The sequence below is a fragment of the Sciurus vulgaris genome (assembly GCF_902686455.1).
Source record: "Sciurus vulgaris genome assembly, contig: HiC_scaffold_171_arrow_ctg1, whole genome shotgun sequence".
Classification (NCBI taxonomy): Eukaryota; Metazoa; Chordata; class Mammalia; order Rodentia; family Sciuridae; genus Sciurus; species Sciurus vulgaris.
Window position 1 is genome coordinate 76600 of NW_027632882.1, and position 72089 is coordinate 148688.

The 72089-nt window shown below is 36.8% G+C and overlaps 1 pseudogene across 1 annotated transcript; it reads right to left on the reverse strand.

The window, feature by feature from the left end:
* Positions 1-39176: 39176 nt before the first annotated feature.
* On the reverse strand, positions 39177-40004 carry LOC306652280 (STARD3 N-terminal-like protein; annotated as a pseudogene). The gene has a single exon. The product of its transcript is annotated as an STARD3 N-terminal-like protein (transcript).
* Positions 40005-72089: the final 32085 nt, after the last annotated feature.

Sequence of the window (72089 nt, forward strand, 5' to 3'; positions counted from 1 at the left end):
CATTTACAAGGGTAAAGTTCAAAATAATGCAGTTGAGAGAAAACAGTAATTTGTCTCTTAATAACTCTACCAATTAATTTTCCTAAAGGAAAGTAAATGTTTTTCATAAAGTAAATGTCTTGAAATTTCTCTCTAGTTGACTCAGAGGAGAAATCTTTGAAATCTCAAGTCTCTGATATTGTTATCATTCTGATATCAATTAAATGACCTCTCTTAGGAGAGAGCTTCAACCTTCCCAGTACACAGTGGTTGTTACGTTATCTTATTTTAAAAAACCTATGTAAAACTTATTTCTACCTGATTTTTTTGAAAATAATGTATCTGATTATTGAGTTCCTTATCTTACAGAAGGGCTCTTTTTGTCTTACCCATCATTATTTTCCCTAATGTTGAATTAAAAGTATATGCTGAACAAACATAAAACTGTCCAGTTCTGTGTGGAGGAGTGGAGCTCAAGAGCACTTGTCTGGCACCAGCAGCATCCTGGGTTCTACTCCCAGAACTGCAAAAAAAGAGGAATTGTCAGTTTTCATTATCTGTGACATGTAGGTTATTCCATGAGTGTCATACTCTAGAGCAGGGTACATGGTATTTACAACATAATTTAATCACTGCCTTCATCAGTTATTTTGAAAATACAAAATCTGTCTTGTGTTTAGTTAAACATCATTTGCTATTAATCATGGCTGATAGTTCCATTATTAAGCACTTGTATTTACTGAAAAAACCATTTTACAAGGAAAAAGATCTCTGACCATTTAGTCCAATTACTTAGCATCTTTCTATGATTTACTCTTGTATCAAATGACTTAAGGCACATTTAAAGACATTCCATTCATCTGATAAGTAACACTTAGAGGAGAAGGAGAAAAGAGAGAACAAGTTGCACTAGAAGTTATTTCACATATAAATGAAATATTTAGACTTTGAAATCTAACTATAGTTGGAAAATATTTTTGAAGGGCAGAATTAGATACTTTTAAATTTTAAAAGAGTAATACACAATGATAATAATTGTTACTTAATACAGTGTTCACTTTGTACTAACTCTTTGAAGGTCTTTATAAAGATTAGCTCATTTTAATATTAATAAGTAGCACATGAGCTATAGTGAGGTGACAAGAACATACTACTTTTACTTTCATTTTATAGATAAAGAACCTGAAGCACAGAGAACATTAAATTTTATTCTGTGCTAACATTCATGAATGTCTGAGGCAGTCTGAATTCAAATCTGTGGTTCAAACTTCTCCAAGGGATTAACAGAATAGAAGAATTATGAAAAAATATCTTCATCCAATTACAAATACAAATATAATACCTGCATCATAAGGTCTTCTCCGTGATATATAGCATTAGTTATTCCTTGGGCTTAAAGTTTTACTGTCCTTGTTCCAGCAAAATCATTATCACACTGAATACATTGCTTTAGATTCATTTACCTAATAACGATTAAAATAATTCTAAATTCATATAAAAATAATATTTTATTGAAGGAAAGATGAGTGAAGCTATCTATATACGGAACAACACTGAACAGAAGAGTAAATCCAGCAGGATCCTGAGATATTCCACAATGTTAACATTAACTTTCTTGTAGTTCATATGGATGATTGAAAAGACAAAGAGCAAAACATAACTTTTACTGATTAGCATCGCCCACATATGCTAAAGTGACTTTATATAGATGGAATTTACATCTCTTTCTGCAAATCTGAATAGCTTACTTGGGAATAAGAAGATCAGGAAGATAATTTAAATGTGAGGGTTGGTCCATATTTTCATGCACATAGTGTCAAGATCCTAAAAGGAAATCTGAAAAGCATATGAACAAGTAAGTCATATAAGTGTATGTACATATATGAAACCAAATATACACATTCCTTCTTCATATTCATGTTCATACACATTACATGACATTCAAACTTCTAGGTATGTAAGAAGTGCAAATTAAACCAATGAGGAAAAATTTGACACATAATTAGAAAAATTAAGAAATATAGCAAATGCTTATGAGACCAATACTTTCAGAATTATATCAGATTGAGCATATAGGCTTTAATCATTAAGACTTTTTTAGGTTATTGGGGGTAAATGAAGGAGATAGGAAACAAGAAGCTTCAAGAAATAGACATACAAACTAAGAGAGAAAATTCAGTACACGTTGGCAGGATGAGAAGTTCTTGGAGCTGGAGGAATTAGAAATGCAACATTTTGCAGAGGAGGAAAAGAGCCTGAATAAGTTCAGGAATGATGACCCTGAATATTATGGAGTTTGGTGGAGGAAGGGAACTGGGAACAGGAAGACAGAAACTCCATGCATAGAAGAAACACCTTTTCTTTCCATGGCAACTACAGGCAGACAGCTACATACTGCCAGAGTAAATTTTGTTGACTATATCTTGTTCTAGATGTTGCTTAAGCAAATTGGCTTAATTTTCAAAGAAAATCAATTAACTAAGTACTAACTTTTATCCCAAAATGAAGAAACACTAGGAGTATAACAAATTGGTTCAGGATTTCCAGACACTGAATGATGAATCAGGATTTGAACCCATGTCATCACATGAATGATCCCTGCTATGAGTCACCAGTAACGGTTGGCTGCCTGTCATTCCAACCAATAGAAAATCAGATATCTATTTTCTGCAGAAATTAAAAAGATGAGATCTTGGGCACAATGGGGGGCAGGAGTAGGCACGTGGTTGAAGAAAAAAGGATAATGTTTAAAATGCTACAGAGTCGCTCAGGAGCCCCTACCTAGAGAGAGGATGAAGAAACTTGGACAACCTGGGGAAGAGGAGTATGTGGGAGGCAAATTCCATAGGAACACTTGAAAATAGAGCCACCAACAAGTGACAGATGGGGACATAAGTCTTGAAGAAAATAATAAAAATAGGATAAGTTTTAGATTTTAATACTGCAATAGGTGAGATGATGCCCCATTCAAATGGAAAACATTTGAGGGAAAAGAGTTGTGCTAGGAATAGTCAGCACTTTTTTCTTTTTGGCATGAAAGAGTTCTAAGATACTTATGAGGCATTTTAATGGCAATTATGATTTTTTCTGAGTTCATGGTAAAGGTAAGGATTAGAGAGAGAAGTTTAAAATAAATAAAATTCATTAAGTCACAGTTTGTTTGTGTAAAGAGAAGACCCAGTGATGGTGAAATAATAATTTTAATGACACCCTAAAAAGTAATTAGAAAGTGAGAAAGAGTTCTTAGTAATTGAAAGTATTCAACTGTCCAACAAGTATGATCCAAATTATACTATATGGCACTTCTGGCTTTGTTTTTGTTGTTTTGTTTTGGTACCCAGGATTGGACATCAGGAATGCTTTAACACTGAGCTACATTCCCAGTCCTTTTTATCTCTTAATTTTTGAGACAGAGTCATGCCAAGTGGCTGAGGCTGTACTCAAACTTGCAATCCTCCTGCCTCAGCCTTCTGAGTCCTGGGATCACAGGCCTGCACCAGAGGCACCCAGCTTCTCTGGTACTTCTACAGGCAATTTCTCTAAATTCCTCCTACCATCTCTTTTGATTAATTGTGCATTCCATCCTCACATATCTACTTACCAAGAATTCTTTCTTGATTTCTAATTGCTTATTTCATCATTAACTCCAGAATTTTCAAATTTTATTTTGAAAAAAAAAAAAAAAAAACATGGAAAAAACTAAAGAAATACCAGGGAAGGCTTTCTCTAGATGGAATGGGCTACAACATCCTAATCACTGTGAGTGAAATTATGTATACACTTTCTAATTCTAGTACAATTTTAGTAAATTGCAGCTACAGGAAAGCTAACATATCTGTCATAAAAAGAAAATAAAACAAGGAATATATTTGTTTAAATATATCTCTCAGTACAATAATAAGGTGATAGAACACTTTAAAACTCTGACATTCTTTTCAAATACAGCATTTCACAGTCAAATGTTGATTCTGTAGAAAAAACATTCAGTTTGTATCTTTATTATACCTTTAATGAAGAGCTTATCAAGTATTTGCAAGGTCCTGGATTCAATCCCTGGCATCACACACACACAAAAAAGAAGAAGTTCCAGTATCCAGGCTATATGGAATTTGATTCAAGAGAGGTGCACACATCATATACTGGGACAGAAAGTGGTAACTCTGGACAGAAATCAGTGACTCCGTAGGATGTGTTTGACTTTATTTATTTATTTATTTTGGTTAGCATTTTTCACTGCTTCAACTAAAAGACCTAAAATGAATGGTTTTAGAGGAGGAAAAGTTCATTTGAGGACTCACAGTTTCAGAGGTCTGAAGTCCATAAACAGTCTGGCTTCACTCCTTGGGCCTTAATTTGAGGCAGAACATTATGGTGGAAGAACGTGGCAGAGGGAATCATCTCACATGATGATCAGGAAGCAGAGACAGACTCCATTCACCTGAAACAAAATATATACCCCAAAGCCACTCCCCCAATGCCACCTATTCCAGTCACCTTCAGTTTCCTTTTAGTCAATCCCATCAGGAGTATTAACTCACTGATTGTATTAAGGCTGTCATAATCCAATAATTTCTCTAAACCTTCTTGCATTGTCTCACACATGAACTTTTGGGATCATCTCACATCAAAATACTAACAGATTCTTGCTTGGGAAAAAGGGGTATATGGCAAATAACAGGATAAGTTAATGGTAGATCTGATGGAGATTAAAGGGAAATGAGGACATGGAAATGTATTAAGTCACAAATAATGTACACACTGAAAATGGTTTTAAACCAGCCTCAAATCAAAACAACAAAAATCTATTTAGGGCATTAAGGAGGGAGATTTGGGGAGGTAAGAGACAACAGAATCTTCTCTCAGAACAGGAGACTGAAGTTACTGTTTACAGGTGATTTAAAGAGAGCAGCACAAGCACATTAACCTGGAATCTTTTTGTTAAACTCAAAAAGAAATAGCTAGTGATGTCTGCAGAGGTTTCCACTTGAGGGATTTGGGTTCGGCCTAGAAATGAGTGGATGAGGAATCATTGGTAATTCAAGATTGCTTGTACTATTTGATGTTATAACTGCATAATAATTTCTAAATGAAGATAAATTTTCAAGAGTTAAAAACTAAAACATTTGCTGTGCAATTAGAAATGACATTTTTATGTAAACATATTCAGATTGTGAACAAGGCCCAAAATAAGTAATAGACCTTTTGGCAAGCTTTACTGAAAAAACTTTATAGAATGACAAAGAATATTGCTGAACAGATCCAATTAATCCACTTTTGAGCCCACCCTAATCTAGGAACAAAATCAAGGATAGGAAAATTTTTGGCACAATGAAATTTAGAGCCAGATAATGAAAAAATATGAACAATTTCATCTAAAATAATGAACAACAGGAAATAACTTCAATATTCTAAAATTTTGAGGCAGTCTTTACTAAAATTTTTCAAAAAAATATGAGATTTCAAAAATGCTTATTTAATATTAATTGCATTTATGTAATTGAATGCTGACATGATTTAAACAGTATTTTAAAAGTGTTCTTTTAGAATGTTTTCAAATGATTGATAAAATGTTTCATTGATTCATCTTTGTTCATTATGCTTTCATTAAGGATAAACACTAAAGATCACTTCCTAGAATTTTTCTAGAATAAGTCCTTCTAATTTATTAGATTAAATCTCAAAGCTCAGGGATTTTACTTTTATTAAACATAACAGACACAGGACTGGAGATTCAAGATGGTGGACTAGAGGGTGGCTGCGTTTCGTGTTGCTCCAGGACTCAGGACTCAAGAAGAGGAGATATAGAGAGACTTGGGACCAACTCAAAGCAGCCGGGGGAGTGTCTCCCATTGGGCAGGCGTCCCAGATGGGGCGGTAGCCCCGAAAACAGGGATCTATATGAAGTAGAGCTGCCGGCGAGACGCCCCTCCCCCCGCTGGAGCAGTGAACGCGGACAACTGGGAGCGCCGTAAAGGAGGCCGCTCGGCACAGCGCTGGGACTTGGCGCAACCCACCCGGGCTCTGGGAGGCTGCCCAAAGGAGAAGGTGCTTGGTGAGCTGTTTGGACTGAAAGCGACCACCCCTGAACACAGGGGGCTGCCCAGAGGAGAAGGAGAAATACGGGCTCGGCACGTCACTTGGAATTGGAGCAGCTGCGCCAGGGCTCTGGGCGGCTATCCGGTGGAACAGCGTGGTGAGTGATTTGGTCCCAGAGCATCCGCTCCTGAACACAGGGGGTTGTCTGGAGAAGGAGGAGGAGTGCGGCGGGGTGCTTGGGCTCGAAGTGACTGCACCAGGGCTACGGGTGGCAGTTGGGACAAGAAGGTGCACAGTGAGTTCCTGGGACTCATGACGCACCAGATCTCTGGGTGACTGCCTGGTGGAGAAGGAGGTGCGTGGTGGGTCACTTGGACTTAGAGCGACTGCAGGGAACACCAGGTGGCTGCCGGAGGAAAAGGCGTGTGGTGGGTCACTGGGACTCGAAGCGATTGTAAGGGGCTCCAGGTGCCTGCTCAGAGGAGGGGCTGCATAGACAGGCGAAAAGTGCAGAGCAGGGTCCCAGGGCCTAGGCGGCTTCTTGGTGGAAGAGCCCCACAGACAAACTGAGGGGCGGAGCAAAGGCTCCAGGTCTGCAGGCAGCTTCTCTGAGTAGAGGCAGCCTAAGGAGATTCATCTGCGAAGGGCGAGGCTTCCAGGCCCAGGAGGTAGGTCCGGGTCCCTGGGAACATTGCAGAAGAAGGCTGCCCAGCCCAGGCGGTAGTTGTGAATTGATCAGAACCTCTGGGAGGGAAACCGACCAGCGAGACCTCCCCACTGGGTGAGTCCTCCCTGTCGGGTGAGGTTCTCCCAAAAGGACTGTAAAATCAGAGACACAGACCCAAACTGGCCTTGCATCAGCCCACATCCTACTTCCCCTTTGGATGACCATTCATCAGCAAGTGAAGGTACCTCTGCCCACTAGCAGGGAATATACCCCACCGGAAGGCCACCACCCCTAGGGAGTCAGCTTCCTTGTGGAGCCCCACACTATCAACTTCCTCCAAGACTTCAGGCTACTGAAGGCTAAGAGGGGATATACTAGAAAGCTTCAGGGATATTATAAGACAATAGAGGAAATCTGCAATATCACAGCGGTCAACTGATACCTGAACAATATGAGAAAACAAGGAAAGAAAATGCTGCAAACAAATCTAGATGTTACATCAATGAAACCCAATGACAACATGGCAGAAGAAATGACAGAAAGGGAGTTCAGAATGTACATAATTAAAATGAACAGGGAAGCAAATGACGAGATGCAAGAGCAAATGCAGGCACTGAATGATCGCACCAATCGACAGTTAAAAGAGCAAATACAGGAAGTAAAAGATCATTTCAATAAAGAGTTAGAGATATTGAAAAAAAAAAACAAACAGAAATCCTTGAAATGAAGGGAACAATAAACCAAATTAAGAACTCCATAGAAAGCATAACCAATAGAATAGAACACCTGGAAGACAGAACATCAGATATTGAAGATAAAATATTTAACCTTGAAAACAAAGTTGAACAAACAGAGAAGATGGTAAGAAATCATGAACAGAATCTCCAAGAACTATGGGATATCATGAAAAGGCCAAATTTAAGAATTATTGGGATTGAGGAAGGCTTAGAGAAACAGACCAAAGGAATGAACAATCTATTCAATGAAATACTATCAGAAAATTTCCCAAATCTGAAGAATGAAATGGAAGATCAAGTACAAGAGGCTTATAGGACTCCAAATATACAAAATTACAACAGACCCACACCAAGGCACATTATAATGAAAATACCTAACATACAAAATAAAGACAGAATTTTAAAGGCCGCAAGAGAGAGGAATCAAATTACATTCAGGGGGAAACCAAGACGGATATCAGCAGATTTTTCAATCCAGACCCTAAAAGCTAGAAGGGCCTGGAACAACATTTTTCAAGCCCTGAAAGAAAATGGATGCCAACCAAGAATCTTATACCCAGCAAAACTTACCTTCAAATTTGATGATGAAATAAAATCCTTCCATGATAAACAAAAGCTAAAAGAATTTACAATAAGAAAGCCAGCATTACAGAACATTCTCAGCAAAATATTCCATGAGGAAGAGATGAAAAACAAAGAAACAAATCAGCAATGGAAGGAACTATCCTAAAGGAATTGTCAAATAAAGGAAGAACCAAGTCGTCTCAAAATAAATAAATAAATAAATAAATAAATAAATAAATAAAATGAACCAAATGACCGGGAATACTAATCATATCTCAATAATAACCCTGAATATTAATGGCCTGAACTCATCAACCAAAAGACATAGACTGGCAGATTGGATCAAAAAGAAAGATCCAACAATATGTTGCCTGCAAGAGACTCACCTCGTAGAAAGAGATACCCATAGACTAAAGGTGAAAGGATGGGGGAAAACATACCATGCACATGGACTCAGCAAAAAAGCTGGGGTATCCATCCTCATTTCAGATAATGTGGACTTCAAGTCAAAACTAGTCAGAAGGGATAAAGAAGGACATTACATACTGCTTAAGGGAACCATAAATCAGCAAGACATAACAATCATAAATATCTATGCCCCAAACAGTGGCTCATCCATGTATGTCAAACAAATCCTTCTTAATTTCAGAAACCAAATAGACCATAACACAATAATACTAGGTGATTTTAACACGCCTCTCTCACCACTGGACAGATCTTCCAAACAAAAATTGAACAAAGAAACCATAGATCTCAATAACACAATCAATAATTTAGACTTAACGGACATTTATAGAATATACCATCCAACCAAGAGTGAATACACTTTCTTCTCAGCAGCACATGGATCCTTCTCTAAAATAAACATAACAGATTTTGAACCTTTTACTTTGTAAAATATGGTGTCATAAAAGTTGACCTTTGTCCATACAGCATATGAAATCTCCAGGATGTCTGAAGTGGTCCTTCTAGAGATGGCCTCCATGCTACCCTACCAACAAAGCCCTGAGAATTACGCACTGTTATGAACTGTGAGTGACAGAATGGCGGCAATTTCTGAGTACAAAAGCCATTTCAAGTTTTGAAGGATTTAGGATTTTCTTAATTTTCGAACAAGGAAAATATATGTTGATCTTCAACTCTATTGGAAGACAGCAGCACCTGGTAGCACAGACCAAAATATACTTTTGTATAGCAATGAAATAGATGCAGCGCCATGTGATTTTTGGAAAACTTTCTATAAATTAGGAAAATCATGATGTCAAAAATCCAATCTTGTTCTCTATGTTAGGTGGAACCTGAAGCAGTTGTGATTATAAAGAGTATAAAAATACTATAAGAAAAGTGAATCAAATCAAAATTAAGACATTTTAGGATAGTAATGTTCCTAAAATGAATGACAAAATCTAAAAGATATTTAAAACAAACAAAAACTCAGTGGCAACATAATAAAAACTTTTGGAATATACCCAGGGCCACTTATAAACATTGAGCCACGTATCCAGTCCTTTTTGTGTTTTATTTAGAGAGAGAGTGTGTTGCTAAATTTCTAAAGGTCTCATTTATTTGTTGAGGCTGGCTTTGAAATTGTGATCCTCTTGCCTCATCCTGGCTGGGATTACAGTCCTTCAGCTCAGGACTGCTGTTTTGATTTTACACAACAAAGGATTTTATTACAAATCACAGATGAGTCTTCAGTATGCTCCTGTGGAAACTTACCTCTACCTGTGAGTGAACAATTGTAATAATCTGTACATTATGCATTTGTGATGACCAAGAGAAATCACTTAAAATAAGGAAAATGTGAAGTTAGAATAACATACCATTTGAAACACTATCAAAATAAGAAAATTCATGAAAAATACTTGCCAGAGAACCTGTCATTTAGTAAACTCTCTATAAACACTCTATCCATTTCCTTGACTGATTATTTTTGTCCCCAAATGCAGTTGCTCCAACATGTGCAATTTTCTTCATAATTTCTCAGAAACCAAATTTTCTGTCACTTTTGTTTTAAAAAACTTAAACCTAGGTTGTAAAGTTAGGCACTGAGAACTTAAATATGATACTCAGGCCACAGTTAAATTTAAAATATAATTCTATACAAATTTCAATAATAATTTAAACGCATATGAAATTGTTCTGAGTTCTTTCCAAAGAAAAAAATGCATGATGCAGAAATATTCATACATACATACATACACACATATGGTATATATCCACACAGTACAAACAATAAATATGACATAGAAATATCTTTTTTCAAGCTGGTATTCTACTGTTGAAAAGCTCCTTTGTGGGAAAATGGATATTATTTGATGGGCTCTTAATTTTTCTGAAGGAATAGTCCAAATGTTGGGAACATAGATATTAACATGGTTCTCAGATCCATGATCCTGAAAGTAGAAATTTCAATAACAGGGCTCCTCTGTTTATTCAAACTTTCATTCTTCCTTTTTAGTGTGTGTGTGTGTGTGTGTGTGTGTGTGTGTGTGTGTGTGTGTGTGCGCCCATGTGTTTGTGCAAGTGCCAACACAGGAGCTTGTGTTTTAAGCTTCTACTCTTCACCTTCAGCAAATAATGCAGACTTTTTAACTTACTTTAATCATTGTAGTTTCAATTATTCAATAGAGTACTAACCAAATACCCTGTTTTGTTTATGTACTCCCATAAATTCCAATTAAGAAATAAATCTTACCTTTATTCATAGTCATTGGAGAACTAATGACTACTTCAAAGGTCAGTTTAATTTGCTGAGGGCTTCACTAAGTTGCTGAGGCTGATTTTGAACTTGTAATCCTCCTACTTCAGCCTCACATGCCTCTGGGATTACAGGCATGTGTCACCATGCCCAGTCTAAATGGGAATTTTAGATGACCAATTACTGTCCAAAAACATATTGCAGCAGAATCTCATAAATTCTACTTCATGAATATAAATTCATGAAAAAATCACTAAAACCTTTTTGCAAATCACCTTGAAATTTTCTAAGTTAATTTCCAAATAAGCAGCTCTATATAACTAATTTAAAGAGGCACACATACTGTGACTCAGCAACACATAGTCCAGAGATAATCTTCTAATGTAAACTAGAAGTTTTCCATAGTAATACTCAAGGCAGCAATATGTTATACCCCAAAACTAGAAAAACACCTACTTTTTCCATAAAAAGGAAAATTACTAAAGAATTAGCATGGAGGACCGAACACATTACATAATAAAAATATCACATAAAAGCAGACATTTTAAAGAAAAATGTCACAATGTAGATTGACTAATTCTGTAATGATATAAATATTAATAATTATTATTTGGGCACACACATATATATGACAAGCTATAATCTATACCAACAAGTAATTAACATAAAATGGAAAACAGTGTTTAACTCTGGGGTGGAGGGAAATGGATATGATCATAAAGAGTCCTCAGTTGACATCTAACTTCTATTTCTATTTTTTCTTTTATTCTTACTTAATTGTTCATTTGAGATACACATGGCAGTAAAGTGTATTTTGACATATTATACATACATGGAGCATAACCTATTCTACTTAGGATTCTATTCATATGGTTGCATATGGAGTTTCACTGATACTGTAATCATTTATGAACATGGGAAAGTTATGGTGGATTCATTCTACTGCATTTTGTATTACCATTCCCCACATCCCCCTTCTTTTTCCTTTCGTCTAATCTAATAAACTTCTATTTGACCCTCCCCACCCTTATTGTGCATGAGAGTCTGCATATCAGAGACAACATTCAGCCTTTGATTTTTTGGGATTGTCTTATTTCACTTAGTGTGAATGTCTCAAGTTTCATCCATTCAGCAGCAAGTGCCACAATTTCATTCTCTATGGCTGAGTAATATTCCATTGTGTAGATGTACCACTGTTCTGTATCCATTTATCTGTTGAAGGGCACCTTGTAGATGTTTGGAGATGAGAGTCTGCTGAGGGTGAGGACATCTGATGCCTACATAGTGCACTCAGACATCAGTGACCAGGCACTGAAGGCACAGATCTAATTTTACTTAGGATTGTACAAGGCATATATAAACACATTATCCAATCAGGTTAACTTGCTTGTTAAAGCATAACAGAATCAGTTTATAGGTGAACTATACATTGAGATAATGTAAACAAACCAATTCTGCCTAAGTAATTCTGCCCAGCAACAAGTCTGAGACAAAGGACTGGGGGATGGTATGCTCCTGCACCCAGCATGAGCCAAGGCAGCATGGTTGAGCTCACATCACAGTTTGCTGGGCCTTCCCTCAGCTTCTAACTCAGCCTCAGTAGCCATAAAAACCTTCATTCCATGGCTAGTCTTTACCATTTCATCAGTTTTCTGTCCAGACTGTTTGGCTTACTTAGACCATGGTGTCAGTGATTGCTGTCAGATAAGCTTGAGAAATGTCCCCTACCTACACACCTAGGTTGGTTCCATAGCTTAACTATTGTGAATTGAGCTGCTATAAACATTGATGTGGCCATGTCTCTGTAGCATGCTGATTTTAAGTCCTTTATGTATATACCAAAAAGTAGGACAGCTGGGAAAATTGGGTCCATTCCAAATTTTCTGAGGAATCTTCATACTGCTTTCTGTAGTGGTTTCACCAATTTTCAGTCCCAGCAGCAAGATATGAGTGTACATTTTTCCCTACATCCTCACCAACATTTGTTACATCTATTTTTTATAATTGCCATTCTGATGGAGTGTGATGGAATCTCAGTGTAGACTGAATTTGCATTTTTCTAATTGCTAGAGAAGTGGAACACTTCATGTATTTGTTGATGATTCATATTTCTTTTTCTGCCCTTTTGCTGATATATGGATTTAATTATTTGCTTTTTGGTGTTGAGTTTTTTGAGTTCTTTATATGCTGGAGATTAATTCTCTATCTGAGATAGAGGCGGCAAAGATTCTCCCATTCTCTCTTCATGTTATTGATTGTGTCCTTTGCTGTGAAGAGCTTTTTAGTGTGGTACCATACCATTTATTAATTCTTGGTTTTATTTCTTGCACTTAATGAGTCTTGATGAGAAATTTGGTCATAAAATGAACATGTGAAAGATGGAAAGATGGGCCTCCATTCTCTTCTAGTAAGCACAAGGTCTCTAATCTATTGCCTAGGTCCTTGATCCACTTTGAGTTGAGTTTTGTGCAGTATGATGGATTGGGGTTTTATTTCGGTTGGCTACAATGGATTTCCAATTTTCCAGGCACCATTTGTTGAAAGGCTATCTTTCCTTCAAGATATATTTATGACACTTTTGTCTAGTATGAGATACCTATATTTATTTGGGTTTGTCTGTGTCTTCCATTCTGTCCTATTGAGCTTCATGTTTGCTTTAGTGCCAATACCATGCTGTTTTTGTTACTATACCTCTGTAGTATACTTTAAGATCTAGTACTCTGATACCTTCTGCTTTGCTTTTCTTGCTAAGGATTGCTTTGGCTGTGTTGGGTCTATTATTTTTCCAAATGAACTTCATAATTCTATTCCTATGAAGATCATCAGTGGAAATTTAATAGAAATTACATTAAATCTGCATGGAATTTTTACTGGTATGACCATATTGATAATATTAAATCTTCTTATCCAAGAACATGGGAGATCTTTCCATCTTCAAAGTCTTCTTCAATTTCATTCATTAGGGTTCTATAGTAGTGAATTGTAGAGATATTTCTCGTCTTTGTTAAATAATTCACAAATAGTTTTTTGTTGTTGTTGTTGTTTTCTGGAGGTTATTGTGAATGGGATAGTTTTTCTAATTTCTTTTTTGACTGGTTCATTATGGGTGTATAGGAACACATCTGATTTATGGGTGTTAATTTTATATCCTGCTATTTGCCAAATTTGTGAATTTTCTGGAGTTTTTTTGGGGGGAGGGTTTTCTAAATTTAGAATAACATCATCAGCAAATTGGAATACTTTGAGCTCTTCTCCAATTCATATCCTTTTAATTACTTTCTTTTGTCTAACTGGTCCGCCTTGAGTTTCAAGAAATATGTTGAATAAAGGGGTGAAGGAGGACATCCTGTTTACACAGTGTAAAAAGTCCTAATGAGATAAACCTTTATATTTTCTTTTCTTTCTTTCTTTCTTTCTTTCTTTCTTTCTTTCTTTCTTTCTTTCTTTCTTTCTTTTTCTTTCTTTCTTTCTTTCTTTCTTTTTTTTTCTTTCTTTCTTTCTCTTTCTTTCTTTCTTTCTTTTTTTAATTTTTTTTTTTTTTTTTTTGGTACTAGGTAGTGAACTCAGGGGCATTCGACCACTGAGCCACATCCCCAGCCCTATTTTATATTTTATTTAGAGATAGGGTCTCACTGAGTTGCTTAGCATCTGACTTTTTGCTGAGGCTGGTTTGAACTTGAGATCTTCCTGCCTTAGCCTCCAGAGCCTCTGGGATTATAGGCAGGTGCCACTGCACCTGGCTAAAACCTTTACTTTTTCTAGTAGACAAAACATGGTTCTCAGCTAGACCCTCCTTGGTATTGCCATATTCTCACCACTGTGGAGACTGAAGAATGCAGTGTCCCTAGACACACAGAGGAATATCCTTTAAGTAATCCATATCATCTTTCTAACATTGGTATCAAAGGTCATGTATAAAAGCTTACATGAATGATAGAATTTCTATTGTATAAAAGTTACCACCTTAGGTGATAGGCTTTAGCAATCCTGAAGCACCCTGAACACTGCCTGGACTGTGTGATGTCATCAGTAGGTCATCATGCACTGCTGAGGCCTTGGTGATTACTGGTCTCATAGAAACCCGGATGCTGTCCTGAGCACTGCAATGCTATACTGGTGAACACATAGCCTCTTTCCATTTTATGGTTGTGTTTGAAGGTAAAGATTTAATTCCTAGTAATCATCTACTGACTCTTTGAGAGTTGAGCTTCAGAGAGAAAGTTACATGATTTGAATGACCTTCCCGAGTTTCACTATGAAGTAAAGGTAAAAGAGAATGTATCTGAAAGCATGCTCGTCCTTCAGCCTGCTAAGAAGTTCAGAGGTAAGTGTTAGCATGCTCTAGGGGCCTAAGATAACCAGAAATTGTCATCTCAAAAGAGAGACATGGATTTCCAGTTAGTGGCAGAGAGGGGAAAAAAGGAAGAAAATTGAAGGAGGAAAGGAAGAACAAAGTGGTGTTTTTCTCTACACTACCTGAAATCTTCCTGAGGGCCAGTTTGAGAGTCAAGAGAAGATTCACAAGATCCAGGTATTGTCTATGTGACTTTGGATGCAGGCCACCCACACAAAGGCACTGTGTGTCTGTCACAGGCATAGTAATTTGTCCAGGTTACTTTTCTTGAAAAAAATTGCATTTTATTTGATTAGAAGTTTTCTGAAGACAATTGGAGAAATAAATGATGTGATGAATATTCTCATTGTGTTTTTCCTTTTAAGGAAGATGAAAGCAGCTCCAATAAATCAGGGAAACATTGAAGAAACCCTGTGGCCACAGCCCAGACAGATGCAAAACAGCTCTCAGGAAATTTGAAGGGAATTGCCTAAGATTAAAGAGCAGGTTATACTACGCACAATGCTCAGGGTGGACACCAGCAGTCATCAGGGGCAGGAATGTTCAGAGATCTGAATTCTCACTGGCCCTCTGTTCATGGCAACCACGAGTGTGTAGCTACAGTGGCATAAAAATCAGTGTGGCATGTGTGCATGGCCACAGGAGGTAGCCTCACTCACTTAGTCATTGACGTTCACTGAAATGTCCTATGTACACAGCTGAGAGCTATAATTACTATGTAAAATTATTAATAAATGAAATTTACACTCATTTGATCATGGAAATGGTCACTTACCATAGAAAACAAGATAAGAACTCTTTATGTTTTTAATAAGGATATTCCTGCAGAAGAATCAATATCTGCCTCCCAGCTGATTTACAATAAGAGAAAACTAGTATATGCTTACTGACCGTAAAGTTAATCATCATGTCATTTTCTTAGTACTGGGACTATTGGTTTCCTAGAAACCATATCGGTAGGTAGCGGGGTTACTGTGGAAAAATGTGATGTTTGTGTGCCATGGACACGTGGAGGAGAGTCTACAGGAAATCAATCAATAACCTTTGGAAGAATCAACTTGGCAACATAGAAATTCAAGAGTGAATGCTTCCTGGGCATGTGGTGCACCCCTGCAATCCCAGCGACGTGGGGGTATGAGGCAGGAGGATTAAGTTTAAGGTCAACCTGAGCATCTCACTGAGGTCCTGTCTCAAAATAAAAAATAAAACATGCTGAAATGTAGCTCAGTGGATATACAACCCTGAGTTTAATCCCCAGTGCCATAAGAAAAAGAACTGCAAGTTCCTTCTTATTTGCAACTCTAAATATCTTATAGAATCATTTCCAATGTCCATAAAATTAATATTCACTGTGTTAATGCTGAAATTAGACTACAAGATAAAAATGACCTAATGGTCCACTACGGGATACTGGTTAAGTAAATGGTGGCCACCTGTTCTCTGTGATTCTAGGCAGCAGTGAGAAACAATGAAGCAGAGCCAGATGAATCAGCCTGGAGAGCTCTCTAAGGAATATCAAGGGAGAAAATAGCCAGCTAGATCAACACTACCAATAATTATTAAAAATTATTTTAAAAATATAAACAAAGCATATCTTATCTATTACCTACACACTTACATACTGTGTAAATGCATTCACAGGAATGAGACAGAGCACTCACACAGAGGGCATCCCTGAGAGGAGACACAGGTGGGGTGTGGTACCGAGGAGGCATTAGCATTGTCCACATTTTAATCAACAAGAAGTGATGTGAGTTAATTGGGAAATTTAAACATATTTCGTTTTTTTATTTACCTACTTTTACTTTTTCCTTTTTGACTCTTTTTTTTTCAATCTTCAAGTGTAAGTCATGTTTTGTGCACCTGATCTTCTACCCACCTATGATTCCATGCTCTTCAAGTATCCCACAGACCTGCTCACCTTGGGTAAGCTACTGGCATGAACAGTTAGCAACTTTATAATTTTGACAGTAAATAGATTAGGAAGGAATTACTTTAAGTACAGATTTTAAAAACTGATTTTAGTCAGACCTTGGTATGTTTTCACTATTTTCCAATTGTGTATGATAATCATGCATTAATAATCTAATTTGAAAAAGTTCAAATCAGTGATTTTGATGGGGGTGATTTTGCCCCTGGCATGCTTGGAAACATCTAGAACATTTTTTTTATTTTTACTGCTGCAGGAGATGCTTCTAGCACCTTCAGGGAGGTAGAGATCAAAGATGCAGCTAAATATCCTGTAATATACATGAAAATCAATCCCAAAATAAAATTTATCCAGCCCAAAATGTCAATAGTGTTGAAGTTAAAAACTGCTAAATATACTGCACATAAATAACATGTAACTATTTAGGTTCTGCTTACTGGTTTTTTTACACTCCTCTAAGAGGATGGGGAGGGCCTGGGCTCACACCTGAACAATGAACTGGTAGATCATGACCAGGCTGACTAGCATGCTGATGTTGGCCAACAGGGAGATGACGGACAGGACATGGAGTTTCCTGATGAAGACCAGCAGCAGCAAGAAGGGAAGGAAGGTGAGCATGTAGAGTTTGGAGTCCATGGTTGGCGTCAGAATCACTGTCTCATTGTCATGGCAGTTGTTGGTGGCCCCACTGGCCACTTCAATGACCAAGAAGAGGGGAAGAAAAAGAAAGAAATAGGCCTCCAATCACAAAGCTGGTGGCTGTCCTGCTGGAAGAGGCTCCTGACTAAAGGCTCAGTGTGTGAATGAAGCCTTAGAGGCACCTGCAGCTGGCAAGCTCTCCATGGAATTCTTCATGGTTTCTGCTGTTAGCAATCCAATTGTCTGAGCTGCTTTGATCTAAGACAGAAGAGCAGACAAGACATCTTGAAGTTTCTCTACCCTAGGTCTTCAGATGAGAATCAAACAATAGGCACTGTACACAAAGTGTTAAAACCTTAATGCTTTTGTTGACCAAAACTGGCTTGAAAACAATCCTAAACAGAAATTCCTCTCCTGCCAGAAACCTACCTGTTTGAAGTTGTCAACCATGAACATGAAATAGATGCAGCAGAATCCTAGCTGAATGACAATCAGGAAGAAGCCCACAATGTGCCTGGATATGGGAAGGAGGGAATATAAAGGTCATTATAATACAAATACAAGGCCCCTGGAGAGACAAATGCTTTCACAGTGCTGTTTTCTAAGTCATCACAGACCCTTCCCAACAGGAGACAAGGGCAAGCATGTCAGTCTAGAGCTTTGGGAGGTGAGAGACACTATCTGTGTGTTTTCTGAGGTCCCCTTTCTGCTTTCTCTAGGATGCTGCATGAGATCAGGGAATCACCAGAGCACAGTACAGACCCTACTCATGACCCTACCCAGCCCTTCTGCCTCTTCCATACCCACCTGCCAGCCTACTCCACCTCTCATGGGAGCCCTTGACACAAAAGGCCAGGAAGTGGACAACTTCACAGTCTCATTAAAAATCATAAATTTGAAAATTGTCCAAGTCTGTTACTCAAATGTAAGCATTCTGAACATCAGTTAGAGGTCATTGCAAATAAATGTCATACCTATACCTAGTCATAAACAGAAGGCAAATGAGGAGCTCAATCAGATTCAGAAAATTGTACATGTAACACATGTAGATTCTGTGTATATCAGTTACACATCAATAAAGCTATTTAAATGTGCACACATGAAGAATGGATGATGGAAGGAGAAATATGTTATTCTCCCAAAAATGAATCATTCTATTTAAATCACATGTGAAATTTAATAATTCTTGAACATATCAGGAAAAATGAAGCTGGAATGAACATGGCAGTGCTGTCAAACTTGAAGTGTTTACTAGAAAAAAAAATTAGTAATACTTAAAATTCCCCAGTAAAGATTTCAAATATTGAGATAGGTGTAGTGTTAAGTTCATTCAAAGTATAAATTAAATCCAGACATTAAAGATGACGAAATTGACACATTTTACCCTTTTCCTGTTTAATCTCGTGATTTCTTCCTCTTTCTACATTGTAAAACTTTTGAAACTTTACTTCTTCTTCTTTAATCACAATTTAGGCACTTGCATGTCTTGTTTTTGTGTAGACATGCATTCAATGATCATCCTAATCCCTTGGGCATAATCTTATAAGAGACTCTGGAGACTATTAGATTTCATGACCAAGTTAAATGTTTTGGGGGCATTTTCAAATATGAATCATGGACACTGAATTATTGACAATTATGTAGACTGTTAGAATTTTGTGATTATCTGTGCAAAGTCTTTTGGTTGAAAAAGGGATGGGAACCCAGTACCATTTGAAATCAGGTTTATAGAGATGTATTCATGAAAATTTCTGACTTAAAAAACTTTGCGTTGAACAATCAAACACACACTGCACTGTCTTCTGGCATTGAAAGTTGAGCTCATCTCCTTTAAACTTTTGAGTTGGTATTATTACAAACTTGTTGACATATTTACTTCAGAAATAGCAAGTGTTAAATTATTTCATCATTTGTCCTTTCATTTTTTAAAATCTGTTATCTTTGAATTGATTAGAACATTGTTTTTCCCTTCCCATTACTTTATAGGAATTTCTAGGCCCATATTACATTTTAAGCTTCATCCTATTTCTTTATGATTCTAATTTATTCATTCTATTATTAGTTTTACTGTAGGTGACTCATTTTGATACATTCTTTATATTAGCATATTAGGATGAAGAATGAACCCTATTCTTGACTATTCCCCCCATCCCCTGCCCAACGTCACCCTCCTAATTCTTAAAGCTATGAATATGTCACCTTGCATGGCAAAAGAGACTGTGAAGATGAGACTAAGTTGATAATTTTGAATGGAAATATTTTCCTGGATCATCTGGGGACAGCCAAGCTCATCACAATAATCTTTATGGGAGGCTGCTGGACAGAGTGGAACTGCGAGCATGAGCAGATGTTGGGTGGATGCCTTTTGAGGATGAAAAACATGAACGAGAGCTGGGATTGCAGGCAGCCGTAGAACCTGGAGATAAAGTAAAGGGGAAAATCCGCCAGTAGAGCTTCCAGACTGGAGCATCCCTACCGAGCTGCTGAGCCCTGAAGTTCAGGGAGGGCTTTTGATCATAAGAATAAATTTGTATTTTAGTCCAAAAAATTCTAGGAAACAAATATGATAAGATTATACATTTTTTCTTTAGATCTAGGCTTATGGGGAGTCATTATGTTCTTGGGTGAGATTTTTTTTTTTGCTATGTTTTAAAATTATACATGGTTGAGTTAGTAATAGCTGAGTACATACTAAGCTGTTCATGAAGGCACTTGTGTTTACTTAATGGAGTTAGTTATATTTCCTTTCAGCTTCTGATCGCTGGTCCCTCCCTGATGCACAGGTATAATTTACTCAGTGTGGCCTCTATCTTTAGAAATAATTCTACAGTAATCATCCATCATAATTTGCTTATTCATTCTTTTGTGTTAGAAAATAAAAATCCCAACTCCACAAAAGCAGATGTCCATGTTAAAAATATTATCCGTGTAAATGCCCCTTTTCAAAATGAGATCATAGAATTGTAGTTTATGTGCATGTTTTTTTTTTTTTTTTTATGAGACACGGGGGAATTCTTATCTAATACAGTACATAGAACAATATTTCATTTAGTTAATGAAGATTCCTTATTCCCTCATAATTCATTATTCCCTCATTATTTAGTATAGTTTAACCCTCTAAGTTTATCCAATTTGATACATGCAGAATAGTATCTTTCTATTTTTATTATTCTAAAAAGCTTACAAAGTTCAATATTTGTTGATAAATCTGTGTGTGTGAGTAATGGGATTATTTTGGAGTAAGGGAAATGGAAGAAGGCTGGGTTGTGGTAATTATTAAGATTTAAAAATAAACACATATTCAATTTATAAGATTAAGTGTAAGGTACACTGCATGGAAAGTCAATAAAGCTCCCTCCGATCTTAAACTCTATATGGGATCTAAATGTTTCCAGATGACAGACTGGACTCTGGCACAAAATCCGGGAGAGTGACACCTATGGGCTTGACAAGAACTGAATTGCTGAGAAAGGCTAGGTGTGGTGAGCCCAGGGTTATCATCTCCCTGTCAATGTGGAGGTGATGAGGAGAATCACACAAAAGATAAGTCTGGCTGTGAAGATACAGGAGACTGCTGTCAGCTGCAGGGGAAATTCAAAAACTGCTGGGGAGTGTGTGGAAGGATGAGGTCTTCTCCAATCCACACCTACATCCCAGCATGCCTCTCACCTGGGTTTCTATATAATGTAAACAAATAAGTGAGATACAGTCTTTACTTTTGCTAGGGGACTAGCAATGTTCTGAATCTGACCCTCTCTCATACTGCCATATCCTTACCACCCCTCTCCAGGTTGCATAATGTGGTATCTCTAGACACATACAAGAATTTCCTTTATGTAATCCATATTGTCTGTTTAATTTTGGAATCCAGATCGAGCTTGAAAAGGTTAGGTTAATGACAGATTTTACACCGTGTCAATGGTGTCTTCTTAGGTGATAGGCTTTAGCAATTCTGCAGTACTGTGAAAGTTGCCTGGGTTCTTGGACTCTGCTGATGTCATCAATAGGTCATAATACACTGCTGAGGCCTTAGTGATAGATGGTCTCTTAACAAACCTGATGTTAGACTGAGCACTGCTCAGCACAGCAATTTGGATAACCTCTCATGTTATTTGATGTTTTAGAAGTATAGATTTCATTCTCAGTCATCATCATCTAACTCTTTGATAGTCGAACTTCAGAGACAATGTTACCTGGTCTGAGAAACCCTCCAGAATTGCACCATGAAGGGAAGGTAAAAGAGGAAACTTCAAGAAAATACCTACAACAGCTGGGCATCAAGAAGTTAAGGGGTATGTGTTGGCATCTTCTCTGGGCATAAAGTAGTCAGGAACTGCCTTCTAAAAAGAAGAGAGCAGTTCTAATTTGTGATGTGTGATATGGGGAAAGAAGGAGAAAGCACAAGAGAAGTTACTGAAGAAGTTACAAGGAGATTCTTGTCTGCTTAGTTCCTGAGGTCTTCCTGAGACCCAGGTTATCTGAGAGTGAAGAGAAGATTCAGATGATCCAGGTCTTGTCTCTGTGGCCTTGGGTGCAGATCACCTACACCAAGTCTCTGTGTGTCCGTCATAGACATAGTGTTGGTCTAGAAAAACTTTTATTGACCTCTTCATAAGGGAATTGGGTAAATAAATAATGTTACAAATTTTCTTACAGCACTTTTTTTCTGCTAATGTATATGAAAGTGCATCTCATATATTTGAGGGAAACATTTGAAAACCATTTAAATTCATAAAAACTGGTTGTTCAGGGATGAAGATAAAGTAAATGAATCTGTACACAGGCAGATTATTTGATGTTAAAAATATGGAGAGTTGTAAGATGGCAGAAAGGAGCTAGGCAATGATTCCTGAACCCCTCACAACATAGAAAGAAAACAGTAAAGACACAATAGATCTGAGAGGTGGGTGACAAAATAAATGTACTAAGACCCCAAATTACAAAGTCTCAGAGCTGCAGAGACTCGAAGATTGGTTACCAGAGTAGCCAATGTGGGCAGAGTTCCTTAACCCTGAGTCCAGTCCAGGGTGGGGGAGGTGCAGTGAGACAACAGAGAGAGAAAGAAATTCAGAACAGAAAACCAGAAAGCTCACCCCTTAACATCACTTTGAAAGAAAATGAGAAAAAATCAAAATGTGTCTAGGACAAAGTACCTTGAAGCCAGTCAAGCAGTATCAAACCAAATTGTGAACAGAAAGCCCTGGGGCACTGCAAGGGGGCACACATTTGGGGAGCCCACCATTGACCAGCCACCCCCTTAAATCAACAGTGCATCTCCCCACCTCCAGCCAGAGAACCCCTGCAGTGGGTTCTCATAGGGATTCAAGTAGAGAGAGGGAAGAGGACTAGGTAGAGGACAGCTGCAGTCTAAGTTGGCTATGGTTTGGGGCCAAAGCAGCAGGTGTACAGCTTTTCAGTGAGGAGAGTAAAAGAGGGAATTCACTAAAATTCAGTATTGGATACTTGGTTAGGGAATCAGAAATTTGGTTACATTAAACAAAGGAAAAGAGAATACACTGGAGACTATTCAGGTGTTGCACTGACACGGAAAGGCAGTGATAGGGATACTGATCGAGCAGATGTAGAACCCAGATTTGGTAGGGAAAAACCCAAGATCAAAAGAGCTGCCTAAACAGCTGATCCAGAGGTGTATGGTACACTAGTGCTTAAAAAGCACACTCTGTATCTCAACTGGCTGTGAAGAGCTGAGGTTGGATCCATCTTCAGGTGATCTCACTGCAACAGTGGCCCAGGAGACAGGAAATCAAAGTAAACTCTGTCACAATATCCTAGTAGGTGCCAACCTGGTGGCATAAAGGTGTGCCTGTGAGCACATGAGTAAAGCAGGAGTGGAGAAAACTATAGATAGGTTAATTGATGTGGGAAGGGGGAAGGGGAGCAGACACCACCCAACAAAGCCTGATGAGATCTGAGGACTGGTTAGACCTCAGCCTCACCTGCTGGAACTCCCCTCATAGAATGCTGCAGAAACAGAACCCTGAGAGTTCAGAGTGGTCTGAATGGACAAGATGCCAACTGACAGCACTTCCCAACTCATCCCACCTCATACTGGTGAGAAGGGAAGCTGAGTCTAACATCAAGCATCTTCTGTATTAGGAGCAGCACACACACAGAGGCAGGTAACAACCCACCCCTTGCTCTGTCAGTGGGTAACTCAGGAAGAATTGGAAATGAAGAAATGATGGACATAGACAGTGACCACCCAATTTTGACCATTTCAGTGGAGACAGTTCCTTTATTCTTTAGATTTGTTTTTCTTTTCTGGTTGTGTGTGTGTGTGTTTGTGTGTGTGTGTGTGTGTGTGTGTGTGTGTGTGTGCGCGTGCACATGTGTGTGTGTGTGATTTATTACTGTGCTGCTTGGTTCAGGGACATATATAGCATAAACTTATTTGTTTCTTTTTCTCTAATTTTTAGCATTTTTAAAATGTATTTTTCCTTGCCTTGTCTTTTGAGGGTTTGGGTTTTTTGGATTATAAGTCTCAGTTTGATTTTGTATTAATTTCATTAGTTTATTTTGATTTTTATCTTATCTTCTCCTGATAATGACTAATTTCTGTTGCTTTCCAGAGTGGTTGTACCAACTTGCACTCCCAACAGCAATGTATGAATGCACCTTCGTCCCCACATTCTTGTCATCCATTTATTGTTACTTATATTCTTGATTATTTCCATTCTGACTGGACTGAGATGAAATCTCAATGTATTTCAATTTGCATTTCTCTAATTGCTGGAGATGTTGAACATTTTTTTCATACATTTATTGACCATTTTTATTGCTTCTGTTGAAAAGTGTCTGTTTACCTACTTTTACTCATCATTATCCGTGAAAAATTCATCCACACTGCATGTGACTCTAGTTGTCATTCTCATTACTTCCTATGCTACATGAATAAAAGAATGCCACATTAATTACACACCAACCTCTTTCCAAAACTCTTGTTTTTTGCTTATACACATTGTTTTTTACACCTTCATACTCTGCAATTTTTTCATTAATTTCACACATACACTAATTGCTCTGGTCTCAGAAAATATTTCATTAATTACATTGAAAAGATAAACCCCATGAAAATGAACAACACTCACAAACACAAGCACACCAACTACACACACACACTCAAGTCACTCATCACAGGACAAATAATCAGTGCACGTAGATATGTGTCAAACTAACAAAGAAACCCGAACTATGTTCATTCTCACTGAAGTTATACTCCTCCCATATTCTCATTTGTAAACACCTAATCCATCATACATTAAACCAGGATCCAATTTTAACAAACATGCTATGAATGTACTCACACCAAGCTCAGTCATTCACTACACACCATTTGACTGCACTGTATGTATAACATACATGCTGAAGCACTCAGGAGAGATCTTGATAATCTTGGACAGATAAATACTGTCTGCTGTGCTTGGTTAGCATAGTAAACAAGAGAGTGACAAAAGCTCATAAATATTAATGTCTTCAAAAACCAAATTTTACCAAATGTTTTGATTTGAGGCTGTGAATCTGTGGGATGTGAGATGGAGAGAATGGAAGTGTGGAAATGCAGAGGAAGGCGAGTAGTTCCTAGGATCTTCACCAAAGGTAGTGGATATGAGGGGTCTTGAGGGCACGGTCCTGGTGGAAGCACAGAGTATTCAAGCATACCAGTTCCCTGTTCCAGGCAGAACCAAATAAACACATTGGGGCAGGGGGAGTTAGAGAAGGATGGGGAGATGAATGCTAGAAGGGGAGCAGCTATTTTATCTGTAAGTTCTTGTCCCTAATGGAGTTTTATCAAGGATTTTGGTTTTCTTGGTTTGCAACTGAGCCCTGGAAACCAAGAACTGGAGTATGTGAGACTCCAGGTTCCATGTCAGCAGAATTTTCAAAGCAAAATTTGTCAAAATAATGGAAGTCAAGAGTTCTGCTACTTCATGAACTCTGACACCTTCAGGAATAGATTCTTAGTGAATGGGATGGAGTTCAATGCAAATGAAGGAGGTATAATATAAACCCCAACCTGAAATGACAATATAGTGTTCATACATGTTTGTCTTTTACCAGGATATGTAATTTATAGCCTATATACTCATATGCCTTGTCTATTCTTAGAACTTAGCACATGGTTATTCAGAAATTTTTCTTGGCATAAATGAATGCACTAAATTTCTACTATAACTTCATGACCATTGTTCCCTTCTTCAGGAACTTCAAACTTACACATGTATCATTCAAATCTTGTGTATTCATTGCATGACTATGTCCTTTTTCTTGAGGTTAAATTTTATTCTCTGATTTGCATAACATATCCTCAGACTCCTCTTTCTACACACATTCAACTCTCATGCTGGCAGGCAGGCAGGTTGAGTGGCAAAGACTAGGTCAGTAGAGTAGGAATCTGAAAATAAGAATACCTGGAGTAATGCAGCTGAGCATCTCTGGTCTGTCCCTGAAAGAAGGGCATAGTTTGGACTCAGTCCTAATCTTCAGCTCTTGGGTCTTGTTTTTATCCCAACAACAATATCTCATCATTAGTAGCTTTGCATTTTGCTGGTAGGGGGAAGAGGAGGAACTCTGTGTCTATATTTTGTGGAAAAAAATGTCAAATGTAAGTGGAGAAGAGGTGAATTTATGAGACATGTCACTTCAACTTGTATTGTCAGTCAGACCTAAAAGCGAAGAACAAACATCAAATTAAACCATGACTAGTAGTAGCCTGGTAATGTCTAGCATGTAATAATGTAGAACTGTGAATTATCAGTCAACCATCCTTAAGATGGTCCTATAGATAACGACTTGTGAAAGAGGAGTTAACAATCTAAAACTTCAAAATATGCAACTATACTGGTGATTCTTCAAACACAATGAAAAACATATAAGTGTAGGAAGACATATTAATCCACAATTAGGAAGGAATGGTGGGATGGTAGGGGAACTTAACCAAGAGTATACACAAAAAATCTACAAATCCACAAATCTTCAGTGCTGGATAAAAACTCTTAACATGGTAAATATGCGATTTTAGTCAACAAATCTCTCTAGAAGGGGAAAGAATTTTTATTTATGATTCTAAATTTAACACCAAATCTCTTCTTATTACAGTGATTAAATAAAAAGTATTTAACTTATAAAAAAGAATGTTTGGAGATAAAGATGAGGTGACTGGACTCCAACACAGAGAGGCTGTCGACTTAAGTCCCTCACTGCCATAATCCAACCTTGTATCCTTTCTGAGCTGGCACTCTTGTCTTGAAAATAGAGACTGCTATACTTAAAGTGAGAGGATTTTTGAAGGCAATGACACAGGTTAAAGACCTAATAGAAGAGCATCTATGTTGGTTCCCCAATCTGGCTATTGTAGATTAAGCAGCTGTGAACATTGATGTGGCTGCATCACTGTAGTATCTGATTTTAAGTCCTTTGGGTATAAACCAAGGGGTGGATTAACTGGGTCAAATGGTATTTCCATTCCAACCTAGATGCCCTTCAATAGATGAATGGATAAAGATACTGTGGTTTATATAAACAATGAATATTATTTAGCCATAAAGAAGAATAAAATTATGACATTTTCAGGTAAATGGAAGGAGTTAGAGAATATCATGCTAAGTGAAATAAGCCAATCCCAAAAAACAAAAGGCCAAATGATTTATCTGATAAGTGGATGATGATACAAAACAGGGGGTGGTGGGAGGCAAGAATGGAGGAAGGATGGATTGTACATAGGAGAATGAGGGGTGTAGTGGGGTTTGGGGGATGGAAAAATAATAGAATGAGACAAACATCATTACTCTATGTACATGTATGACTATTCAAATGGTGTGACTATACTTTGTGTACAACCAGAGAAATGATAATTTTACCCCATTTGTGTACAATGAATCAAAATAATAAAAAAAAGACCTAATAGTGAGGCATGAGGGATTTTTTTTTAATTTTTAACTTTCAGATATTTTATCTTTGATTTTCAGAATTTTGATTAGAATAGATTTGGGTTTAATTTTATTTTCTTATTTAAAAATGAATATTGTTTAATATTTTCTCAGCTTTCAAAAAATGTCAATTTTATACAAAGAGGACTCAAATATTTGAAAAATACAGAGAACTTCTATGGAACTCTTCTCCCAATATATTCATGTATATAATCCTTGTCAATAGAAACTTAAGAGAACTGTTTAATTTTGGCTGATGATTGCAGAGGTCACAGTGCATGATGACTTTACTCCACTGTTCTTGGTCTAAGTGGGGCATAACACCATGTTGGAATGTGTGTCAGAGGAAAGCTTCCTACTTCTTGGCAATCAGGAAAGAGAGGAAAGCCAGGGACAAGATATAGTCCAAGACTATACCAGCTGTAACCTACTTCCTCCAGCCATGCCCCACCTGCCTACTGTTACCATCCTGTAGTCCATTCAGATGATTAATCCTAAAAATGGATTCATGCACATGCTATGTATGAGATGACAGCTCACATACATAATCCAGTCTTTTCACCTCTGTACTTTACAACATTGCCTAACACATGAACATTTCAGGGGATATGTTTTAGACCCAAACTGTAACAATCAGTAATGTTATTGAATGTGTTTCTGAAGTTTTGTTGGTCCTTTTTTACTGATATTTATATAATCTGAACCTATTTAGTTATCACTTAAATTTCTTCTTCAAGAGGAAAGCAAGATAAATGTGTTCATGAGGACTATCCTACTGCCTTCAGACTTTGGATTCTTTTGGCAATATGATGCTCTACGATTAAGCAAAGAAATTCTAAAATGGAGGTACTTAGCAAAAAAAATAAGATAAACTACACAAAAGTTCCAAAATATTTTTCCCAGATTTATGTTTTCTTTTTCTCGTACCATGGTCTAGTGATTATGACTGATACATATTAAAATTGATTTCAGTCATTAATAATTATAAATTTAGACTGGAAGATCATAAGTTCAAAGCCAGCCTCAGCATAAAGCTTGGCACTAAGTAACTCAGTGAGACCCTATCTCTGTGTAAATCACAAAATATTCCTGGGGATGGGGCTCAGTGGTTGAGTGCACCTGAGTTCAATTTGTGGTACTCACCCCACCAAAAATAATAAACTTAAAAATTACTTAAGATTTTACTACATTAATGTGACAATTCTCAATATCAGTTAGATATCACCCATAAGACTATCATATCTGCACCTATATTTAAATAGAATGTAAATTGGGTAACTGAATCAGAATCATTCAATTGCATACCTAAACTATGCTGTTTTACTGCAGATCAGTTATACAACAATAAAGTTTTAAAAATGGATATATGTGTGAAAATGTATGCTGAAAAATGTAACAAGTTATTCTCCAAAAATGAAATCATGCTTTATATAATTTAATCCCATATTAAATTTAATGAATTTTGAGTTTGCCAGATGACAATGACACTGGCATGAATCTGACAGTGTTCTGGGAACATGAAATGTTTGATAAACGATACTAGTATATTGATAGTTAAAATCCACCCTGTATTAAGAAAAATGATTTAAAATATTGAGATGAGTGTAGTGTGAAGCTATTCAGAGAAGTGTAAATTTAATTGTGAGATTAGAGATGAAGTTGTTAACACAATTTGCTGTCTTCTGTGCCTATCTCTTGGTTTTGTATGTATTTTGAAAATTTACATTCTCTTCTCTAATCGCAATTTCTGAAGTTGTATTCTTTATATTGAATTAAGAAGGATTAGTGGCACATCCCAGTCCTTTACCATAGTCCCAAGACTTTCAAATCATTTTTTAGTCTGTTGGATCTTATTCTCAAACCAATTGTTTTGGATGCATTTTCAAATAAGAATCATGGACACTGAATTACTGACAATTGTGTTGACTGTTAAAAAAATTGTGTTGACTGTTAAATAGACATGATTATGTATGCACAGCCTTTTCACTGAAAAAGACACTGGATGGGAACCCAGTACCATGTGAGATCAGGTAGACAGAAATATATTCACGAAAATTCCTACCCAAAAACTTTTAAGTTGAACAATCAAACACACGCTGCACAAAATACAATAATAATTTACCTTAGGATATTTTGTTTCAAGACAGGAGGAACAGATAGGCAAAAAGCACTCAGGTGAGAGACATGATGTGTAGATACCATAGGGACTGATTTGGTGATGGAGTCCCTGGTAAGACAGAGCAGGATGGAAGAATCTGGATGCAGCATCCACATACTGAATGTCATTATTCACAGCAACAGCTGTGTTTAGAATATCCTTCATTTGAATTCTAGTTCAGGGGAAAGACAGAAAATCATAGCCTGTCTATTATCACCAGGCTCTATGTCCAAATAATAAACACAGAAGGATTTTCTAAGGAACTGAAATTTAAGGGGAATACAGTTAGAGTATTATGATATTCAAGGTTAGGAAAATGAATAATTCTGGACCTGTTGAACGTGCTTTCAGTATTCTGTATTATAGCTGCATAATTCTCCATCATGTGAGTGAGCAATAGTTTATTCATCCAGTGCCTATTGATGGACATTCGCTCTTCTTTTCTCCCCCAGTCTCAGTTAATTTCTATGTGAAGAGACTGACTGCTGACTACTGTGTTCATCTTGGCTTGAAGGGAATTTCATTTGGTTAATGGCAGTTCATAGGCTCCAGAACATCTCGGTAACATAGACTTACTCACACTCCTTTGCCCTCTTTTCTTGCACTCAACTTCAATGTGAATCTGTCAATAGCTTACAAAGCTGAAAATTTGTTCATAGTTACCTGTAAACTGGGCATGGTGAATAAGAGGACACCCACAGTAATGGGCCTAGGGGTAAAGGAGATAGAAGGGGGCTGGGTCATGGTAATTAGTAAGATTCAGAGTTAACATGTGTCCAACTTAAAAGATAAGGATTATTTTAGGCTGGGTGGGAGATAAAATAAGAGCCTACGCAATTCATCTCTGTACAACACATGTTTCCAGAAGACAAACTGGATCCTGGGACAGAATTAAGGAGAGTCAGACCTTTGGGCTTAATGAGAAAAGAATTCCAGAGAAAGGCTAGGTGTGGTGAAGCCCAGAGTTATCTTCTTTCTACCAATGTGGAAGTGACAAGGAAGAGTGGTGGAAGACACAGGTCTGGCTGTGAAGATACAGGAGAATGTCACTAGCAGTAGGGGAAATTCAGTAGCAAGTAGGAGTGTATGAATAGAGATGTTCTCAAGTCCACACCTTCATTCCAGCATGCTTCTCACCTAGGTTCCTACATAATATAACAATACTGATGAGATATAGCCTTTAATTTTTGATGAGAGAAGCATGGTACTGAGCATGAAACTCTGTGGTACTGTTATATCCTCACCACTGGGGAGACTGACTAATGTAGTATCCCTAGACACAGGAGAATTTCTTTTGTGTAATCCATATCATCTCCCTAATTTTGTTATCAAGTGTAAGGTTTGAAATTTAAGTTAATGATAGAAATTCCACTGTATAAATGGTGTCTTAGGTGATAGTCTTTATCTATCTGTAGTACTGTGAATACTGACTGGGTTCCTGGACTCTGCTGATGTCATCAATAGGTCACAATACACTGCTGAGGCCTTAGCAATAGGCTGACCTCATAACAACCTTGATGTTGGACTGACCACTGCTCAGGGCAGCAATGTAGTGGATACAGAGCCTTTCTTCATTTTTTTGAAGGTAAAGATTTAATTCTTAGCTATCATCAACTCACATTGAGCTTGAAAGTGAAATTTACTGGATCTGACTAACTCTTCAAAATTTGCACCAGAAGGAAAAGTAAGAGAAGAAACATCAGGAAAACACATTCATCCCCTGCCTGCTAAGAAGTCGAGGGGTATGTGTTAACATCTTTCCTGGGGCCAAGATAACCAGGAACTATTTTCTAAACTGGTGATGTGTGGATTTCCAATTAGTATCAGAGAAGAAGTGAGAGGGCAAAAAGGAGGAAAAGAAGTAACTGAAGGAGGGAAGGAGGGAGAAAGTGGTGTTTTTCTGTACAGTCCCTGAGGTCTTCCTGGGGCCCTGGTTGAGAGTAATGAGAAGATTCAGATGATCCAGGACTTGTCTCACAGGCCACCTACACAAAGTCACCATGTGCATATCACAAAGACTAATTTTCCTTGAACAAATTACTTTTACTTTAATAAGGCTACTTCTAAAGGCAATTGGGAAACTAAAGGTGCATGAATTTTCTAATAGTACTCTTCTCTTTTAATGAAAGTGATTCCTAGAAGTGAGGATTGATAAGATATTGAATATGTTAAAACTGGTTCTACACAGATAAATATGAAGTCACATAAATTATGCACTCAGGAGTAAAATCTGTTTTGTTTAAAAAAAATAGAAATGTGGAGTCCTATGTGATATGTAAAGAAAAAATGACACACATTGCTATTTTTGTTTTTCATAAAGTTCAGTGACTTAATAGTTAGAAACAGTGTTCTTTTTTATTAGAACTGAAAATACAAATTAACATAACTCCCAGGAATTAGAGTATATTAGGTCACAGAGTAAATATCCACCCTTGGGCTATTGTTTTTTAGCTTCTGACCTAGGCTCATCTTTCTATAAAAGATGTTGAATTTTCTGTATGTTTTCATACCAAATAATATATTCTAGTGGTACCTAGATGGGAAAAAGATAAAAAAACCTTTCAGAGTCTTTTCAGAATTTATTTACAACCTTTGTAATGGTTAATTTGAATTGTCAAATTGATTGGATAAAGATATGGGGGTGTGTCTAGAAATTATTGGCATGTGGTATAGTGAACTGAAGTGGAGATGCTCCCTCAGTGTGGGGAGCACGTTGGAGGTTTGAATAGAATAAAAGTTGGAGAATAGGAAGCAGCATTGGATGCTTGCTCCATTCTTCTTGACTGGGTTCTTAATTACTGCTGTAATACCCTCAGTGTTTTTGACTTTAGTTTTGTCAATTTTTTGAATTGTTTCTTTTGTTTCAATTTCATTGATTTCAGCTCTGATTTTAATTATTTCCAGTCTTCTACTATTTTGCTGTTATTCTGTTCTTCTTTTTCTAGGGCTTTGAGCTGTAATGTTAGTTGTTGACTTTTCATTCTTTTCTGGAATGTGCTCCATGAAATGAATTTTCCTCTCAGTACCTCTTTCATAGTGTCCCAGAGACTTTGATATGTATCGTCATTCTCATTGACCTCTAAGAATTTTTTTTATCTCCTCCCTGATGTTTTTTGTTATCCATGTTTCATTCAATAGCATATCATTTAGTCTCCAGGTGTTGGAGTAATTTCTGTTATTTTGTCATTGATTTCTACTCTCATTCCATTATGATCTGATAGAACACAAGGCAGTATCTGTATTTTTTTTTTTTTTTTTGCATTTCCTAAGGGATGCTTTGTGGCATAACATATGGTCTATTTTCAAGAAGGTTGAATGTGTCACTTAGAAGAAAATGAATTCACTCAATGATGGATGGGATATTTTATATATGTCTATTAAATCTAGGTTATTAATTGTGTTATTGAGTTCTGCGGTTTCTTTGGTTAGTTTTTGTTTGGAAGATCTTTCCAGTGGTGACAGCAGTGTGTTAAAGTCACCCAGAATTATTTTGTGGTGGTGTATTTAATTCCTGAATTTGAGAAGGATTTGTTTGATGTACAGGGATGCACCATTGTTTGTGGCATAAATATTTACTATCGTTATCTCTTCCTGATTTATGCTTCCCTTAAACAGTATGAAACGTCCTTATTTATTCCTTCTGATTATCTTTGGCTTGAAGTCCACTTTATCTGATATAAGAATGAAATCCTCTCCTTTTTTACTGAGTCCATGTGCATGGTAGGTTTTTTCGATCCTTTCGCTTTAGTCTGTGGATGTTTTTTTCTATGAGATGAATCTCTTGCAGGCAGCATATTGTTGGGTCTTTCTTTTTAATCCATTCTGCCAGTGTATGTCTTTTGATTGATGAGTTTAGGTCATTAATGTTCAGGGTTATTATTGAAATATGATTTGTAATCCCAGTCATTTGGGCATATTTTTGGTTTTCAACATGGCTTGGTTTCTCCTTTGAGTGGTTTTTCTCTAAGGTAGTTCCTCCCTTGCTCACCTACATTGTTGTTTTTCATTTCCTCCTCATGGAATATTTTGTTGGGAACATTCTGTAGTGCTGCCTTTCTATTTGTAAATTCTTTTAACTTTTGTTTATCATGGAAGGATTTTATTTCATCTTCAAATCTGAAGGTTAGTTTTGCTGCATATAGGATTCTTGGATGGCAACCATGTTCTTTCAGAGCTTGAATTATGTTGTTCCAGGCCCTTCTAGCTTTTAGAGTCTGGGTTGAGAAGTCTTGTGGTACCTGTATTGGTTTCCCCCTATATGTAGTTTGATGGTTTTCTCTCATGGCCTTCAAAATCCTATATTTATTTTGAACGTTAGGCATTTTCATTATAACATGCCTTGGTGTGGAGCTGTTGTAGGCTCTTATTTTACCTCCCACCCAGCTGTTGTGATTTTGTGCATTTGGTGTTCTGTAAGCCTCTCATAATTGATTTTCCATTTCATTCTTCACGCTTGGAAATTTTCTGGTATTATTTTATTCAATAGGTTGTTCATTCATTTTGTTTGTATCTCTGTGCCTTCCTCAATCCCAATAATTCTTAAATTTGGTCCTTTCATGATGTCCCATAGTTCTTGGAGATTCTTTTCATGATTTCTTACCATCTTCTCTGTTTGGGCAACTTTATTTTCAAGATTAAATATTTTGTCTTCATTGTCTGAGGTTCTGTCTTCCAAGTGGTCTAGTCTTTTGATGATGCTTTCCCTTGAGTTTTTTATTTGGTTTATTGTTTCCTTCATTTCAAGGATTTCCATTTGGTATATTTTTTGAGAATCTCTATCTCTTTGTTGAAATGATGTTTTGTTTCCTGCAGTTGCTCTTTCAACTGCTTATTTGTATTATCAGTGATTGCCTGCATTTGCTCTCTTATCTCATCCTTTGCTTTGCAAATCATCTTAATCATATATAATCTGAAGTCCTTTTCTGACATTTCTTCTAACATACTGTCATTGGATTCTATTAATATAGAATCTAGATTTGTTTGGATCATTTCCTTCCCTTGTTTTTTCATGTTCTTCATGTATCTTCCCCTCTAGCAGTGCAGATCTGGGATATTGCAGATTTTCCCCTATAGGCTTATAGTGTCCCTATAGGTTTCCAAAACCTTTCTTTAAGGGGAGATCAATATTCACAGTGCCCAATTCAGACACTATGCAATCCTGAACAAATAGCCCCTATGAGGACATTAACAACATTGTCATAATAAATAGAATGAGTTCAAATATTATCTTCAGTATAACAAACAGATTTGCAATAAGGTCTGCAGTATCTAATAAAGGACAAAGAGGATGCAGAGGGATGTAGGATGTAGCTGTTAATGGGATAAGAAAAGAATATACAGAAGTTCTAGATAATAGAAAGAGTGAGAGTGTAATCAAAAGAAATTGGATGTTAGCATGCAAAAAGTGAGAGACTCTGAGGGAACAGGTAAACATGAGGAAAAGAAAGGAAGAAAAGTAAAGAAATCAAAACTTAAAATTGTTCAATAAGGACAAAAAAGAAAATCTACACTCTAACAGTCATATAGTATTCTAACCTCCCAGTCTTCATAGCCTGATGCATGAGAGGTACCTGACAATGAGCTTCAGGTCTCCAGCAGGTATCTCAGGATGGGATTTGCCTCACCTATAGATCGGATCTATGGCTTCCAGCATTATCCAAGATGGTGGGTCTGGTTTCCAAATGTGTTGGCAATGGGGAGATGCAGCTCGGAGTGTGGAAATGATTGGTTGGATATCCTGGAGGCGGGGTGCGGTTGGTCAGGCAGGGGTACTGGAGGTCGGGTGTGTTTGGTGTGGTTGTGGAATCCTGGAGGCCGGGTGCAATCAGTCAGTCTGGGGTCCCAGTGATAGGGCACAGTCAGTTGGTCTGGGAGTACTGGTGGCAGGAAGTAGTCAGTCAATGTGAGGCCCCCAGAGTCAGGGAGTGATCGGTTAGGCTGATGGATCCTGGAGATGGGGCTCAGTCAGTCCGGCCAGGGGTCATATGGGGCCTGGCTGTCATCTCAAAATGGTGGCAGCCACGTGTAATCAAACCTGCAGGTACTGTAACAGTGAACTTCCAGGCAACAGCAGTCAGCTGGTGCTCCACTGGTGGTTGGAGATCAGTTTGCTGACTGTTGTCGGACGATCGGGAGGTGAATCTCGTGTGATGGGTGATGGATAGGTGTAAGACAGGTAGTGGACAGGCAGAAGCAGGTAAATGGCGGATGATAGGCACCTGACAGTGGGCAGTCTGCACTCCAAAAAGGTGTCATATGTTGGCAGAGTGTAGGTGATCACAGAAGACAAATGGGGTAAACAGGAGGGAATGGATAAGCAGCAAAAGCTGCCTCACCAAGAAACAGATATCCTCTGCTTGAAACTGGAGTTACAGAGTGACAAGGAATGCAGCCTCCCTCTAGTCCTCCATCTTGGATCCCCGTGGTACCAATTTTGATCCGTCTTGTTCTGTGACTTCAGCATAATTAGACTACTGAACTGTTGGTTTCTGCAGCTCTCCAGCCTGCAGATGCCATTGTGGACTATCCAGCTACTAGTTGTGTAAGCCAATGTAATAAATCTCTTTTTATAATCATGATTCCTTTTGGTTCTTTTCATCTAGAGAACCATGACTACTACACCTGCTAATCAAACAAGGCAAATGAAAATGGATAGGGAGGCCAGCTGGTACCCGAGCAATTAGCACAGATTGAGTCACTACACAGAATAGCTAATATCTGTGCTCAGGAGTTTTCTAGTCATATAAAATTTGTGAGTTCCAATTTTTCTTCTTTGAAATGAAGATTCTTAAACTACATTGCAGTGTTCTTAGAAGGATATAATAAAATCCAAGCCATATAAAGAGGTAAACAAGCACACATTCAAGATATGGGAATAATGAATTACACATAGCAGTGTCCTTTACCCTACCACTCAAGAATAATATTCCTATTCTTAGTCACACTGGGAAGTTTTCTATCCAGTTAATATAGGTTTCAGAAAATAATTTTGTAGTAGTTCTTTTTAGTTAACATTTTGTTATACATAATATATGTTAATTATACATAACTTACATAACAAATTAAAAACCGTGCAATATAATTTGGTGTAATTCATTCCCTAGTACTTCCCCTTTCTCTCCCATCCTCCCTCATCCTATTTTCTTCCCTCTCCTGATTTTGCTATTTATTTATATTTGTTTTAAAACTAGTGTCTTGGGGATATTCAAGTGGGGTGTATTTCTATATGTACACAGGAAATTTAGTTCAGACTCACTGCACTGTTCTTCCCTTAATCTGTCTCTCTTCCCCTTCCCTCAATCTCCTCCTACTTCAAGGACCTCTCCAATTTTGTTGAAATCTCCCCACATTGTCTTTTCTTTCCAGTTATTTTGGACTAGCTTCCATATATCAGAGAAAACAGTTCATCTTTTCCTTTCTGGGTCTGGCTTATTTCACTTAGCATGATGATCTTCAGTTCCTTTTAGGAAATGCCCTAATGTCATTCTTTCTTATAGCTGAGTAATATCCCATTGTGTATATAAACCATATTTCCTTTACTAATTCCTCTCTTTACAGGCACCTGTGTTGGTTTCACCGCTTGGCTATTGTGAATTGTGCTGCTATGAACATTGATGTGGCTGCATCCACATAGTATACTGATTTTAGGTCTTTTGAGTGCATACCAAAGACTGGAATGGCTGGTTTCAATCCAGTTTTATCCTTTTTCCAAAATTAGAGTCTTATAGTTAGTTGGGCTCATCCTGACAAAATCTAATAATTATGGAATTTGATTTCAATTCATGATACCTGTTTTTCCCTGTCTTCACTCCCTACTCCAATTCTATTTCCTTGACTAGACTTCCTTTTGCTCACTATTTACTTATATTTAATTGGTTCTTTCTGCCTGTGCATAAGTGTGAAGTTTCCTGTTGTGTATTATATATGCACATAACATGATTTTTAAATAATTCATTTTATATTTCCTCCCCTGTCCTATTGCTCCACTCAGTCTTTTGATTGTCTTCTTCTGGTTTACTGAATTTGCCTTTATCTTTATGTCATCCTATCTTTCCCTCTACCTTTCTTTTATTTTAGTCTAGCTTCTGCATATAAGAGACATTTTTCCATTGAAATTCTGATTTGGCTCATTTAATTTATCATGATATTCCATTTCCATTGATTTTCTGGCAAATGTCATAATTTCATTCTTTTTTTATGACTGAGTACAACTTATGAGTGTTGATCTTGTATCCTGGTTCTTTGCTGAACTCATTTATAAGCTCCTGAAGTCTTCTGGTGGAATTTTTTGAGCCTTCTAAATATGAGATCATATCTTTGATCCTTGGCAAATGGTTTGACTTTTTTTCCTAGTAATATACTTTGAATTCCTTTTCTTACCTGTGCACTCTGGCTAGTGTTTCAAGGACTATATTGCATAAGAGTGATGAGAGGGGACAGCCTTATCTTGTTCTTGATTTTAGAGAAAATGCTTGTTGTTTTTCTCCATTTTAGTATGATGTGTACTTTTGGTTTGTCATAAATGGCCTTCATGATTTGAGGTAAGTTCCTCTGATCCCTAGATTCTCTAGAGTTTTTAACATGAATCGGTGTTGGGTTTTATCAAAGGTTTTTCCTGCAACTATTGAGATGATCAGATGAGTTTTGTCCTTAATTCTGTTTAAGTGTGAACTACATTTATTTATTTACATATGCTGAAAAAAACTTGCATTCCTGAAATGAAATCCTTCTCCCTCTTTGTTTTTGCATGTATCCTTTTTGTGTAATTATCTTACTTTGTTCTGGGACTTCTCTGTCTTTGATATATTAGGTCCCAAGTGGTGTGACCTAAGTTCTCTCTCTGAGTGTTCCTCCTTGGGTTCTTTCACTAATTAATTTTTCATTTGTTCTAAGTAGTTGTACATGACAGTAGAATTCATTTATACATTTAATAGATCATGATAAATGGAATGTAATCTCTCATTTTTCATATTATACATATTATAGGATCACATGGGTCATGCAGTTATGTATGTACATGAGGTAATGATGTCTGTCTAAATCTACTATCATCCCTACCCCCATAACTCTTCCCCTCTCTCCACTCCCCTCTACCTAGTATGAGGTAACTCTATTCTAATTTATTATTTTTTTTCATTATGATATGCTGGATTTTATTACTTTTAAATATTGTAGAAAGAGCACATGTGCATGAGTTAAAAAACACAAGGGAAATGTAGGGTGTTAAAAACGAAACACAAAAGAAATCTGAGATATGAAACAAACAAAATTCCATCCTGTGAATTGAAATAAAAGATATTTCACTTACTACAAAAGTGTTATTTCAAAAATATTAAGAAGTCTTTTGATTAGGATACGGCACACGACTTACGTTCAATTATTCATTGACAGGTCAGACAGTCTCACTGAACAGAGTAAGAATCATGTCAAGACCTGGCTGGCCACAGGCAGGTGTGTGTGGATGTGGGAAAAGGTCCGTGAGGTATCACCATAAATAAATATTTACTAGCTGTTCGACAAAGTCAGCAGTGGATGTTGCCATTTCAAATATCAATAGGGACACCCAAATCCATCTATTTCCCTCGGATGACTTCAGTGAGGGTTGTTCACATTTCATAAAGCAAAACTCAGAGTTCTAAAAGTGGGTTTTCACTGTCCTGTTTTTCCTCAGCTTCTTCTTTAGATCTTGCTTCAGATTCAGGAGGGGAATAAAAAAAGACCATCAGAAAGACCAGCAGGTATGAGGGCTGCCCTCTCTCACGCATTCTGAACTATCAGGAGTCTGTTTTCTTCTTCTGCTTCTTGAGGTAACACTTTGAAATCCAGGCGAGGATGAATTAAATGGTGGGCAGCACATAGTCAAACGCCCCTTGGGAGAAGAGCTTTGAAAGGATCACTTTCACTAATAAGAAGGCACTGGTCACTGCTGTTGTCAACGCTATTGCCCACCAATGGCACAGTCTGCATATAGCATATGCGTGTCAACACTTTAAGTCGAAAACCTGCCAAAAGGAACATATCTAAGTAAGATGAGTCATACCGTACCACCTCCTTTTCTAATGTGTTCTCAATGCCTCCTTCACATTTCTGTCATCTACAGTAATATTAAAAATAAGAGGTCAAAGGTGAGAAAAAAACAGAAAGTCCTCCTGACATCGGATATGCCTTTCTTTTCCCTCTCTTCGTAGGAATCAATCCTGGCCATGGGTTGCGTGGGTTGCATCATGCAGAGAAGCCTGGGAACTCTGGCTCCCAGTGAGTGTATTTTCCATGTCATTCCTCAGGTGATTCATTCTGGAGAAGGGTTCAAGCAGACTTTTCCCAATTTCACCATCCCTAAAGAGAAGAGACCTCATGGGGTGGTTCCTGGCTGGCCACCCCAGACTGGATGGAGACTGTGACTCAGTGGTGGCACCCTCCAGGGATCTCTGGGGTTGCAGGACAAGGCACCCAGCCCAGCAGACAAAGTGCAGCCCACTGCCCACAGCCGGATCCCTTGGACCTCCTGGAGAACCCCCTAATTTTATTTTTAATTAGTACTTTCTACATAAAGGGGAAAATCCTTTTGCATATGCATTTAACATGATTTTGTTAAATTCATTCCATAATTCCTCATCTTACCTTTCATTCCTTCCTTCCTATCTCCTTCTTCTATTCCACTTATCTTCTCTATATATTTATAATTTCCAGTATGCCCCACTGCCCTTTTTTCCCTTATTTTGCTCTAGCTTCCACATCGGAGGGATAACATTCAGTCCTCGATTTCCTGAGACTGGCTTATTTCACTTAGAATGATGTTCTCTGTTTTCATCCATTTACTGGCAAAGGTAATAATTCTATACTTTATTGCTGATTAATATGCCAAATGTGTTTATATATCACATTTCCTTAATCAATTCATATTGAATGATGGATTCTGTAACTCAGTTATTGTGTTTGTTGAAACATTGAAGTGTCTTATTGCTATAGTATGCTGATTTTAATTCCTTTGGATAAATACCAAGGAGTGGGATAGCTGGGTCATATGTGGTTCCATTCCTGGTTTTTGTTTTGTTTTTGCTTTTTGAGGAATGAATGGCAATTACAGAAGAATGGTTCATATTATAAAATTTAGGCAACCAAATTTTATAAACTAGAACTCCAAGAATGACAGGTCAAGGCAAATAAAAGAATTTGGAAAATTCAAAGCTCTGGAAAATAGAGAAACTAAAGAAGAGCATAAAAGATGAAATAACCTAATTAAAATCTGAATTAGAATGAAGCATAAAATTTAATATTTGGTACATAAGAATAGATAATGTAAGGGGCAGAACAGGAATGAAGATATAATTAAATCAAAGAACACAGATTTTTAAAACATCAAATGATGCAAAAAATAGTAATTATAGCTTGTGATGGAAACAGGTTGACAATTTAACTTTGTGATACAGCCAACTCAAACATAAATAAATGTCAAGAAAGAAGATGAGTGTAATCTTCAGGCTAGAAGACAGGAGAAACCTGACCATCATGGAATGCTGTTAAAAGAGGTAACAGGGTGGGAATTGATGGATCAAATTACACTGTAAAGTTTCCTGGGAATAATATTCTGTCCTCAGGTCCCTTAAGCCCTGGTCATGGATGCTGCTACTGACTCTTCTTCCATCCTGCTCTGTCTTACCAGGGGCTCCAGTACCATCTCAATCCCCATAGTACCTGCACATGATCCCTCTCACCTTGTGCTTTTGCTCCTTCTTTTCCTCCTGTCTTCAAAACTCACACATCTTGGAGTGAACTATTTTTATACTGGGTGCATGAGTTTGCTCAAATGAAACCATGTTTGTGTGTTTTTTTTCCTTTTTCTGTACATTTCATGGAGGCACCCCACATTTCCATCTTTAGAGTCTGAAATAAAATAGTTTTACTCCTGTGTATATATATTCTATAAAACTTTATATTCATCCCTGTACAGGCACGTTTAAAGTGATTTCCTTCCAGTATTTCCCTCAGTTCTAGGAGCCACTTTCTGCACTAAAGTGAAAAACTGCTATCCAAAAATTTATAGCATTTATTTCTCAATTACATTAGGAAGAAGTCTAGTGAAAGGAAATATAATTTTTAAAATTAAAATTAGCCTTGTTCAACCACTGTGTCTGTACAGGAAGTGACTTTGTGTAGGTGGCCTGGGTCCAAAGCAAGAGAAAAGACCTGAATCATGGCACTCTTCTCTTTGCTCAGACAAGTGAGCCCTCAGGAAGACCTTAGGAATGATACAGTAAATCTACCCTTCTCCCTCCCATTTTCTTTCAGTCACATCTTTTGTTCTCTTTCTCCCTCTCCTCTCCCCTCCTTTGTCACTGACTAGAAATCCTCTCTTCTCCCTTTGTAGAAGGCAGTTCCTGGTTACCTTGGACCCAGAGAAGGTGCTAACACATACCCCTTGACTCCTTTTGTGTGAGGGATGAATGAATTTTCCAGGTGTTTCCTCTTTTACTTTTTGTTCTTTGGAGGATTACTCAGATCACATAAGTTTGTCTCTGAAGCTAAACTCAAAAAGAAGGTTAGTTGAATGAAATCTGTACTTTCAGAAACAGCACATTTTATGAGAAGAGGCTGTCTGTTCACCAGATTATTGTCCCGAGCAGTGCTCAGCACATCAGGGTTGTTATGAGACCAGCTGTCACCAAGGCCTCAGCAGTGTATTGTGACCCATTGATGACATCAAGCATAGTCCAAGGTGCCCATGCAGTTTTCACAGTACTGCACATTGCTAAAGCCCATCATCTAAGTGATAACTTTTATACAGTGGCAATTCTATCATTAACTCGAACCTTCATACATTGCACTTGATACCAAAATTAGATGATACATATTTAAAAGAGGAAATTCTTTCTAAGGAGTATCCCTCTACTCAAGCTCCCTAATAGTAAAGATAGGGTAGTATGAGAGAGGGCATGGCTCACAACCATGCTCGGCTCATAGAAAAAGTCAAATCTATGTCTCAGTACAGTTTACATGATATAGAAACCCAGGTGAGAAGCAGGCTGGAACGTAGGTGTGGGCTGGAGAACATCTCCTCCTTCTATACACTCCAAGCAAGTACTGAATTTCCCCTGCTGCTGGCAACAGTCTCCTATATTGTCACAGCCAGACTTGTCTCCTCTGCCCCTCTTCCTCATCACCTCCACGTTGGTAGGGAGATGGTAACCCTGGACTTCGCCACACCTAGCCTTTCTCAGGAATTCAGTTCTCATCAAGCCTGGTGATCTCATTCTCCTGGATTCTGTCCCAAGGTTGAGTCCATTTTCTGGAAACATGTAGGTCCTGTCCAGAGTCTGAGCTGTGAAATAAACCTGTGTACAGGTTTATTTTACCTCCCACTCAATGTAGAAAGTACCTCATCTTTTTGTTTTGTTTTGTTTTTGTTTTCTTTGAGGTGCTGGGGATTGAACCCAGGGCCTTGTGCTTGCAAGGCAAGCACTCTACCAACTGAGCTATCTCCCCAGCCCCCAGCACCTCATCTTTTAAGCTGAATATGTGTTACTCTAAATCTCATGGGTTACCATGATGGAGCCCCTTACTCTCTGTCACTCCTATCAGCCCAGTACTCTGGTTGTTCTCTCATTCATCACTGTTGGAAGACTTGTATGAATTATGAGTTTATTTGCACCATCAAAAGGCAGGGAGGTTGCTTTTCTGGGAACCCCTGGGTGAAATTCCCTGGTTCGAGAAAGCCCGGTTCATGCTGGCACCCTGCCTTAGCTCACAGCCCTAAGTTCAAACACAGCCGCCTGGAGATGGCATAACCTGTTCAGGCCCAAACAACTTGTTTCCCCATTTGCATCTTGTTTTCACTGAGTCCCTCTGGTGTGTTTTACTATAAATCAAATATTCTCGACATTTCCCTTTGTTAGGATTAGACCCATCAAGTACCTGCTTTGACAAAGGTATTTCTCGTCTTTTGTGTTTATTTAATACTACTTTTCAGAACTTTTATTTCCAGCCAGCCCACACCTCCAAGGGCTACTGTTTTCCTCCGTACCCAGGCCATGTCTGATAACCACCACAGAATAAAAGGCACCTTTTCCAAGAGGTTTTCAGCATTTTGGCTATTTAAGTTGCAAAAATAAAAATAAATGCTATCTTTTATGTATCAAATTGGTAAAAGAGGTTCAAAATATACCAAATGCTTATGTGGATATAGGGCAATGACGTGTTTTCAGAAACTAAAATGAATATTGATTTGTGTAGCTCTATTGAAGAACAATTAAGCTGTGATTCATAAAATATGCACATAACTTAAAACTCAGCAGATTCATTTTCTAGAATTTTATGGATTAAAACACAAATTTTTATTGTGTAGTTCTGGAGATTATAGGTCCACTCTGGACTTTAGGCTCCAGTGTATTAGCCAGGGCTGCTCCTCTCTGGAAGCTCTACTGGAGCATCTTTCCCTTTACTCCCCGCCACCCAGGTTTCAGAGCTGCCTTCCTTCCTAGCTGTTGTTCACACTCTTCATCTTCAAAAGGCACAGTCCAACATCTGCTTCCATGGTCACCACACCACTCTGTCCAGCAGCCTCTTAGCAGGTTCTAATAAAGATCATTGTGATGAACTTGGCTGTACCCACATGATCAAGGAAAATCCTTTCATTCAAAATTATCAACTTGATCTCATCTACAAAATCTTTTCTTTCTTAGCCCTGTAAAGTCACATATTCATCACTTCTAAGAATTAGGTGGTTAACATGTGTGGATAATCATAAAATTTTAATAGCCTACACAATTGTCAATAATTCAGTATCCATGATTCTTATTTGAAATTGCATCCAAACAATTAGCTTGACAACAAAATCCAACTAAGAAATTATTTACGAAGTGTATTATGACAGTTTTCATCTCAGTCCAATCAGAATGGCCATTATCAAGAATACAAGCAATAACATTGGCTAGGATGTGGGGAAAATGGTACACTCGTACATTCCTGGTGGGAATATAAAATAGTGCAACCATTATGGAAAGCAGCATGGAGATTTCTCAGAAAACTTGGAATGGAACTGTCATTTGTTCTAGTTATCCCACTCCTTGGTTTATACCTAAAGGACTTAAAATCAGCATACTACGGTGACACAGCCACATCAATGTTTATAGCAGCTTAATTCACAATAGCTAAACTATGGAACCAACGTAGATGCCCTTCAACAGATAAATGGTTAAAGAAAATGTGAGATATATATATATATATATATATATATATATATATATATATATATATATACACACACACACACACACACACATACATACATATATGATGAATATATGATGGAATATTACTCAGCTTTAAAAAAGAATGAAATTATGGCATTTGCTGGTAAATGAATGGAGTTGAAGAATATCATGCCAATACTGAAATAAGTCAAACCCCAAAAAACCAATGGCCATATGTTTTCTCTGATGTGCAGATACTAATTCACAATAAGGAGTTGGGGAGCACCAGGGAAGAATAGAGCTACTTTGTATTAGGTAGAGGGGAGTAAAGGGAGGGGAGGGGGTATGGGCATAGGATGGAAAGTAGAGTTAGACATTATTACCTCTTCTATATGTACAACTGCATGACCAATGTGATCCTATAACATTATGTACAATCAAGGAAATGAGAGGGAGGGGAATATGAAAAATGGTGGAATGAGATAGACATCACTACCCTATATACATATATGATTACATGAATGATATGAATCTACATGGTGTACAACCATAGAAACGAAATGATGTACCCCATTTGTGTACAGTGAATCAAAATGCAGTCTGTAAAAATTAAAAAAATAAAAAATAATTTAAAAATATGTACAATCAGAAAAATGAGAAATTACACTCCATTTATGTACAATTTATCATATCAAAATGTATAGATGCATTCTACTGTCCTGTACAACTAATTAGAAAAATTTTAAAAATTAAAAAAGAGAGATAAAGAGCCACAGGATTAGAATGTGTACTGAATCCATGCCTATACATAAGAACAAGCAAGTACAGCAATTATGATTAGAGAAGAAAATGTAAATTTTTGAAAGTTGTACAGATATAAGTAGCTATTAAAAAAATGAGATAGGGACAGAGAGAGGAAAAAGGTAAAATGTTAATTTCTTCATCTCTGTTAGGATTTTGTACATACTTAGAAGTTAACACTGTACCTATATTAATAGTTTAATAGTTTAAGCCTTCATTCTTTACTAGGAATTTTAAGTATTAACAAACTAATTTCTATGAAACACTTCAAATTCAACAGCAATGCTAAATTCATTTTTTCTTTTTTCTGACATATTCAAGAATTATTGAGTTTTATATGTGATTTAATTTTGGGAGAATAACATTTTTTTCCATCATGCATCCTTCCCGCATGCACATTTGAACAGATTTATTGATGTGTAATTGATAAATATAAAAATCTGCATATATCACATATATCATTTTGTGTTTCTGATTCATCTCCTCATTTTGCTTACAACGTATAAGTAGGTACAGGTATATTTATTTGGGGTGATCAATGTTATTTAAATGATTTTCAGAATGGTTTCATTTGATTAGTAAATGGGTAATTTTCAAAAACATTTGAATTTCTATTTTAATACATTTCAGTCACACAAAATCACTAGTTAATAGTATGAAGAAAAAGTCTGGGGAAGATATTTTGAAACTTTTGTAGAGTTTATTATTTCTTTTACTAAATACCTCCTTTTTGAGGATTTTTGCTGAAGTTTCTGATTTTTTTTTTTTTTTTTTTTTTTTTTTTTTTGTTGGTACCTGGAATTGAACCCAGGGGCGCATCACCACTGAATCTCCAGCCCTTCTCTTATATTTTATTTAGAGACAAGTATTTTGCTGAGTTGCTTAGGGCCTGCTGTGCTGCTGAGGCTGACCTCCAATTTTTTATTCCTGCCTCAGCCACCAAACCACTGGGATTGCAGGCATGTGCCACAACACCCAGCAAGTTTCTGATTCTTTTTTAAGGAAGTAGAATAGTGCCGATGAAGATGTTTATCTTTCTTTCCTTTTATTAACGAAAGATAGACATGATGATTAAATTATAATGTAAGCTTCAACCAAAAATGATCAGTGAAATACAGACACCTGTTTATAACATAGCTGGCTGTATGTTTTGGTTCTAGGAATGGCCCTGGAAAAGCTCATTTGTTGGCAATGTAGCAATGCTCAGAAGTGGAAAGATTGGGTCAGAGAGCTGCAACCTCATTCGTGGATGAGTGCATTTGAGGGATTAATGATGTGAATGGACACCTGGGTGACAAATGTGAGTGATGGGACCTGACTGGAGGAGCAGGTCACTGAGTGTGTGGTCCTGGACTCTCTCTTCCCAGGCTCCTCCTCTCTCTGCTTTCTGGCTGCCATGAGCTTAGTTGCTCTCCTCTGAAGCTCTTCTTCCATGCTTTTCAGCCTCACCTCAGACCAAGAACAGTGGAGTCAGCTAACCTGCATCTTCCCCACTGCCGGGAGGCGCATAAGACCCAGAGCTTCTGTGGGTGCTACCACCCCCGGCAGTTCTGGGGGCTGAGCAGGGATGAATGAAGGAACTTTGGATTGTGCAGAGGGAAGGAGGGGAGGAGTGGGGCAGAGGAGATGGGAAGGACAGACATTATTACCCTATATACAGGTATGAAACAGAATTCAAATAAAATAAAAAGAAAACAGGAAGTGCTTTAACTCTTCTCATATCTGCCCTGAGGAAGAAAGTCCATCTGCAGGCAGTTTCTGTAGTTTCCTAGGAGTTCCAAAATCTGGATGTCCCAACCAAAAGCAGACCTCACAGGCAAAGAGGGGCAATAGCACAGAGCTCTGTCCTCACCCCTCCACCTCTCACCTCCTTAAATTCTAGGCCTCAGTCTTCAGATCACCCAGGAACTCATTCTGATCCTCCACGATGATCTGATCATTTCCCTCATCTTGTTTTGGAAGCTGCTGGCATTGCTCAGCTGGAGAGGCCAAGGAGGCTCCCCTGGGACTTGGCTGACATTCTTTGGGGTGAGGTTAGAAGGGGTGGGGAGCTGGGCCATAGGCTGCAGCACACTCTGGACTCTGGCACTGCTACAGCTGCTCCCACCACAGAATCCAACATCTTGGGTGCTCCCAGAGCAGCAGCTGATGACTGGGTTTGTGTTAAGATTTGTTGTGTTGTTGTTTGGTTTGGTTTGGTTGATTAATTTTTGTGTGTGTGTACCAAGGACTGAACCACGGGCACTTAACCACTGAGCCACATGCCCCTTTTTATGTTTTATTTAGATTCTTAATGCATGATTATTATACACAAGTGGAAAATAATGAAAACATACCAAGATCAAAGCAAAAATCAATTTTTCATGGGGATGCTAATTTACAGTAAGGAGAGAGGAGCTAGGGAAGAATAGAGGTACTTTGGATTAGACAGAGGGGAGTTAAATTAGGGGAGAGAATATGTGGTAGAAAAGATAACACAATGAATTGGACATTAAGACCCTATATGTGCATATAGATTACATGACTGGTGTAATTCTACATCATGTACAACCAGGAGAATGAGAAGTTATACTCCATTTATGTGTGACTTGTCAAAATGCATTCTACTGTCATGTATAACTCAGTGGAATGAAGAAAAAGAAAACCCAGTTTTTCTAATCTGTATTTAAAGTAATAACAACCTATTAATCATCAAAATTATTAATGAACTTAGCATTCAAGCCACTTGCTTAGCCCAGGTGTCCAGGACTCTAGGGATAGTTTGAAGAACTTGTAAACATAGGAGATTAGGAGATCAGATGGATCTATCAAAATGTATAAATGCAACCTACTGCATGTATAACAAATTAGAACAAATAAATCAAAGAAACAAAACAAACAAACAAAAAACCAACTAAACAAAAAACCATGCCTTTACATTCTGTGGCAGTTTGTGAAAAATAAAATGAATTGAATTTTGCCTAGTTTCAAAAAAGGGAATAAAGTAAAAGTAGATGAACAAAAAAAAAGTACTATTAGAAAATCTCATCACATCATTTATTTCTTCAGTTGACTTCAGAACTAGTCTAATGAGAGGAAAGGCATTTTTTTAATTTAGGAAATAATCTGGACTGTCCACTATGTCTGTGACAGAGAGATTCCCTTTGTGTGGGTGGCATGGATTCAATGTTATTTTAATATGATACCATTCAATTTAGGAAGTATTTGATCAACTAGAAATGCATAGTCCCTGAGATCAATTTTACTTTTTGAATATCCTAGAGATAGTTATATAATTTTATAAGCTCTAGGCTATTATTACTGCTATGTCAAATGTCTATTAGATGATTCTTAATTATCTCTTAGTCCTGTTAGGAAGTATGATATTTAGTTGTAATAACATACATGCTTACAATCATTAGTGCATTTAAGTCTTTGTTTAAATTGGAGAACAAAAGATTCATTACTGATATTTGTAATGGTAGTTGTTAAGGCAGTTAATTTGATCTCAATCATTCTATTAATACTTAACTTTCATGGGCCATAGCATATTAAACAGAAGGAATCATGCCCCTAGAAATAATGGATGTGGGAACAGATAGAAACCTAGAAGATTACATTAAAATTATAGGAACAAAATTATTCTCAAAGACATAACTGTTAGAATATAAATGTGAACTTTTTATCTTTTAGTGTAATATCAATCAGTTTGTTGGATTCTAATTTGACCTTTATTATATGGTTACCAGTAGTGCAAAGTAATACATCAAAACAATAAGGAATAGTCCAAATTGCATGGAGTTTCAAAAATCAGAATTATTAAAGTGAAATATTTAGTGGCAATGTTGCCACGTTAGGCCTTTCTGACTTTTAATCTTCTAGAGGTAGATAGTTTGATATAACTGGCTTTAATCAATTTTTGAAGATAAATTTGGAAACACATATGCCATGTTTAGAGGTATTATACAGCATTGGCAAGAGTTTTGTATATTTTATCCATTTAGGAAAGGCGCCAGATTCTATTGCAGAAAATTTAAGGCAGTAAGATATTGGTGGATATTTCATAGAAATTACTGGCTTTATATGAGGAAGTCCCATTAGAATAACTGTTTGAACACATAATCCTAAATTCCAAGGGATAGTATAATTGGCTGGCCTCAGTATTCCTTGTGCTGTCTTTTTCTCAAAGGTTACATACATCTAGACAGCCAGAGACTATCATGGGACCAGCATATAGATAAGTTTCCATTGCAATCAGTTAAATCCAGTCACATGGATGGGTGTAATGTGAGTATCTGTAAAACCTCCCATCATATGAATATTTATTATCAGTAAATATTGGGGATTGATTCTCCAGTCCACATTTTTGGATATATTAAAGTCTGGGAAATTGACCCAACAGATTTCCCATATATTTCTCTTACCTGAGAGCTCAGTAGAGCTAGACTATAACTCTCGTGGTTGGAGAATTAAGATCTCCTTATTGTAAAGTCTGGTGCATTCTATTGATCTAAGTGTCACTCAGCAGTTGTGAAACTCCTGATATCATGGTTTCTAGACTATTTTTTGAAATTAAGTGGGTTTACATAAGAATCTGTTTCTCCCTTTTTATTTTTAATTTTTTAAATTTGTAGACAAAGATCACTGTGAACTGGAGCATTATTACCTTAAATTGTAGACAATGGCCTAGCATTGTACAAGCACTTAAACCATAATAAATGACTTAATAAATATTTCTATTTGGCCTTAATAAAAGTTACCTATTATTAAAGTCAATGTTGTTAAGTTGAAAAGGGCATTAAAATAAAAGACCCAGTTTCCACCAAATATATGATCTGATTTTGTCTCTAGTAGTGTGCTGAGTTACAAAGCTATGAAATGGAGTCAGTGCAGACATTGAAATTTAGTCTTATGACATATGTTTTCTGTAGGTAATGTCCTTTTTATTCTAAATTAACTTGTTACTGTATTAGAATTTGTAGTATCTGTCAGTATAGTGATTTAATAATTTATTTAAAAAGCCTTAGAATTTATGTCATTGATCCAGAAATTATATTTTAAGGGATCTATGTAAAGATAATTCTTTTGTATAAAGATATAGTTGTATGAATATCTTTAATAACCTTGTTTTTAAAGTAGTAAGAATCATGCAACTGTCCAACAATGGATAAATGAAATATATGAAAATATCTGGCACTAAGAGTAATGTTGAAAATGTATACTAATTATGTGCAATCTAAAACAATGTTATAAGCTTTAAGATTAACATTATAATTCTGTATGTACAAAATATGCATATCCCTGAGCTTATGTATGGAAAGCAGTTTAGAAGATTATTTAGTAAATGTTAATAATAGTTGTCAGAACTTCAAAAAAAATTTTATGCCTACATTTCAAATTATTTTTTTTATTTTTACAGACTGCATTGTGATTCATTGTACACAAATGGGGTACATCTTTTAGTTTCTATGGTTGTGCATGATGTGGATTCATACCATTTATGTAATCATACATGTACGTAGGGTAATAATGTCTGTCTCATTCTACCATTTTTCATACACCTGCCCCCTCCCTCCCTCTCATTTCCCTCTACCCAATCTAAATTTACTCCATTCTTCTCATACCCACCCCTCACCCCATTACATATCATTATCCACTTATCAGGAAAACATTTGTTCTTCGGCTTTTTGGGTTTGGCTTATTTCATTTAGCATGATATTCTCCAATTCCACCCATTTGTCTGCAAATGCCATAATATTCTTCTTCTTTATGGCTGAATAATATTCCATTGTGTATATATACCACATTTTCTTTATCCATTCATCTGTTCAAGGGCATCTGGGTTGGTTCCACAATCTAGATATTGTGAATCAAACTGGTATAAATATGATGCGGCCTCATTACCATAGTATGACAATTTTAAGTCCTTTGTGTGTAACTGGGTCAAAAGTTGGGTCCATTCCAAGTTATCTGAGGAACACTCTTTCCAGAGTGACTGAACAAATTTGTAACTACACCAGAAATGTAAGTGTGCCTTTTCCCCACATCCATGTCAACATCTATTATTGTTTGTGTTATTGACAATACTCATTCTAATTGGAGTAAGATAAAATCTTAGAGTTGTTTTAATGTGCATTTCTCTAATTACTAGAGATGTTGAACACTTTTTCATATATTTAATAATCACCTGTATATCTCCTTCTGTAAATGTCTGTTTCCTTGGCACATTTATTGATTGGGTTCTTTGTGTTTTTGGTGAAAAGTTTTGGAAGTTCTTCATAAATTTTTAGAAATTAGTGCTGTATCTGAAGTGCATGTGGAAAAGATTTTCTCTGACTCTGTAGGCTCTCTTTTCACATCATTGATTGTATCCTTTGCTGAGAAAAAGCTTCTTAGTTTGAATCCATCCCATTTATTGATTCTTGCTTTGATTTCTTGTGCTTTGGGAGTCTTGTTAAGGAAGTCTGATCCTAAGCCAACCTGTGAAGTTTCAGGTCTACTTTGTCTTTTGTTTGGTGCAGGGTCTATGGTCTAAATCCTAAGTCCTTGATCCATTTTCAGTACAGTTTTGCAGGATGAGAGAAAGGGGTTTAATTTCATTTAACTTCATATGGATATACAGTTTACACAGTACCATTTGTTGAACAGGTTATCTTTTCTCCATTGTATGTTTTGGGCCTATTTGTTTAATATGAGGTAACTGTATTTTTGTGGATTTTTCTCTGTGTCTTCTATTGTGTACCAGTGCTCTGCCTATTTTTGTGCCAATACCATGCTGTTATTGTTACTATCACTCTGTAGTGTAGTTTAAGATCTGGTATTGTGATACCTCCTACTTCACTTTTTCACCTCAGGATCGTTTTGGCTACTTGAGGTCTCCTTTTATTCCGGATGAATTTCATGATTGCTTCGTCTATTTCTATGAGGAATGTTATTGGTATTTTAATTGGAATTGCATTGAACCTGTATAGCACCTTTGGTAGAATGGCCATTTTGACAATATTAATTCTGCCTATCCAAGAATATGGGAGATTTTTCCATCTTCTAATGTTTTCTTCAATTTCTTTCTTTAGTATTCTGTAGTTTTCATTGTAGAGGACTTTCATCTCTTTTGTTAAATTGATTCCCAAGTATTTTATTTTTTTGAGGTTATTGTGAATGGAGTGGTTTTCTTAATTTCTCTTTCAGAGAATCCACCACCTCTGGTCCAGGCCTGTGATCCCAGGACTCAAAAGGCTGAGGCAGGAGGATTGCAAACTTGAGTACAGCCTCAGCCACTTGGCATGACTCTGTCTCAAAAAAAGAACTGGGTATGTAGCTCAGTGTTAAGGCAACCCTGATGTATAAAATCAAAACAACAAAAACAAAGCCAGAAGTGCCATAGAGTATAATTTGGATCCTACTTGTTTCGACAGTTGAATACTTGTAATGACCAAGAACTCTTTTTCATTTCTTAATTACTTTTCAGGGTGTCATTAAAATTAGTATTTCAACATCACTCGGTCTTCTCTTTACATAAATAAAAGGTGACTTAGTGAATTTTATTTATTTTAAACTTCTCTCTCTAATTCTTACCTTTTATATGAACTCAGAATCATAATTGCCATTAAAATTACTCATCAGTATTTTAGAACTTTTCCATGCCAAAAAGAAAAAAATGCTGACTATTCCTAGCACAACCCTTTTTGTTCACATGTTTTCCATTTGAATGGGGCATCATTTCTCACCTCTTGCAGTATTAAAATCTAAGACTTATCCTAATTTTATTATTTTATTCATGACTTATGTCCCATCTTTCACTTGTTGGTGGATCTACTTTCAAGTATTCTATGGGATTTGCCTCCCACAAGCTCCTCTTCCCCAGGTTGTCCAAGTTTCTTCACCCTCTCTCTACGTAGGGGCTCCTGAGCGACTTGATCTGTAGCATTTTAAACATTATACTCTTTTCTTCAACCATGTGCCTACTTCTGCTCCTTATTGTGCCCAGGATCTTATCTTTTTAATTTCTGCAGAAAATAAATATCTAATTTTCTATTGGTAGGAATGACAGGCAGCATACCCCACCTGGTGGCTCATAGCAGGGATCATTCATGTGCTGATATGGGTTCAAATTCTGATTCATCTTTCAGTGTCTGGAAGTCCTGAACAAATTGGTTATACTTCTAGTGTTTCTTCATTTGGGGATAAAAATTAGTACTTAATTAATTGATTTTCTTTGAAAATTGAGCCAATCTTCTTAAGTGACAATCAAGAACAAGATAATAGTCAACAAAATTTACACTGGCAGTAGATAGTTTTCTGCCTATAGCCATGGAAAGAAAAGGTCTTTCTTTTACACATGGAGGTTCTGTTTTCTTGTTCCCAATTCCCTTCCTCCATCAAATTCCACAATATTCAGGGTCATCGTTCCTGAACTTATTCAGGCTCTTTTCCTCCTCTGCAAAATGTTGAATTTCTAATTCCTCCAGCTCCAAGAATTTCTCTTCCTGCTAACATGAACTGAATTTTATTAGATTTGCATGTCTATTGTCTTGATGCCTGTTGTTTCCTATCTCCTTCATTTCCCTCCAATAACCTTAGAAAAGTCTTAATGATTAAAGCATGTATGTTCAACCTGATATGGTTCTAAAAGTATTGTCCTCATAAGTATTTGCTTCCTTTCTTAAATTTCGTAATTATGTGTCAAAATGTACCTCATTGGTTTAATTTGCACTGCTTACATTCCTGGAAGTTTGAATGTCACCCAATGTGTATGAACATGAATATGAAGAACGAATGTGTATATTTGTACACACAAACTCTTATATGAAGTACTTGTTCATACTTTTCAGATGACCTTTTAGGGTCTTGACACTGTATGTGCATGAATATATGGACCCTCATATTTATATTATACCCCTGATTCTTTTTTTCCCAAATAAGCTATTCAGATTTGCAAAAAGAGATGTAAATGTCATCTATATATAGTCACTTTTGCTTATGTGGGTAACGTAAATGAGGAAAAGTCATGTTTTGCTCTTTCTTTGTCTTTTCAATCATCCATATGAACTAGGAGAAATTTAATGTTAATACTGTGAAATCCTGCTGGATTTACTCTTCTGTTCAGTGCTGTTCCATATATAGCTTCATTTGTCTTTCCTTGAATAAAATATTTCTATTACATGAATTTAGAATTATTTTAATCCTTACTAGATAAATGGATCTAAAGCAATGTGTTCACTATGATAATGATTTTGCTTGAACAAGTACAGTAAAACTTTAGGAATGAATAATGCTACAAATTCCAGACAGGACCTTATGATGCAGGTATTGTACTTGTATTTGTAATTGGATTGAGGTATTTCTTCATGATTCTTCTATTCTGATAAACACTTGGAGAGGTTTGGACCACAGATCTGGATTCAGACTGCCTCAGATATTCAGGAATATTAACACAGAATGAAATTTAATGCTTCTCTGTGCTTCAGGTTTTATCTGTGAAATGAAATTGACAGTAGTATGCTATTATCAGTTCACTATAGTTCATGTGCTACTTATTAATATTAAAATGAGTTAAACTTTATAAAGATCTTCAAAGAGTACAAAGTGAACACTGTGTTAAGTAACAATTATTATCATTGTGTATTACTCTTTTAAAATTGAAAGTATCTAATTCTGTCCTTGGAAAATATTTTCTAACTATAATTGGATTTGAAAGTCTAAATGTTTGATTCAGATGTGAAATAACTTCTAGTGTGACTCGTCCTCTCTTTTCTCCTTTCTCTTCTAAGTGTTACTTATCTGATAAGTGAAATGTCTTCAAATGTGTTTCTTTCTTTGTAAAATTTCTTCTTCAGTAAATACATGTGCTTAATAATAGAACTATCAGCAGTGATTAATAGCAAATGATGTTTAACTAAACACAAGATAGTTTGTATTTTCAAAGAACCGATGAAGGCAGTGGTTACATTATGTTATAAATACCATGCAACCTGCTGTAGATTATGACACTCATGGAATAAATCCACATGTCACAGATAATGAAAACTGACAATTCATCTTTTTTGCAGTTCTGGGAGTAGAACCCAGGATGCTGCAGGTGCCAGGAAGTGCTCTTGAGCTTCACTCCTCCACCCAGAACTGGACAGTTTTATGTTTGTTCAGCATATAATTTTAATTCAACATGAAGAAAAATAATGATGGGTAAGACAGAAAGAGACCTTTTAGAAGATAAGGAACTTAATAATCAGATACATTAATTTTTTAAAAAATTAGATAGAAATAAGTTCTACATAGGAGTTTTAAAATAGGATAATATAACAACCACTTTGTACTGGGAGGGTTAAAGCCCTCTCCTAAGAGAAGTCATTTAATTGACCTCAGAATGTTAACAATATCATTGGAGTCAGATGAGATCTTAGAGTAGTTTTGATTTGCATTTCTCAAATTTGAGATTTCAAATATATCTCCTCCGAGTCAATTAGGGAGAAATTTCAAGAACTTTTTTCTATTAAAACATATACTTTCCTTTAGGAAAATTAATTGGTAGACTTATTTAGGTGCACATTATTGTTTTTTTCTCAACTGCATTACTTTGAACTTTATCTTTAGAAATGAAATAGATCATTTCCTTCCTCAGAGGAAGTCCACAGAAGGTACTAACCCTGCTTAAAGTTGGGCCGTGAATAGACTGAGATCTTGATATTTCCCTGTTTCTCAGAAGAACTTAAGGTAGCAAAGCAAAAACAAAAACATCCTAAAAGAAAAAAAATGTAGTAAAATGTGGGAAATAAGATTATCACCTAAGCAAATTAAAAATTATGGGATCATTAAAAACTACTGTTATAAATCTATGATAAAATGAGGATAAATTTTATATATAATATTATGGCTACAGTTGGAGATTTATAATTGTTCTGATTTTTTTACACATATTAATGTTTAAATTTTTTTGTTAAAATCTTTAATTTGTTCTCATCAGTTATATGTGATAGTAGAATGCATTTTGACAAATCACACATAAATGGAGAATAAGTTCTCTTTCTGGTTGTAAATGATATAGATTCACACCAATCATGTAGTCATATAGGATAACATATGTCCTAGGATATATAATAGGATAACAAAGTCCAATTCATTCTATTGTCTTACATACCCCCATATCTCCTCCCCCCTCCTTTTACTTCCCTCTGTTTAATCCCTCTTCCCTAGCAACCCCCCCCATTTTGAATTACATATCAGAGAAAATATTTGGCCTTTGGTTTTTGTTATTGGCTTACTTCACTTGGCATGATATTCTCCATTTCCATCCATTTACCTGCAGATGTCATAATTTCATTCTTCTTTTTGCATGTATAGCATATATTTTTATTCATTCATCTGTAGAAGGGTACCTAGGTTTGTTCCATAGTTTAGTTATTATGAGCTGAGCTGTTATAAACACTGATGTGCCTGCATCACTGTAGTATGGTGATTTTAAGTCCTTTTGGTATTAGGAGTGGGATGACTAAGTCAAATGTTGGTTCCATTCCATATTTTCTTAGGAATCTCCATACTGCTTTCCATAGGGATTACACCAATTTGCAGTTCCACCAGCAATGTAAGAATGTACCTTTTCCCCATATCCTTGACAATACTGACTGTTCCTTGTATTCTTGACCATTGCCATTCTGATTGGAGTGAGTTGAGATATTAGAGTAGTTTTGATTTGCATTTCTTGAACGGCTAGTGATGTTTAACATTTTTTCATATATTTCATGATCGACTGTATTTTCCTCAGTTCTTTAGGCCATTTATTCATTTTATTGGTGTAAAATTTTTTGAATTTTTCTATATCCTAGAGATTGATACTGTATCTGAGGGGCATGTAATAAAGAGTTCCTACCATTCTTTGGCTCTCTCTTCACAGTATTTATTGTTTCCTTTGATGAGAAGAAGCTTTTTGTTTGAATCCATCCCATTTATTGATTCTTGATTTCATTTCTGTCCACTTTAGGAGACTTGATTGAAAAGTCAGATCCTAAGCCAAAATTTGGGACTAATTTTTCTTCTATTAGGCAGAGCATCTCTGTTCTAGTACCTAAGTCTTTGATCTACTGTGAGTTGAATTTTTTTGCAGGATGAGAGATAGGGGTTTAATTTCATTTTTCTACATATGGATTTCTAGTTTTCCCAGCACCTTTTGTTGAAAAGGCTATATTTTCTCCAATGAATGTTTTTGGCCCCTTTGTCTAGTATGAGATCATTGTTTTTATGAGGGTTCGACTCTGTACCTTCTACTCTGTACCATTGGTCTACATATCTGTTTTGGTGCTAATTCCATGCCATTTTTGTTACTGTGGCTCTGTAGCATTGTTTAGGTTCTGAGAATCTCATACCTTCTGCTTCACCCTTCTTGCTAAGAATTGCTTTGGCTATTCTAGGTCTCTTATTTTTTCCAAATGAATTTCATGATTGCTTTTTCTAGTTCTATGAAGAATGTCATTGGGATTTCAATAGGAATTGCATTAAATCTATATAATGCTTTTGATAGTATTACCATTTTAACAATATTAATTCTGTCTATCTAGGAGTGTGGGAGTTCTTTCAATCTTCTAAGGTCTCCTTTAATTTATTTCTTTAGTGTTCTGTACTTTTCATCATAGAGGTTGATAATATTAGGTTGATTCTGAGTATTTCATTTTATTTTTTGAGGCTATTGTGAATGGGGCACTTTTCCTACTTTGCCTTTCAGTACATTCATTACTAATGTATAGGAATGCATTTGATTTATGGGTATTGATTTAATATCCTGCTACTCCACTGAATTTCTTTATTGGTTCAGGAATTTTTCTGGTGGAATTTTTTGAATCTTCTAAGTATAGAATCATGTCTTCTGCAAATAGTGATAGTTTGAGTTCTTTTCCTATTTGTATTCCTTCCATTTCTTTCATCTGTCTAATTGCTCTGACTGGAGTTTCAAGGACAATGTTGAGCAGAAATGGTAAAAGAGGTCATTCTTGTCTTGTTCCAGGTTTTAGATGGAATGCTTTCATTTTTTTCCCATATAGAATGATATTGGACTTGACTTTAGCATAGATAGCTTTTACAATGTTGATATATGTTCCCACTGTCCCTTGTTTTTCTAGTGTTTTGAACACAGAGTGGTGTTCTATTTTTGTCAAATGCTTTTACTGCTTCTATTGACATAATCATGATTCTTGTGGTTAAGTCTACTGATGTGAAATGAATATTGATTTTCATATGTTGTACCAACCTTGCATTCCTGGGATGAACCCCACTTGATCATGATGCATTATCTTTGTAATATGTTTTTGTATGAGACTTGCTAGAAATGTATTGACAATTTTTGCACCTATGTTCATTAGGGATATTGGTCTGAAATTCTGTTTCCTTGATCTATGCACAACAAACCTTCTCAACTGCAGGAATCAAAAGGACCACAATGCAATAATATTGGGTGACTTCTATATACCTCCCTCACTAATGGACAGATCTTCCAAACAAAAATTGAACAAAGAAATGATAAAACTAGTACAATCAATAATTTAGACCTGATGGACATTTATAGAATATTTTATCCATTAACAAGTGAATACACTTTTTCTCTCAGCAGCTTATGGATCCCTCTCTACAACAGACCATATCTTGTATCACAAAGCAACTCTTAGCATATTCAGAAAAATAGAGCTAAAACCTACCATTCCATCCAATCATAATGAAATGAGGTTACAAATCAATGATAAAATAAAAAATAGAAGCTACTCTTAACACCTGTAGACTAAATAATATGTACTGAATTACAAATGGATAGCAGGAAATAAAAAAAATACTTAGAGGCAAATGATAAAACCAATACAATATATAAAAATATGTGGGACACCATAAAGGCAGTACTAAAAGGAAAGTTCATTGCATTGACCTCATTAATTAAAAGAATAGAAAATCAACTTATAAATGCCCTAACATTGTATGTCAAAGCCCTAGAAAAATACGAATAAATTAACACCAAAAACAGAAGATAGGAAATAATTAAAATCAGAGCTGAAATAAATGAAAGAAAATACACAACTCAAAAAATTGAACACACTAAAAGTTGGTTCTTTTAAAGACTAAATAAAATTGATAAACCCTAGCCACACTAATGAATAGCAATTGGGAGAAAACTCATATTACTAAAATTTATGATTAAAAATGAAATATCATTTTGGATACTACTAAAATTCAGAAGAAAGTTAGAAATTTTTTGGAAAATTCACACTACAATAAAATAGAAAACTATGAAGACATTTACAAATTTCTAGGGACATATGATCCAACCAAAATGAATCAGGTTGATAAATACAGCTAAAACAGATCAATTTCAAGTGATGAAATAGAAGATGTCATCAAAATCCTATGAATCAAGAAAAGTCCAAGACAGGATGGATTTTCAGCCAAGTTCTATAACAACTTCAATGAAGAATTAAGACCAATACTCTTTAAATTATTTGATGAAATAGAAAAGGAGGGAACCCTTTGAAAATTAACTTTACAATTTTGGGGTTGTGGTATGAATATTCTAAATCTACTTTTACATTATGGATATGAATTAATAAGCAATAATATATTATTAATTGTTCAAACACAAAGAAAGAAAATCAGTTCAAGAAAGCACTAAACGGTATTTACTGAAGAGATTACTTTGTTCATTTATCAAACATTTATTCTGTACTTATTTGAAAGACTTGTGCAAGATCTAAACAAGTTCTTCAGTTTTAAGTACAGATAACAATGAAAGGGAGTGAGCTATAAGGAATGTGAGAAAATTGTATTTATAAAGTAATGTTAAAATGTAAATATGTAGAAATGCAGTAAATATTATAATAAAAATTTTAAAAATCAGCCAGCCACAGTGGTGCACACCTGAAATCCTAGTGGCCTGGGAGGCTGAGGCAGAAGGATCACGAATTCAAACTAACCTCAATATCAGCAAGGCTCTAACCAACTCCGTGAGACCCTGTCTCTAAATAAAGTACAACACAGTGCTGGCACTATTTCTCCATGGTTGAGCATTTCTGAGTTCAAACCCTGATGTCCCCAATCCCTAAAAAATACAGTTTAATGTGCAAAATGCAGTGTACTATGGGCTAATGGCTACCTCACATTCAACACAGCACAGTCCTGTGGTCCTCATCCACATCTGAGTTAAGAACATTGATGAGTGAGGAGCTGGAGACTTTGACTAAAGAACAACAACAAAAAAAAAAACCTTAACATGAGAAATAACATGTGATAGCAGATCTCATGTATGGAGATGACACTTTAAAATGTTATATGGAAGAAATTGTTCATATTTTCCTGGGGTTAAATGTTCTCTATAAAATATATTCAAATATCACTTACAGCAAATTTTTAGTCATCAGAAGTTTTCAGAGCCATATATATATGTATGAGGTTTACCCTCTATTTCTGACAAGATTGGATTTAGGAATTGAGGGCAATGAAGGGCTTGAAAGTCACGTTGTGTATACTTCCAGGGTAGGCTCCTCTGAGGAAACGTGTGACTTGTCCAATTTTGGATCTCAGATACAAATGAAATTTGAAATTTATCTACATCTAACATAATTAAACATGTACAATATACCAGGCAGGCTATTTGCTATTTAAGAACACACATGGAGACTTGTAAGACTGCAGAAAGGAGCTAGACAGCAATTTCTGATCCCCTCACAACATAGAAAGAGGACAGTGAAGAAACAATAGATCTGAGAGGTGAGTGGAAAAATAAATGTACTAAGACCCAATATTACAAAAGCAGAGAGCTGCAGAGACTTGAAGATTGGTTGCCAGAGTTGATAATGAGGACAGTGTTCCTTAACCATGAGTCCATACCAGGGTGGGGGAGGTGCAGTGAGACAATGCAGAGAGAAAGAGGAAGCAGAAAACCACGAAGCTCACCTCCTCAACAGCAGTTGGAAAGAAAAGGAGAAAAAATTAAAATGTGTCTAGAGCAGCAGTGTCCTTGAAGCACATCAAGCAGTATCAAACCAAATTGTGAACAGAAAGCCCTGGGCACTGTAGGGGAGCCCACATATTTAGGAGACCACAGTTGACCAGTCACCCCTTTAAATCAAGAGTGTGTCTCCCCACCTCCAGCCAGAGCAGCCCTGCAGTGGGTTCTGATAGGAATTCAGCTAGAGAGAGGGAAGAGGGCTAGGTAGAGGACAGCTGTAGTCCAAGTCGGCCAGGGCCTGGGACCAAAGCAGCAGGTGTACAGCTTCTCAGTGAGGAGGAAGAAAGAGGGAGTTCACTAATTCAATGTTAGATACTCCAAGTGGCTTTTGAATCAGATGTTTGAGTTCAATGAACAATGAAATAATACACTGGAACCAATGGAGTTGCCACACTGATGCCAAAAAGTAGCAATAGCAATGTTGATTCACCAGAGAGAGTGAGAGCAGATTTGATATGGAAAAGCCTGATATCAAAAAAGATTCCTTCTGTAGACTTTTTTTTTTTCCCATGTGTGTGTGAGAATTCTTGCTCTGCTGATGATTTCAGGTACATAGATACTTACACTTACTTGTTTCTTTTTCTCTAATTTTTAGCATTTATAAATATATTTATGTTTTCCTTGCCTCGTCTTTTGAGGATTTGGTTATTTCAGATTGTATGTCTCAGTTTGATTTTGTATCATTTTCATTAGCGTATTTGTTGTTCCTCTTTCTCTCTTATCTTCTCCTGCTAATGACTAACTTCTATTGCTTTCCATAGTGATTGCACTCCTTTGAAGTCCCATCAGCAGTGTAGGAGTGCACCTTTCCCCCCACATCCTCGTCAGCATTTATTCTTACTTGTATCCTTGATAATTGCAATTCTGACTGGAAAGAGATGAAATCTCAATGTAGATTTAATTTGCATTTCTCAATTGGTAGAGATGTTGAACACATGTTTATATATTTGTTGACCGTGGTTTATTTCTTCTTTTGAGAAATGTCTGTTTAATTCCTTTAGGTGTTGGCTCCTTTCACTCACCATTACATGTGAAAAATCATCCATCCTGCATGTAACTCTAATTTGTTCCATCTCTTTACTTCCAATGCTATATGAATAAAAAATACCACATTAATTACACATAAGCCTGTCTTTCAACTCATATTTTTTTTTTGCTTATACACATTGATTTTCACATCTTTATATTCTTTGATTTTTTTTTCCTTAGAATTCACAAATACACTAATTGCTCTAGTCTCAGATAATATTTTGTTAATTACATTGAACAGATAAACCTCATAAAATTATCAACAGAGACAGGCACAAACACACCCACTACACACACAGAAACACTCAAGTCCTTCATTATAGGACAAAAAAATCAATGTACATGAATATGTATCAAACTAACAGAGAAAAAACTATGTTCATTCTCACCCATACTGTACTGCCCCATGTTCCAATTCATAAACACCTGGTCCACCATTCATTAAAACAGGATCCAATTTTAACCAACCTGCTATGAACTTACTCATGCTAAGCTCATTCATTCACCACATACTGCTTGACTACAGTGTTTGAATAACACTGAGGCAGAATTCATGAGAGATCCTGATAATTATGGACAGTTAAATGCTGGCGGGGGGGCTTGGTTAGCATTGTAAACAGAAATTGTGACAAAAGATCATAAATATTTAACATGTTCAAACACCAAATTTAACCAAATGTTTGACTTGAGGTTGTGAATTTTTAGAATGTAAGATGGAAAGATTAAAAATGTGGAAATGCAGGGGAAGGTGAGCAGTAGCCAAGATCTTGAGCAAGGTTGCTGGGTGTGAGGAGACTTGAGGACAGAGTCAACACACAAACAGAGAGTACTGAAGCATACCAGTTCCCTGTTGAAGTCAGAGGTAACTGTACAGAACCAAATAAATATCTGTTTTTTTTTTTTTTTTTTTTTTGAGGGGATTTACAGAAGTAGGATGCGGAGGTGAATGCTAGGAGGGGAGCAACTGTTTTAGCAGTAAGTCCTTCTTCCTGATGGAGCTCTTGAGTTTGCTCAGGTAATTTGGTTCTTCCCGGTATGAAACTGGGCCCTGGGAACTAAGAACAGAGTGTGTGAGGCTGCAGGCTCTGTGTCAGCAAAATTTCTCAAAGCAAAATTTGGAAAAATAATGGAAATCAACAGTTTTGCTTCTTTCTGTACTCTGACACCATCAGCAATAGAGCTTTAGTGGATGGCATGGAGTCCAACCCAAATGAAGAAAATCTAATGCAAACCACATGTAATGACAATATAGTATTCATATAGGTTTGCTCTTTGGCAGGATATGCAATTTACTGCCTATAAAGTCATTAGGCATCTCTATTCTTAGAACTCACACGTGCTGTTCAGAATTTTTTCTTTGAATAAATGTGTGCACTCAATTTCTACTATAGCTCCATGATTGCTTTTCCCTTCCTTAGGAGCTTCAAATTTACACATATGCTATCCAAATTTTGTGTATTCACTGGAAGACAATGCCCTGGTCCTTGATGTTAAAGGTTCATTCTCTCATTTGTATAACTTCTCCTGAGTCTCCTCTTTCTACACCCACACTCATGCTGGCAGGGCACCAGGTAGAATAGCAAAGTCTAGGTCAGTAGAGTAGGAATCTGAGCAGACCTGAAGAAATCCAGTTCAGCATCTCTGCTCAGTCTCTGAAAGAAAGGTACAATTCTTTACCTCCTCTGTTTCTGTTAGGACTCTGGGTCTTTGTTTCTTTCCCATCAATAGGATCTCATCATGAATAACTCCCACTTGTGGAAGGATGGGAGAAACTCTGTGGTACAGTTTGTGCAGAAAATGTCAAATTTCAGGGAGGAAGGGGTTCATTCATGAGAAATGTCACTTCAACTTGTACTGTGAGTCAGACATAAAATCAAAATTAGAGATAAAATTAAATTAAGTCTGGTAGAACCCAGTAATGTCTGGCATGTAAAACTGTAGAATTATGAACTGTCAGTTAATCATCCTTAAAATGTCCTATAGAAAATGACTTATGAAGAAGGAGTTAACAATATCAAACTGAAAAATCTTCAACTATGATGTTAATTCTTTAAACACAATGAACAACATATTTTAAGTTATAGTAAGACATATTAACCCACAATTTTCTAGGAATGGTACATAAGTATGTTTAAACTTACTGAGGATACAAAATCATAATAAAATATTATCATGGAAGAATTTTAAAAGTAATTGGTGATTTCAGAAATGAGACATTCTAAAAATTTATTTTATTTTGTGAATGAATAAAAATATTCTATGACTCCAGGATGTTTGGTTTCTGGACCCCAAATGTGTACTACATGGGAATGCAGAGATGATAAAGATTCTTTCAATTCAAGTTTAGTAAAGTTTATGAATTCAAATATATGACTTTTCTATTGGAAATATAGCTGCACAGAAATAAGAAAAACTAGGGTGTTTCACATTTTAAATCTTGGATGCAGTAGTATTGGTTCAAAAAGACAGAAAGCGTGCAAGAAAATAATCCACTTAGCCACCCAGGATATGCTCTTAAGTTGGGAATCTTCCCAGACAGGCTCTGAATATAATGAGTAGAGATGACAATCTGAGAACACTGTGGGCAGAGGACACCCGAGGAAGGTGGCAAAGCTGAGCACTAAGTGCTGTATTTACACAAAAGATACACACACTCCACAAATGCACACACAGACACAAATGTAGACACAGAGATACACACTCATCACCAGTTATGATCTTGATCAGCATGTCTATTTAGCACAACTCTTAAGTTTTCATATCCATTTATTTGCAGTGACTTGTTTATCTTGGAGTCTTGTTCATTCAACTTGGTTGCCTATGTTTCATATCATGAGAAATATTTTTGTGATTTGCCTTTCCATTCCTTTGGTTAAAGTTTGATTTCCAACTATGGTTTTCATTTCATTATTTCATGCTGCTTTGATCTATTCAACATTGTTATGTCATTTTTCTCTATTGTTTTGCTCAATGTTGTCTTTCTACTCTACTATGAGTCTTTCTAAACTACTATGTTTTCCCATGGGTGGATTCTGTTTGACACACTCTGACTTTGATTGGGTGTAGTAGGGTGATCAATGGATCCTATCTCTGTACAAATGTCAACCTCCTAATCCCTGGAAGCTATGAATATGTGACCTTCTTTGGAAAAAGAGACTTACAAATGAGAGTAAGACAACAATTTTGAATAAGAAGATTTACCTAATCATCCAGGCACAAAATCACCCCAATGGCATTTATGAGAGATAGCTAAGAGGGTACTGGTCACAGAAGAGTGTGAACATGGAAGCAGATGTTGGACTGATGACTGTTGAAGATGAAGGATGTGAACAACAGCAAAGGATTGTAGCTAGCTCTGAAAACTTTTAAAACAAAACATAAAGGGAAGATCCTCTAGAAGAGCTTCCCAACAGGAGAAGGCCTGCTGACACTTTGATTTGGACCTGAAACTCGAAGTAGACGTTTGACCTCCAGAACTTCAACATAATAAATTTGTATTTTAAGTCATGAATTCCTGGTTACATTCTATGGAAGCAACAGGAATCCAGAATGATTAGAAAAACACTTCCCCTTATATCTAGACCTAATGAGAGTCATTTAGACTTTGGTGAGATTATTATATTTATGTCCTGTTAAAAATTAGAACTCATTCAGCTACCAGCACCCGTTGTGTTCCATACTAGCCTGATAATGCAGCCACTTGTGCTTCATCTCATGGAGTTTGTTTTCTTTTTCAAACCTGATCACCAGTCCCCTCCAGAAGCTCCTTTCCAGGCATTATTTTACTCAGTTTGACTTGTGTCCTTGGAAATGAATTCTAGAGCAATCACCCACCATAATTTGTTTATCCATTGTTTCAAATTAGAAAACAAAACTTTCAAGTCCAGCAAAGCCATACTGAGTTCATTCTTATAAACATCCCTTTCTAAAGTGAAATCATACAGTTGGAGGATTTGTGTGTACTTTGTTTTATGAAACATTGCTTAATTGTTCTCCAATAAAACTTTATAAACAATACATTTAGTTCATGAAGATTCCTCATTCCCTTATATCTAGATAATCATTTGGTATAGTTGAATCCTCTAGTTTTGTCAATTTGATACATGCAAGATTGTACTATCAATTATTTAGTATAAGTTTTAGTTATTTTTATTTTTACATATTTTTATTGGTGCATTATAGTTGTACATAATGGTGGGATTCATTGTTACATATTCATATATACAAACCATATAACAATATAATTTGACCAATATCAGTCCACATTATTTCTGTTTTCCCTCCCCTCTCCCTGGCCGTGTCCCTGTCCAATTCACCAAAGCAGAAGTCATGTTACTGATTTCATCTGACATGTTTCCAGAAGATGCACTGGGCCTTGGGATGAAATACAGAAGAGTGAGATATTCAGGCTTCATCAGACCTGAATACTTGAGAAAAGTTAAGTTTGGAGAAGCCCAGGATGTCTTCATCTGACCAGAGTGAACAAGATGAGGAAGACTGACAGAAGAGATAAGATACAGAGAACTGTTGCCAGCAGCAGGGGAAATTCAATAACACCTAGGAGTGTGTGAATGGAGATGTTCTCAAGCCACACCTACACTCCAGCATGCCTCTCACCTCTACTTCTACATAACAGAACTGTAACAATGATATAAAGCCTTGACTTTTCCTGTGAGACAAACATCGTTCTGGGACTTACCCTGTCTGGCACTGTCATATCCTCACCACTGAAGAGACTGAGGAATGCAGTATCTCTGGACATACAGAGTATTTTCTTTGCATAATCCATATCACCTCTCTGATTTTGATATCAAGTGCAATGTATGAGAGTTCAAGTTCCTGTTAGATTTTCCGCTGTACAAAAGTTACCACCTAAGGTGATGTGCTTTAAAAACTGCAGTATTGTGAACCCTGGACTGTGCTGATGTCATCAATAGGTCACAATACACTGTTGAGACCTTAGCAACAGCTGGCCTCATACAAACACTGATGCTGTACTGAGCACTGCCCAGGACAACTATTTGGTGAACAGATGGCCTCTCCATTTTCTTTCTCATTTTTTAACATAAAGATTTTATTCTTAGTCCTCACCTACAAACCTTTGAGAGTTGAGCTTCACAGAGAAAGTCACCTGACCTGAGTAATCTCCAAAGGGTTGCACCACGAAGAGAAGGTGAAAGAGCAAGTATCCGAAAGCATGCTCCTCCACCATCCTGCTAAGAGGTTGAGGGGTATGCAATAGCATATTCTCTGAGCCGAAGATACCTAGGAACTGCCTTTTCAAAAAGGATGCATGTCAATTTCCAGTTAATGGCAAAGAAGGAAATGAATGGAACAATAAGAGGAAGAAGAGTAATTCAAGCAGGGAAGAGAGAGAAAGGGGTGTTTTCCTCTACAATTCCTGAAGGTTCCTGGTGTGTCATGTTTTCTGAAAGTCAAAAGAAAATCCATGTGATCCAGGACTTGTCTATGTGACCTTAGATCCCATCACCCACACAAAGGCACAGTGCCTTTCACAGACATTGTGTTTAGTCCAGATTAGTTTTCCTTAAAAAAAAAAGATCCATTTTTTTCATTGGAGCTTGTGAAGTCAATTAAGGAAATAAATGAGATAAAATTTTTAATAGTAATAATTTTATTCACTTACTTTTACTCTTTCTTTTTTCAACAACTGACATATTATGTAAAAGCACATTTTTCACACCTGATCTTCTGTCCTCCTATATTTCAAGGTTCTTCAACTTACCCCATAGAGAGAAAAATGCTTTCAATAGTGCTTTTTTCTAAGTCATAGAACCCTTCTATGACAAGGACATGTCAGTCTAGAGCTTTGAGAAGTAAGAGACACTATCTGTGTGTATTCTGAGGTCCCCTTCCTGGCTTCCCTAGGATGCTGCATGAAGTCAGGAAATCAGCAGAACACAACACCAACACTAAGACCCTGCCCAGTCCCTTGGGCTCCTCTGTAACCACCTGCCAGCCTACTCCACTCACATGGGGAGCCCTTGACATAAAAGGTGATGAAGTGGACCCCTTCACAGTCTCTCCTTATAATGTAGAAACAAAAGTCAACCTTGTCTCATAAAATTATGCAGAAATAAATGTACCCAAACAGAATGCTGGTGGAAGCACTATTGTAAAACAGCTGGTCACAACCTAAAGAGTGGCCCAAAGGATATTAATTACATTGCAGACTCCTTTGCTTGGACACTGTACGGCAGTTATAAAGAATGATAATTCCACCCATGCTGACAGAGGAAAACATCAAAGTGGTTTAATATCAAAAAGCAAATTTTTGAAAAGTATACACAAGGTGGTCCATTTGTACACACATGAATTTAAGAAAGCGTGTGTGTTTTTAGATACACAGAAATATCCAGGAGGATGTCCATGCAAATGTGACCTCTGTTTGTTTTACTTTTCACTGTGTCCTCTTGTTTAAAGAATGTTTTTCCTATGAGCACACATTATATTAGAAGTATGTAGGGTGTATAGAACATGAGGGAAGCAAAATGCCAAAACAACTGTCACAATCATCAGCAGCAATAGCAGCAAGGAAACAGTCCCAAAGCCCTAGGAGATTGTACAACCCCAGAGTGCTCCTCTCTCTCTCTCTCTCTCTCTCTCTCTCACACACACACACACACACACACACACACAAATACTTACCTACCCTGCCCAGCTTCCCATTTAAAGGTCTAGTGGTGACAGAATGAAAGAAAAGAGGGAAGGAAGGACAGATTGGTAGGAGACAAGGTTCAGTGTTAGTGGGAGAGACATTTGCAGATGAACAGGGGCTGCTTCAGGAACAGAGAAAATGAGAAAGTTCCAGGCCCTCCATGATGATCTGATCATTTCCCTCATCTTGGTTTTGGAGACTGCCAGGGCTGCTCAGCTGGAAATTAGGAGGAGGTTCTGCTTGGACTTGGCTGACAATGTTTGGGGGCAGGTTAGGGCAGGCAGGGTGGAGGCTGATGTGCACCCTGGACACTGGCCTTCCAATAGCTGCTTCTACCACAGAACCCCAATATTATGGGCACTCCCAGGGCAGGGCAGCAATGGGTAGCTGGGTTGGTGTTAGGGGGTTTTGGCATTTCTTTTTGTTTTCATTATTGTGTTTTGTTTGTTTGTACCAGAGATTGAACCCAGAGGTGTTAAACCACTGAACCTCTCCTCCAGCACTCTGTTAATTTTATTTAGAGACAAGGTCTCCCTGAGTTGCTTAGGGTCTCACTAAGTTGCTGAGGTTAACTTTGAACTCGCAATCCTCAGACTTCAGCCTCCCAAGTCCCAGAGATCAAAGGTTTTTGCAATGCACCCCACTGAACTAGGTTTTGTCCAGGCTTTCAGCTCTCTTGTGCTGCCTGCAACTGCCTGATGCTGCCTTTGGCACTGAGCTGCAGATTGGCCAGCAGAGCTCCTATGTGTCCTGCTGTGCCCACAGTTCATACTCTCTCATATGCCACCTCCTGGCAGTGGGGAGGATGCAGTTTAGCTGACTCCACTGTTCTTGGCCTGAGGTAAGACTGAAAACCATGGCAGAAGGGCTTTGCAGCACAGAGAGAGAGAGAGAGAGAGAGAGAGAGAGAGAGAGAGAGAGAGAGAGAGAGAGGAGTCTGGGAATAGATATAGTCCAGGACCACACACCTAGTGATCTGCTTAGTCCAGCCATGGCCATAAGCCCACACTTGGCATCCAGTGTCCACTCAAAACATTAATCCCTCAAATGGACTCGTCTGTGGATGAGATTAAAGCTCTCATTACCCAATCTTTCCACCTCTGAGCATTGCTACATTGCCAACACATGAACTTTTCTGTGGAAATTTCTAGAGCCAAACCCTACAATCAGCAATGTTATGAACATTTTTTTCTGTATTTTATAGAAAATAATATTTTTGTTTTTGGTTGGAGTTGAAATTATAATCTAATTAATCATCAATTTTATCTTTTGTTATTAAGAGAAAAGAAAGATAAACATTTTCATCAGGACTATTCTACTTCCTTAAAAAATCAGGAACTTACCAGGCATGGTGGCCCAGGCCTATAAAGCCAATAACTGGGGAGGCTGAGGCAGGATGATCTAGTGGAAGGTCAAACTCAGCAACTTAGCTAGGCTCTGAGGAACTCAGTGAGACTCTGCCTCTAAATAAAATATAAAAAATGGCTGGAGAAATGTTTAAGTGGTTAAGCAGATCTGGGTTCAATCCCCAGTACAAAAAAAAAAAAAAAAAATTAAAAATAAAGATAAAATAAAACCAGACACTTTGATAAAATTATGGCATTTGCAGGCAAATGGATGAAATTGGAGGATATCATACTAAGTGAGATAAGCCAATCTCAAAAAACTAAAGGACGAATGATCTGGCTGATAAGCGGATGAGGACATATGGGGGGGGTAGGAGGGATTAGCGTTAGGGTTAGGGTTAGATTTAGGGTTAGGGATAAGGAGGGTGGTAAGAATGGAGGAAGAAAGGACTGTAAAGGGGAAAAAGGGGGGGGGGGGGGGTGGGGGGGAAGGGAAAAAAATAACAGAATTAATCAAACAACATTGCCCTATGTAAATTTATGATTTTTATTTAAAATAAATAAATAAAAAAAGAAGTTATAATGGTTAAAGGCAGGAGATAATAAGAGATAGATTACTAAAAAAAAAAAAAAAAAAAAAATGAAGAGCAATCCAACTCCTGTTACTATGATGTGCCAGGCACTAAATTGGGTGCTAAAGCTAGAAAGATGTCCTGCTGTGCTGAACACTGTGGAAACAGAAAGAGTTCAAAGGAGAAGCTGACAACTATAGAATGTAAGCATTCATTATCTCAGGTGTTCAGTGAATTAAGCAATCTTTTTGATAATACTCTTTTCATGTGGTTTTTTTCATTGAATCTTAGACTTTCACTTAAAATCTCTGTCGTCCATAAGCAAATACCAGTTAACAGGAATCTATCAATCTATTAAACATAGGTTAAATATAGATATAAGGGTTCATATCTCAATGGTGTGATTTTTATTTCTTCATTACTATAACATAACAGTGATTTTCAGTGCTCTGATAACTTGATAAAGATAGAAATAAAATAGCATGTCATACTTCAAGAAATTCAGTATTTTAAAATAATCTTTTGTACTTCTGAATTCCAAAAGTAAATTTTCTAACATACCATTCTACTTTCCATTTCAGGATTAATTCTACAGAAAACCAAAAGTAGCTCATAAGTAGCTAAAGACATTGTGGTAGGCTGCAAAAGGGAAAACCAAACTGAAGTTAGGAAATCTAGGCTTTCCTAATTAATAGTCTTCTGACCTTTTTCTTGTGGTCAGTCCTACTTTCCTGACTATGAAATAGAGTTTTAGAGAGGATAATATTGCTAAAGTTCCTTTCTTCAAAAGCCTATCATTCTATGTTCTAT